We start from the raw sequence: 72,089 nt of genomic DNA, 5'->3' as shown, positions 1-72,089 counted from the left end.
CTTTGAATGTTCATTAAGATTAAGTTTAAGACACACACACACACACACACACACACACACACACACGAGTTATATTCCGAGTTGTCTTTTCCATGTCTTTTTTAAAATTTAATTTAATTTAATTTTACAATACAATTCAGTTCTACATATCAGCTACGGATTCCCTTGTTTTCCCCCCTCCTGTCCCCCTCCCCTTCCCCCAGCATAACCCCCATTCCCACCCCCTCCAGGGCAAAGCCTCCCCCAAGAACTGAGATCAACCTAGTAGACTCAGTCCAGGCAGGTCCAGTCCCCTCTTCCCAGGCCGAGCCAAGCGACCCTGCATAAGCCCCAGGTTTCAAACAGCCAACTCATGCAATGAGCACAGGACCTAGTCCCACTGCCTGGATGCCTCCCAAACAGATCAAGCCAATCGACTGTCTCACCCATTCGGAGGGCCTGATCCAGTTGGGGGCCCCTCAGCTATTGGTTCATAGTTCATGTGTTTCCATTCGTTTGGCTATCTGTCCCTGTGCGTTATCCAACCTTGGTCTCAACAATTCTTGCTCATATAAGCCCTCCCCTTTCTTGCTAATTAGACTCCCGGAGCTCCACCCAGGGTCTAGCCGTGGATCTCTGCATCCAGTTCCCTCAGTCATTGGACAGGGTTTCTAGCACGACAGTTAGGGTGTTTGGCCATCCCATCACCAGAGTAGGTCAGTTCGGGCTGTCTCTCGACCATTGCCAGCAGTCTATTGTGGGGGTATCTTTGTGGATTTCTGTGGGCCTCTCTAGCACTTTGCTTCTTCCTATTCTCATGTAGTCTTCATTTACCATGGTCTCTTATTCCTTGTTCTCCCTCTCTGTTCTTGATCCAGCTGGGATCTCCTGCTCCCCCAAGCTCTTTTTCTTTCGAACCTCACCCTTTATTACCCCCACTCATCCAGGCTGTTCATGTAGATCTCATCCATTTTTCCATCATTGGGTGATCCCTGTGTCTTTCTTGGGGTCCTGTTTTCCAGGTAGCCTCCCTGGTGATGTGAGTAGCAGTCCAGTCATCCTTGTTCCACATCTAGTATCCTCCTATGAGTGAGTACATACCATGTTTGTCTTTCTGAGTCTGGGTTACCTCACTCAGGATGATTTTTTCTAGATCCATCCATTTGCCTGCAAACCTTATGATATCATTGTTTTTCTCTGCTGAGTAGTATTCCATTGTGTATATGTACCACATATATTTATCCATTCTTCAGTTGAAGGGCATCTAGGTTATTTCCAGGTTCTGTCTATTACGAACAATGCTGATATGAACATAGCTGAGCAAGTGTTCTTGTGGTATGATTGAGCATTCCTTGGGTATATGCCCAAGAGTGATATAGCTGGATCTTCGGGGAGATTGATTGCCAATTTTCTAAGAAAGCACCATATTGATTTCCAAAGTGGTTGTACAAGCTTGCATTCCCACCAGCAGTGGAGGAGAGTTCCCCTAGCTCCACATCCTCTCCAGCATAAGGTGTCTTCAGTGTTTTTGATCTTAGCCATTCTGACAGGCATAAGGTGGTATCTCAGAGTTGTTTTGATTTGCATTTTCCTGATAATTAGAGATGTTGAGCAATTCCTTAAATGTCTTTCAGCTATTTGAGTTTCCTCTGTTGAGAATTCTCTGTTTAGTTCTTAGCCCATTTCTTAATTGGACTGTTGGGCATTTTGATGTCTAATTTCTTGAGTTCCTTATATGTGGTGGTAATCTAATTGTACTGAAATGTGATTTTGATTGTATGTTAATAAATAAAGTTGCCCGGGGGTCAGAGCTATTAGAGCCATAGCAAGAGTGTGGCAGTGGTGGCACACGCCTTTAATCCCATAGATCTCTGTGTGTTCAGGGATACAGCCAGCATTGGAGACATATGCCTTTAAGACCTAGGGGGCTGTACATTCAGACAGTGACGAGGCAGTCACGTGTTTGGGTTTACAACCAATGAGAAGGCAGAACAAAATACTATAAAAAGACGAACAGACAGGATATAGCTCTCTTTCAGGAAGCTGGGACACCGCAGGAGGAAGGGTGAGATTTTAGCTCTGAGCTCTGACCTCTCGGCTTTCTCTTTTACATTGTTTCTGTATTTCTTATTTAATAAGATTGTTGGTTACATCTACATCTGGCGCCCAACGTGACAAGAATCCATTAAAAACCGCTTGGCTTGGCGGCAGGTTCGCTTTCCCGCAAGGGCGGCAGGCCGAGCAGTTGGCTTCCTAGTCTGAGCAGCGGCTTCCTAGCCTGGGTCTAGGTCTGCTTGACATCAGGCTGGACTATCTGTGAGCTGCTTGCTTAAAGCCGGTGCTACAAACAACTCAGACCTGCCCTGCTGAACAGGACCCTGCCTGTAAAGCCAACGCACGTGGTTGGAGCTTAAGGAAGCCAGACCCAAGCCTTGACTCGGCACAAGAGGAAACACGTGGCTGGATTTAAGCTTTAGCCAGCTACACTTTCTTGTGCGCTCTCTCTCTCTCTCTCTCTCTCTCTCTCTCTCTCTCTCTCTCTCTCTCTCTCTCTCTCTCTGGATTTACACCTTGGACACTAGGTGGCTGTTTTGAAAATCCCCTCAGATTTCTACTGTTCTACGCAGATTTGGTAAGTCACAACATATCAGATATTTTAAAGGAAACTATTTAAAAGAGAATTTTTTCCACATTAAAAAAAATGGGTTTTATGTGTACATTGGAAGAAAATTGGGTTTTGTTCGAAATTTTAGGCAGTCTGACAATGGAACAACTATATGAGAAGATTAGTATTGGTGGAATTATGCAGTTTATCACTATGCTAATCCTCATTTTAATATTTAAAAAGATAGTCAATTGAAGCGCCAGGATAACAGCTTTAGAAAACCTTGTTAAACCTGTAAAAATTCAGACAGAAGAAATTAACAACGAAGTTGTTTCAAGTTTGGATCATAAGGTTATAGAAAGAAAGCCTGTTTTCACACAGTCACCCTTAATTTATCCTGTAACCGTACAGCAGATGCCTGATCAAATGGCTACACAAAATATTTGGGCTCCAATTGAAATGTTGGATTTAAAAAGGTTTAAGGAGGCAATAGTATCTTATGGCATGCATTCCCATATGTAAAGCAAATGTTAAACTCTTGGTCAACATATAATAAGATTGTACCACAAGACTGGCGGGACCTTGCACAAGGTGTTGTGGAACCCAGCCAGAGACTTCAATTTCTGATCTGGTTTAAGGATGAGGCTAAAAACATAGAAAAACAATGGAGAGATAAGGGAATACAAGTTTGCCAGGATCAGCTTATTGGAGAAGGCCAATATGTTTCAGTACAAACACAATGTTTATATGATGTCCAAACCCTAATTTTATGTCGAACGGCAGCCTTGAATGCATGGGACAGAGTTGAGGAACCAGGAAAAAAATCTGAGTCATTTACAAAGGTGATGCAAGGCCCAAAAGAGTCTTTTACAGATTTTTTTACAAAGACTGGCTTCAGCAGTAAAGACAATGGTCTCGGATTCAGAAGCTAGTAAGGCAATAATTGAATCTTTGGCCTTTGAGAATGCGAATGCAGCATGCAAAAGAATAATCAGGCCGTTAAGGGCAAGATCTGCACCTTTGGAAGACTGGATTAGAGACACAGTTAATGTTGAAGCTGATGAGCATGATGATATGTGGGTAGGAGAAGCAATTTCAAAAGGTTTGAGAAATGTTAGATGTTTTGGATGTGGAAAGCAAGGACATTTGAAAAGGGACTGTAGACAGGTCATTCCGAGAAACAATGTTTCTTCAAGGAACAATGGCAACAGAATGCCCCTTCCTTCTGGAGTATGCAGAAGGTGTGGTAAGGGAAAACACTGGACCAATGAATGTAGATCAACAAAGGACAGACAGGGTAATCCTTTGCCTCAGTCTTCGGGAAACTCTCAGAGGGGCCCCCATTGCAAATCCAGTTCAAACCTTTCCTGCAGCCATAGAGGAAATCCCTGCTCTGAGCGATTAAATAACCAAATGCCTATTGGAATAAATCATGCTGGTCAGGATGATGAAACAGAGAGAATAGAAAATTCAGGAGAAAACATAAAGAAAAATTTTTGGCAGACTTTTATTAATGAACAAAGACCAAAATTAATGATAAAAATAAATGGTGTTTTGTTGTTTGGTCTGGTAGACACAGGTGCGGACATTACCATAATTGCACCAGAATTTTGGCATCCAACTTGGCCTCTTCAGGAGGTAAATGTTCAACTGTTAGGAATTGGGACATTATCTCAGGTGAAACAGAGTGCAAGATGGCTCGAATGTATAGGTCCAGAAGGACAGAGAGGAAAATTAAAACCATATGTGGCTAACATAACTATGAACCTGTGGGGTCAAGACTTGTTGCAACAATGGAATACTCAGATTAACATCCCTCCAATCTCAGAAACAAATCATAAACTAACAGATGTTACTGAGAGAAATATTAGAAGATATTGTTCTAATGAGTGGTCACCAGCCATCCATATTATACAAGAACAGGGCACAATAACTGATGATCTTCCAAAGACACCAACAGCTCTACCTTTAAAATGGTTAACAGACAAGCCTGTATGGGTCCAGCAATGGCCTTTAACAACAGAGAAACTCCAGGCTTTAGAAGAGCTGGTAGAAGAACAGTTAAATCCTCAGCATATTGAAGAATCAACCAGCCCTTGGAATTCTCTTGTATTTGTTATTAAAAAGAAATCTGGTAAATGGAGAATGGTAACAGACCTTAGAGCAATTAACAAAGTAATTCAGCCAATGGGCTCTCTACAATCTGGGATGCCTTTGCCTACTCTATTACCAAAAGGATGGCCTCTCATAGTTATTGATTTAAAAGACTGTTTCTTTTCAATACCCTTACAAGAAAAAGACAGAGAAAGATTTGCTTTTACAGTACCTACTTATAATAATTCTCAACCGGTTAAAAGATTTCGATGGAGGGTCCTTCCACAGGGAATGTTGAATAGCCCAACTCTGTGACAATATTTTGTACAACAGCCATTGGAAGTGATATGTAAAAAATTTCCTAAATCTATAATTTATCATTATATGGATGATATTTTACTAGCTGACTCAAATGCAGATACTTTAGAAAGAATGTTTGAAGAAATAAAGAAAATTTTGCCTTGCTAGGGATTACAAATTGCTCCTGAAAAAATACAAAGAGGAGATTCTATTAATTATTTAGGATATAAAATAGAGCTACAAAAAATTAGACCCCAAAAGGTGCAAATTAGGAGAGATAGACTACAGACTCTTAATGACTTTCAAAGATTATTTGGAGATATTTCTCATCTACGAACTATTGGGGTAAAAAATGATGAACTGACTAATTTGTTCAAAACCTTAGAAGGTGACAAGGACTTAAATAGTCCAAGAGAATTATCACCTGAAGCTGAGAAAGAATTGGCCTTGGTAGAAAAGAAAGTACATGAAGGGCACATGGATCGTATTGATCCAAAGCTGGATTGCATTTTGGTTATTTTACCTTCTAGGCATTCTCCTACTGGAATATTAATGCAGAGGGAAGATATTATATTGGAATGGATATTTTTACCAAATAAACCAAATAAAAAATTAAAAACTTATGTGGAAAAAATCTCTGACTTGATTTACAAAGGAAAATTGAGACTTCGTCAATTAGCAGGCATAGACCCAGCAGAAATTGTCATACCATTAACTAAGGAGGACATTGAAAAATTATGGACAGAAAGTGAACCTTGGCAAAGAGCTTGCAGTAATTTTTTGGGAGAAATTAACAGTAAATATGCCAAAAGCAATAGAATTGATCTTATAAAGAGAGCTGATTGGATCTTGCCTCGAATTGTACGGCAAAAACCCATATCTGGAGTTTGTACATTTTATACAGATGCCAACAAAGAAGGAAAGGCAGGTTACAAATCAGAAAATTTAAGTAAAGTGGTTCAAAGTCCATATAATTCAGTTCAAAAATCAGAATTGTATGCTATTCTGTTGGTATTAATGGATTTTTCAGAACCTCTCAACATAGTAACTGACTCTCAGTATGCTGAAAGAGTGGTGTTACATATTGAGACTGCAGAATTTATCCCTGGCTTCAGAATTAACTTCACTATTTATTCAATTACAAGATACAATCAGGAAAAGGAATCATCCTTTATATATAACTCACATTCGATCCCATACTGGTCTGCCAGGCCCTCTAGCACAAGGCAATGATGAGATTGATAAATTATTGATAGGAAATGTGCTAGGGGCCTCAGAATTTCATAAAAAACATCATTTCAATAGTAAAGGTTTAAAAAAGGATTTTTCCATAACCTGGCAACAAGCCAAAGAAATAGTAAAGAAATGTCCTACTTGTTCCTTCTACAATCAAACGCCATTACCAGCAGGATGTAACCCAAAGGGTACTCAGAGAAATGAAATCTGGCAGATGGACGTGTTTCACTTTGCAGAATTTGGAAAATTGAAATATGTACACCACACTATCGATACTTATTCAGGATTTCAATGGGCAACTGCTTTGAGTTCTGAAAAAGCTGATTCTGTAATCACTCATTTGCTAGAAGTTATGGCCATCATGGGTATACCTGCACAAATCAAAACTGACAATGCTCCATCATATGTCTCTGTTAAAATGAAACAGTTTTTTGCTTATTACAATATAAAGCATATTACAGGCATACCACATAATCCTACAGGTCAAGCAGTTATAGAAAGATCAAACAGAACTCTAAAGGATATGCTAAATAAATAGAAATGGGTAACAAAACCCCCAGAAATAGACTGCATAATGTTCTTCTAACCTTGAATTTTCTGAATGCCAATGAGAAAGGAACAACAGCTGCAGAGAGACATTGGATAATAGAAAAAAACTACAGAATTAAATCAGCCTATATACTTTAAGGATGTGCTGACCTCAGAATGGAAACCAGGGTATGTTTTACATTGGGGACGAGGTTTTGCTTTTGTTTCTACAGGAGAAGATAAGCTGTGGGTACCATCAAAATTGATAAAGGTTCGATTTGAACAAGAGAGACCTCTTAATTAGAGGAGGTGATAGTTCATCAACCAGCATGAACATCCAATTTAAACTAACTTGTACCAGTAACACATGCTTTTTCATTTAATCAGATAATAACTTGCCAAAAGGAAACATCCCCAAAATTAGTCTTGGGGAAAGGTTTTTGTTTTTCTCTTTTAGGAGAATGAAGGTTAAGGAATCTGAAGAACACTGGACAAATGAGACAACTGAAGAAAAGGGACAAATCATCTATCCCAAGAAACAGAGTGAAACGGCATATGGGTATATATTATCTAAAAAATTTTATGTCTTCCTAAATGTTTGTTTCTGCTTTTCTCTAAAGATTTAACACTATTGGTCTTCTAATAGTCCCAATTCAATTAAAATTTAAAGCTGATTTTGGAGATGGAGAATGGCCCTCTCCTTCTTTAAACTCAAGCATATTGTTAAAAGGAAAATGTAAACTCCCTGTATCATGCCAGAATAAAGGAGCCATCTTCTGCTATGGTACAGGACAAAAGCAAAATTAATTAAGGGACTATTCTATTACTAATCTCAACTCTTTGATTCTATTCTGATTCTTTAAACTTTTCTTAAAGTATAAATTTTATATCAAAATTTACAAGATTTATATATATATATATATAATATATATATATATATACATTTTAAACTTTGTTAAGATATGAATGGTCATATAGAGTACTAACTAATTCTAGAAAAAAGGCTAGCTGCAAACATATGTTTTTGTGTTCGAGTCTCTTATCAGTTTTCTGCAGGAAATCACGGCCAGGCCTAACATCAACTGAAGTCTCCAGAAAGAAGATGGGGCCCCACAACAACAACAATTCCACGTGGACAATAATAATATCATTAAGCTGACAAACGTCATCCACAGATCAGCTTTGAACTACAAGGTGCTCAGAGCAATTTTGACATGACTAGCTGAGATGATCCAGTCTCAAAGACTACTTGAAAAAGGACTTGAGATAAACCCTTTGGCATTATACACCGACTGGATAATGAAGGATATAGTTACCTTTCCTAGAATTTGACAATTAACCTAAAATTTTCTTTCAGGATAAAGAAACTTCGCCCATACCCAGAAGGAAGCGATTTTAAGAATACGATGCCCACATTCCCAAAAAGGTGGTGTGGGGAGGGTGGTTTTTTGGTCTTTTTAATGGATTTTGGGTCTGGGATAATTTTCAGTATTTAGGGGGGTTGGTTACAAGTTGTTATCAAGGGTTAGGAAAAAGGCTAAGCAAAGGAGATTAGATTTAAGGTTCTTGTTTAAAAAAAAGGAAGGAAAAGAAAAGAAAGAAAGAAAAGAAAAAGACAATTACTAGTTTTAAATTAAATACTTTACATTGGATTGGATTGTTTTATATTGTATACAAATTTGAAATTGATATTGTTAGAAAATGCTATATGTATATTTCTAATTGTATTCATACCATTCATTTAACCATGTAATGCAAATTTCTGATCCTTGAATGTTATTATTACCAACTATTAGGATATAAAGAAATGAAAGTTAGTAGTCAGACATTACAATAGAACTTGTAGTCATATTAGATATGTTTTAAAAATTGAGCAGAGATGTTTTAGACAGGTCATCTTCAAACCCTTCAGAGATCCACAGAATATGGCATTTAAAATGTTTTAATAACTTAGAAATTTTTCTTTTTTGAGACATGTCGGCTCCTGGCAGTACCAATCTACTTCAGAGAAAATACGGGCATTGAAGAAACTGCATATGGAGTCAACTTTCATTGTGGCAAAAGTTAGCCACTGGACAACAAAGAATCCTCGAATCTACAGGACAAAATGGACAGACAGGACACGAAACAAAGGACTACTGATTCTTGCCAAAACAAGTGTGGTTATGGCTTTATCAAAAGGCATCTTCTGAGGCCAGGACAATATGGCCCCATCCCTGAAGTGGCCTTTGCATCCAGAAAAGGTACGGTGCCTTTTCTTCGAAGGCAGCTTAACAGGCAGAGGGCCGATGGCTTCTGTTGTGCAATGGAACAGGAGCTGAAAGCTCACACCTCTAGATAGCAGACTGGCATTTAATAGAGGGATGTGGAGAAGAAGGGGATGCTGAGATGAAGCCATATATACACAGCCAAGAAGAATGGACAGCTGAATTCAAAAACTGTCAACAATTTCCAGAATTTAAAATCCTGAATCATGACAGGACACTAGTGGAATTCAGGCGTTTCTGGTACGTGGACTGCTCTCACCCAATGTGAGGTTGAACTGTTGACCTTGTGTACATCCTACATCACAAATGAGTCTGTCAGATACACTAAGCCTATAGGCTGAAGATGATGACTCAACACTGCGGAGAAACCTCAGGTGACTGTCCAGGCAGCTGGCTGTTTCTGTCAACTCACAAATTTTTTAGAAGTTGCTTGCATGCACTTCCTGTTTTTATTTTTGTTAGCTAATATTATTCCCTTCTTGGGTCTCTGAGGAGTTGAAGATTAGTTAGTTATGGTTGAGGATTAGTTAGTTATAGTTGGAAATTAATTAGGATAGAAAGTGCATTAGATACATCTTGGATTTACCAAAATAGGATAGATGATGGAATTATTTTCTCTGATTTGTCAAATACCCGTTTAGGTATTTATTACTTGTATATATTGTATATAGTTATTGTAATTTTGTATATAGTTTTTCTTTTATTAGTTATAACCTTTTGCTTTTTTTCTTTTTATTAAAATAGAAGAGGGGAAATGTGGTGGTAATCTAATTGTACTGAAATGTGATTTTGATTGTATGTTAATAAATAAAGTTGCCCGGGGGTCAGAGCTATTAGAGCCATAGCAAGAGTGTGGCAGTGGTGGCACACGCCTTTAATCCCATAGATCTCTGTGTGTTCAGGGATACAGCCAGCATTGGAGACATATGCCTTTAAGACCTAGGGGGCTGTACATTCAGACAGTGATGAGGCAGTCATGTGTTTGGGTTTACAACCAATGAGAAGGCAGAACAAAATACTATAAAAAGACGAACAGACAGGATATAGCTCTCTTTCAGGAAGCTGGGACACCGCAGGAGGAAGGGTGAGATTTTAGCTCTGAGCTCTGACCTCTCGGCTTTCTCTTTTACATTGTTTCTGTATTTCTTATTTAATAAGATTGTTGGTTACATCTACACTTATATATTCTGGATATCAGTCCTCTGTCAGATGTGGGGTTGGTGAAGATCTTTTCCCATTCTGTAGGCTGTCGCTTTGCCTTGTTGACCGTATCCTTTGCTCTACAAAAGCTTCTCAGTTTCAGGAGGTCCCATTGATTGATTGTTTCTCTCAGTGTCTGTGCTACTGGTGTTATATTTAGGAAGTGATCTCCTATGCCAATGCGTTCAAGACTACTTCCTACTTTCTCTTCTAGCAGGTTCAGAGTAGCTAGATTTATGTTGAGGTCCTTGATCCACTTGGACTTAAGTTTTGTGCACAGTGATAGATTTGGATCTATTTGCAACCTTCTACATGTTGATATCCATTTATGTCAGCACCATTTGTTGAAGATGCTTTCTTTTTTCCATTGTACACTTTTGGCTTCTTTGTCAAAAATTATATGTTCATAGGTGTGCGGATTAATGTCAGGGTCTTCAATTCGATTTCATTGGTCCACATGTCAGTTTTTATGCCAGTACCAAGCTGTTTTTATTACTGTAGCTCTATAGTAGAGCTTGAAGTCAGGGATCGTGATGCCTCCAAAGGTTGTTTTATTGTACAGGATTCTTTTGGCTATCCTGGGTTTTTTGTTTTTCCATATGAAGTTGAGTATTATTCTTTCCAGGTCTGTGAAGAATTGTGTTGGTATTTTGATGGGGATTGCATTGAATCTGTAGATTGCTTTTGGTAAAATTGCCATTTTTACTATGTTAACCCTGCCTATCCATGAGCATGGGAGATCTTTCCATTTTCTGACAGCTTCTTCAATTTCTTTTTTCAGGGACTTAAAGTTCTTGTCATACAGGTCCTTCACTTGCTTGGTTAGTGTTACCCCAAGGTATTTATGTCATTTGTGGCCATTGTAAAGGGTGATGTATCTCTGATTTCATTCTCAGCCTCTTTGTCAATTGTATATAGGAGGGCTACTGATTTTTTTGAGTTGATCTTGTATCCTGCTGTGTTGCTGAAGGTGTTTATAAGCTGTATCAGTTCCTTGGTGTAATCTTTGGGGTCACTCACGTATACTATCATGCCATCTGCAAATAGGGAAAGCTTGACTTCTTCCTTTCCAATTTGTATCCCCTTCATCTCCTTATGTTGTCTTATTGCTCTGGCTAGAACTTCAAGTACTATATTGAATAAGTATGGGGAGAGCAGACAGCCTTGCCTTGTTCCTTATTTTAGTGGAATTGCTTTGAGTTTCTCTCCATTTAATTTGATGTTGGCTGTTGGCTTGCTAAAAATTGCCTCTATTATGTTTAGGTATGTTCCCTGTATTCCTGATCGCTCCAAGACCTTTATCATGAAGGGGTGTTGGATTTTGTCAAATGCCTTTTTTTGCATCTAGTGAGATGATCATGTGATTTTTTTTCTTTGAGTTTGTTTATATGGTGTATTACATTGATGGACTTTCGTATGTTGAACCACCCTTGCATCCCTGGGATGAAGCCTACTTGATCATGGTGGATAATTGTTTTGATGTGTTCTTGGAGGATGTTTGCCAGTATTTTATTGAGTATTTTTGCATCAATGTTCATGAGGGAGATTGGTCTGTAGTTCTCTTTCTTTTTTGTGTCCTTGTTTGTTTTAGGAATCAAGGTAATTATAGCCTCATAGAAGGAGTTTGATAATGTTCCTTTTGTTTCTATTGTGTGGGACAATTTAGAGAGTATTGGTATTAACTCTTCTTTGAAGATCTGGTAGAATTCTGCACTGAAACCTGGCCTTTTTTTGCTTGGGAGACTTTTAATAACTGTTTCTATTTCCTTAGGGGTTATAGGTCTACCTAAGTTGTTTATCTGATTTTGATTTAATTATAGTAAGTGGTACCTATCCAGAAAATTGTCCATTTCCTTTAGATTTTCCCATTTTGTGGAGTTCAGGTTTTGGAAGTATGACCAGATGATTCTCTGGATTTCCTCAATGTCTGTTGTTATGTCCCCCTTTTCATTTCTGATTTTGTTAATTTGGATGCTCTCTCTCTGTCTTTTGGTTAGTTTGGATAAGGGTTTGTCTATCTTGTTGATTTTCTCAAAGAACCAACTCTTTGTTTATATTAATTTTTTGTATTGTTCTCTTTGTTTCTATTTTATTGATTTTACCTCTCACTTTGATAATTTCCTGGCATCTGTTCTTCCTGGGAGACTTTGCTTCTTCTTGTTCTAGAGCTTTCAGGTGTGCTGTTAACTCACTAGTGTGAGATTTCTCCAACTTCTTTATGTGGGCATTTAGTGCTATGAGTCATGTCTTTTTTTATTGATAGACAGCTGAGGGATATCAAAATGATGTGTTTATGTATCACAGGGGACTTTATCTGTGCTTAAAGGCAAAACAACAACAAAAACTGTTACAAATAGACCATATAATCACAGAAATACTTTATTTTTAAACAAACAGCATGTATAGTTCTTGAGACTTTATTGCAGGTCACTTGTTTCTATGTACTAATGAATAAAATTGATATGATGAAACACCCATGCCAACACAGAGATTCTGAACACAGGGACCAAATGGTTAACTATTGTTGTTAACCATTAGGGAACAAGAAAATGTTACTCCTTTGTTCTATCACAATCCCCTGAAACATTATTTTAGTTTTCCAAGAAATAACTGTGGTTCTTTGGCCACTATTTGCAGGTCTGAGCTTTGGATGATGCCAAGATCATTAAAATCAAGACTGAGTCACTGAACATACCCATTCAACACATTACTGGTATTCACTTTTTAAACTTTTTAGGAAACTTTTAGGAAGTTTCCACATTTTTGGAAACTTAAGCATTGCTGCCTTGTGATGGTTGGATTTTCTTCATTATCATGAAGATGGACTCTCTGCTGTAGATTTGCAATTTTTTTATTCTTAAGAAACTTATTGTTTCTCATATGCAGGGTTACAAAGTGACTTTGATTCCATGTTGGATCCATTATTTGAGTTATGAGACAGGAAAATCACATTCTAGAATAAAGAAAATATGTGGTTTCAGATTACAAATGAATATATATATACATATACATATACATATGTATATGTGTGTATACATTTAGGAAGGTAGATAGATACATAGACCCATGTAGATACATGATAGAGTTTCATTCAGTGTTGTACATAGAATTTATAGCTGTTCCAAGATGAGAATAACACCTCATTATGTTATGCACATATTTGATGTATATCATCTAATCTTCATTCTACCCTCTAGCTAAGGATCTGGTTAGAGCAAACCTCTCTGGTTCAGTTACTGAAGACATGCACTCTGAGAGCTGGCTGAGAAGGGTTATACATGATTATTATACATCATTGCCTTAGTATCTTTGATGTAAGAAAAATTCAAGTGTGCAATTGGTCTTTACCAAGTCAAGGATTTTAATGAGACTAGTCTCTGTAGGAGAAAGTATTCCTACTTAGAAGGGAGGCATCGGCCCCAGCAAACAGCATAATCCCAGGAGACAAATTTAACTTCTTAGAGCCTCAGTTCCTTTGTCTGCAAAAGGGAAGGAAAGAACCAGGTGATGTGATAGTGTCACCTTTTTTTATGTCCAGATAATCCACATCAGCTACACAGTTACCTTATACCCCTTCACCTACTGTCCTACATTCCTGTCCAAACCACCTGATGTTCCCATCATGGTGACTGATTATTCTATCTACATTGATGGCAGCATAGATCAGCACATCCCAGAGGAACACAGGACAAGTTTCTGGGAGGCCTGTAGCATACTCACCCGAGAGAAGTCAGAGTGATCCTGTTGCCACCACAACATGGTAGTGAGCACACCCATACCAAGTTCTAACACACTGCAGATCAGCATCAACAAGAGTGCTCCCTAAATTCAGGAGAAGAGAGGTTGGAGTGACTCAGTCAGCTAAAGCCCGCATGCCTTGGTGGGAAGTGACTGTAGAGATGAAACCATCTCCACTATCAGAGAGTGAAGAAAAGGACACCATGAAGAAGTGAAATGGATTCCCCAAACCTAGGCTTAAATTCATGCCTGGTCTCCTTGAGGAGAAGTGGGTGAAAATGACAAACTAAGTCAACAAAGCCATTTCAAGCCACTGCTTCTCACCTGTCTTGGGCAGGGATCCCTGACTACCCTGTTCACATCAATGAGGGAGAAGAGAGGAGAAGTGACTGCCAGGACAGTTAGCAGCTCCTGCTCTTGACTCTCTTAGTGGGAGGCTGGGCAAGTCTCTGCTTCTCTGGCTTCTGGCTGCCCACTTATATATGTGTAATATTTCCTCCACAGAGACTTGTGAGGGCTAGTGAGGTTCTGACTGTGTCAGTTTTTTGTAAAAGTCATCACAGACAGATCTTTCTTCTTTGGGATGTGTTTCTTTGGCTTTTCTTGCGATGGTAAAAGGCAGAAAAACAATCCAATTTCTATAGTTTGTAACATCACAAATCAGCTCAAAGAAGGGCCTAGGTTAAGAACACACAGTCCATGACTTCTGTCTTCATGAAGGTTGCTTGATAGGAAGGAAGATGAATGTCATACTGTAAACTCTTCATTTGTGCACACACAGGCAGAGAGGAGATAGAGAATGACTCCATCACCTAGACACTGTCCCAGCAAATACACTCAACTCACTCTGACTTACAATGTGAAACTATCCCAACATGCTCTCATGCTTTGTGGTCCATGCAGATTCCTCCTCAATGCTTCAGGTTTCTAAAGTCAGGCTTAGTTATTTCAGATGGTAATTTACTCCCATTGTTCTGTATCTAACTTGAATATACCTTTTCTTATTGTGGTTTCTTAACAAGGAAGACTTACTGAGTTCAACTCTGCAAGGAACTGAGAAAGTCTGAGGTTGACCAGACATGACTATCTGGCCACTTTCCAGATGTGCTTTTTCTTACTTTTATTCTCATAAGGAATAAATATTCTGCAGTATCTTCACTGTTGTCTTTCCAGGTTTTCATTCTATGTGTTGGAGGCCAAATGTATGTCCTTGGATGTTCTGATAGAAGGTATATTATTACTATTAGTCATATTGCATTACTTCCTTCTAATAAAATGGAATGGGTCAAAGTTCTTGGTTTGAGCTCTCATAATTTATGCTTCTAAAGTTGAAATTTTTTTCAATTCTTAAAAAGCTCTAATAACAATCTTTATGGTTTCACCACCTACATTATTTGGCAATTTTCCCACAACTTCTTGTTATTACCATGTAAACCCTTATTCTAGACCTTTAATTCCAGGCTCTTCTCTACCTTTACTTTATTCAGCCCCGACTTTCCCCTAAGATCTCAAACCAGACAGAGTGAAAGATTTTCAAAGATAGGAAAAAGATCACTATTTTGCAAAAACTAAAAACTTTCAATGCAGTTTTTAGAAATACTTACAGTCAAAACAGCCTTGGGGGTAGAGCAGTCATTGTTGACTTCGAAGGAATGAAGATAGTAATGATATTGAGTTGGTTTAGGTGGCTCGCTCTGCTTACACTGCTCTGAGGCAGGATGCAAACCAGCCAGGCTGACAGAGAGGATAATGATGCCGATGAAAGCAAATAAAACACTCAGGATGTTCATAGTCAGGCTGCCATCCACCTGAAATGAGCAACAGGTTACATGTATACCTCTTAGCAAGATGTTGTACCACTTCTCTTTATTTGTCTTCATTAGCAGCTCAGAGATTAATAATTTTTTCCCTATTCTCCCTAAGTCATAATTGTGATCACTAGAAAGAGGAGAGGCCCTGGTTTTCCATCCTTATGTTCCCTATGCTCCATTTCCTAGATAATATTTGCTCAGACCACTTTACCCAACCTCTACCACATGTGTCTGGCCCAAAGAATGTTTAGAAACACACAAACCCAAAGCGTAAATGGTAGTTGGGTGGGCAAACAGGATTTCAATGAAGAGAAAGAATATATTCCACTGGAAAATCTTTACCCATGACTTTTAATGGAACCCCATAACAAAAAAAACTGGAAAATTCTCAAGACAGTGTGAGCAAAGGAGGTGGCACAGACACCACCTGTGTTTCCTGCCCCTCCACATTCTCAGTGCTGTGGTTTGGATTTCTTGTGGCCTGAGACCCATGTATTAAAGAACTAGTCCCCAAGTAAATGTTACTGTGAGATGTTTGAATCTCTAGGAAGTGCCAGGCCTCACCTCCTGATCAGTGGTCGGTCATCAGAGAAGAGCCTGCAAAGGGGGTATATCAGAAACGGTACCTTCATTTTAATCTCTCTTTTCTTCCTTGCTGCCATGTGGCACACACCTTTGCTCTCTTAGCATGAGACACTCACTCCCTATCTCCAAACTCAGAACAAATGGATCTACCAAAAGCATGCACTATTGAACCTCCAAATTATGAGCCCAAACAAAGCATTCCTCTTTTGGATTTGAGTTATCCCAAGAGTTGAACTTGGACACACCTAATACCAGCTAATATACTCAGAATAACATACTCTGATTGCACCCCACACATTGATGCATTAACCACACAGAAAAGGCAGGTAAAGCAGTTCATTCCTGAATACTACCTCAGAAGCTCATATGACCAATGGTGAGTGTGGGGACTTTGTTCTCAGTGTCTTTGGAAGTCTGGAAAGGCTTATGATTGGCTATAACCAGGGCCATGTGGCGGTGGATGTAGATAGAAATCTAGACATGTGACTAAGGATATTGTCATTTGTGGAGAAAGTGTGAGACAGAATGAAATAGATTTGGAATTATCTATGTTGGTAAATTGAGGCCACAGTGCCAGAGTTCTGCCGTCTTTCATTGTTCTTGAGTACTCAGTTCCAGTGTTCACTTTGGATCTCATCTCTACAACTTTCATAGTGTCAGCAAAATAAATAAACTTTTCTCAATAGTGGCTTCCTTTTTTCCTCAACTTACAGAAAATGAAAATTGAGCTAAGACCTCTCTGAAAGCTGTGGTTACAGGTAAGTATTTCCAGGGTGTACCCAGATATCTTGCACTGGAGTGTGATTTAATTTCAGGATATTTATTTTAAACTGATTGTATAAATCACTCATGATTTGGTGTTTTTGAGTGCTACTTTCCACAAATAGTGACTAAAGTCAAGCTCTTGGACTCCTCTAACAATTGTTACAGTCAGGATGCTGATTGTATGTATGTTCTTAGAACAAACTAGGTTTATTCTAGCTGACATTCTTCTTTAGTTTCCATACATAGGATGAAAAGAACATTCTCCAGCATAGGTTAAATGTCTTTCAGAAGCCTTATTCTACTTAGAGACTACCTATATCCTCCATTGCTTTTAGATGTGGTATTTTACCACAGCAGCAGAAAAGTAAGTAGTACCCTGTGTATTTGAGAAACTGGTTTAATCAGATCTTAACAACTAAATCCCCAAGATGTTGCATTACATGGCATTCTCTTCCATGACTTCCCGAATCAACTCCTTGAGGAATGTGAGTTGAGTGATGACTAAGTGAATCTTTACATATCTCAAAAACTCCTTCCTATAGTCCATCTTTCTCCCCTCAATGACTTCAGTTTTCCCCTGGAAAAAGTTAAAAGTCATTAAAGTTAAATTATTAGCCAAAAACCATAACTACTAAGATTTTCTGAATTCAAATATTCTGTTCAAAAATGCATACTCAATCCCAGCAAAAGCATTATCTTTATGGAGATATGAATGAGAGATGATTCTCACATGAACATTTTATCTGGGATTTTTCATAGATTTTAAGTGGTGAGATTATACAGTATAGCCACAACAAATACAACTCTTTAACAACAAGGACATCAGCTTCATTACTAAAGAGTAAAATTTGAAATCTTTTATGTTAGATTTTTCATTGCTATGACAAAATGTCTCATATAAACAACTTAAGCACCAAAATATATTTTGCTCACAGTTTCAGAATCTCAGCCCATCATTGTGGTGTTGGTGTGGCAGACAGAACATCTCACAGCATGGTAGTCATGATTGCCATGGAGGTCATGGAAGCAGAGTGAGAAGATATCTATGCTAAGCACATTTCAACATCTCCTATTTATTCCATCTGGGTATTTATGCTAAGGGATGATACTATCACATTTTGGAAATAGAACAGCCTCAGAGGTATGCTTTATTAATCTCCTAGGTGCTACTCAATCAGGTCAAGTTGATGATCAAGATTAATTATCAGGGCCTGTTGCCTACACAATTGGATCATAAGAAAGCAAGAGTTTTACATGAGATTCCTTGGCACTGGTCTTGGGCATAAGGCACACTATAATTTTGGTCACTATGACAGGAAGAATATGCTCTATGCAGGAATATGAAGAACCCAGAATTAGCTCGTGAAGAAAAGAAGTAATTATTGTAGAGCTTAGTTTGTAACTTCAACGTGGAAAGCTTGGCCATGAAGGATCTGGATTTCATCACCATTGGTTCAGGTTGTGACTCTTGTACTCACCAAAGACTTTGTTGACTTTGTCTTCGTGATAACTGACAGAATTCCAGAGATGATAAACTGCTCAGACAAGAGAAAAACATTATCACATCAATTTCCATGTACAAAGTGACTACAGTGTTACTCTCTGGGTTTTATGACAAACTTACATGGGAAATCCTCAAAGAAAAATGACCAATGCTAAGCTTGTGTTCCCAGAGGAGTCTCTTTGCCCATGTACTATTCAGAAAACACCAGAAAAGAGAGATTAGAGCAGAAATCTATCCCATTAAAATTGATAAAAACTTTAAGAGGTAATAGAAAAAATATTTTGATAATTAGAAAGGAAAATTTCAGAATCAGATGCTTTTAGAGCTTGAGGCATTGGTCTATGGGGAGAGAGAATGGAAAATAGCTATGGGATTTTTGTCCCTTCTTTCATTAAAAGAGCTATGCCACTCTGTATAAACCATGCAAACTTCTCTCAGTAAATCTCATTTGAACATGTTGAAGTATCTTTTTTAACATGCAGTTTTCAATGTGCTAGTATTTTAGTGAGGAGTTTTGCAGCTATTATCCTTTAGAATGTTGGCCCACTATCCATTTCCCGTCATGCTTTTGGCTGGCATTACACCATTATCCTAGTGTCAAGACAAGGCTGGTGTCCTAAAATGAGTTTGGGAGAGTACATCTTTCTTTCAGATTTTTGTGATAGTTTGAGATCAACTTGCACTAGTTTTGTTGTTGTTTTTGTTTTGAATAAGGTAAGATATTAACAAGCACAGAAGAAAAGAAATAGAACTTTCAGTGGCTGGTCCTAGAGACTAAGGGAAATGCGAACAAAAGGAAGCATAAGGTTGGATGGTGAGAAACCCTTAACATGATTTAGAAAATCAAGAAATAGAAACGTTTTTTAAATAAAAAATGTAGAAACTTTGTGCTTTCTATTCTCTAAAGTTAAGTAGCTTATCCATATAAATGAATGCTGAGTCTTTATCTCTGTGATGCTAGGGTCTGTGCATTCTATGCATGTATTCAACTGCTGAGCTACACCCACAGCCTCACATGCAGAGACTTTCAATATAACTCTTTTATTTATTAAAAAATAAATAAAACTAACATTTACAAGTGCCTCTTTTAATGCAATGGATGCTAGTGATATGGAAAGAGTACAATATGGAGAGGAGGAAAAAATAAGATAACAGCCTTGACCTAGGAATCACTCCATCAGCCCCATGATCAGGGTTAAGTCAACAGTGGAATGTTGTAAATAGTATGCACCCTTCATAGAACCAGACAGTATGGCATATCACTGCTGTCACCTGAACAGTCACCATTCTGTGCTCATTAAAGATTAAGAAGATATCAGACAAATTCAAACTTAGAAATATTTCACAAAAATCTTGACCAGCACAACTCAGAAACTGTCAAAGTCACCAAGGATAGTGAAATCCTAAGAAGATCCAAATGAGGAAGTCTAGTGGAGACTCTGGAACAACTAGTGGAATGCAGTGTCTTTGAATAGAACCTGGGACAGAGGACATTCATGAAAAACTGGTGGAATCAGACATTGTATTGACTTGAGATGACTAAAGCAAAAATCATCAGCACAACAGAAGGAAAGGTGGAGCTGTGGATGCATCAAAGAATGAAATGTAGGAAAGGAGAAAAAAATCAGTTGCAGTAAGGAGATGGGAAGCCTAGGGGACAGGAAACCTCACTTGTGCTTGAGACTCATCTCAAGAGCTGTTCTCTAAGACAAGGATCTTCGTGTTCTCCTGACCCCAGGCATGGAGCAGTCTCTAAAGAATTTCTAGTCTATCACCTCAAGTGCCTCCAACAGAGCCAGATCCTAAAAATGATTCTTCCTGCAGGGTAGTCCACTGGGTGTCACTGCACTATACAGAAAGCTCAAGACCATGTGGATTCCACTTCCTGGACATTTCTGTAAACCTATGGGGTTATTATACTCATCATAGCTCAATAGGGTGAGATGAAACAGTGATTTCACAAAAATGGTTATTTGAAGTAGATGAATAAAATCTTCAGAATGATGTAACCTCTGCTACAATACACCAAGACTTTCTGTGGGTGACATACAGAAGAACAAAATCTACCATTGACCTCTTTCTCAAAGTAGACAGAAATTGAGATAGGTGACCTCTCCTTCCTCTGTTCTCCCCAGCTGGCTCCCCACAAACTCTACTTACAAACAAGGCTCCTACAAATGGATAGCCAGATTTTAACAGGACAGAAAACACTTGGTTAAAGTGTGGGATTGTGGAAACAGTTGCCAAAATGATGCCGAGACTCAACACCATCACACCACACATGATCTGGATTGCCTGTTGAAAGAAGAGAGATGTGAGATCATAAACAGTGGTGACAAGAGAGACCTTTCCACTCCTCCCATGGTGCTCATGTATTGTCACCTTCTACAATGTCACTGTTAGCACTATAAAAGCTCTGGGGTGAAAGAGAGGAAAGTTCTTCTGGAGGAGATGTGGTTCTGGCACAGCCTCAGGCCACCTTCAGGTATTTTTGTCCACGACCCCCTGGCCATGCTCAAGACCCTTCCTAGCATCTCCTGGCTGGGGCTGAGCTTTGAGTCCCCAGTTAACTAGTCTCCTGCTCCCTCTACTGGGAAGAAGAGTGATCTGAAAGTCCTTCCACCCTGAGCACATTCTGGAGGAAACCTCTTCCTCATCACCCAGAGCCCATAGAACACATCATACAGCCAGCCTATCTGCCCAGTTCCACAGAGGCTTCAGGTGTCCATTCTGGGGGTCCCTAGCCTCTCTACTAAAAGGGCAAGTTTGTCTTCCTGACGTCCTCCTTTCCCTCACAGACTCATAGCCCTTATAATTTTGGATAAGCAATTTTTAAAGTTTTGTTATATGAACTTCAAAGGAATCCAGATGATGGTATGCCCAAGGCAAGGACATCGGTTCCATTAAGTTCTGAAACTGGGTGACACAGAGGCCCATGAAGATAGTGTTAGGACAGACAACACTGAAAAACAGCACAAAATATATGTTCTTTCTCATATCTTCCCTTTACCCAGAAACGTCCCTTCAGTTAGTTGGGATGAGCACAGAGGGGCAAACGAATGGTGTTTTGTGCCATCTCTTCTCTCTAAAGAGGAGAAGGGTATTCTACACTCAGTGAGCACCGATAATGTATCTACAGATTATTTTGATAAATAAAATACTAGCAAGTACTCTCCAAAAATGAAAACAAAAAATGATTTAAATAACAAAATCTCAGTGACTCATTTTTGCAATCAGGGGAAATACTTGTCAATTTTAGGAAAGTCTTAGAGATAAGCAGCTTGCCAAAGGCTTTCCACTGGTCTACAGACCACTCTGTGATAACTTTGTCAAAACCAAAGGCTTTCCATACCCCAAATCTATTTCTAGTCTTAAGACACAGTGTCTCCTCTCTCTGCTCTCCACCCACCCTAGTGTGTTCTGAGTTGGATTTACCGCAATCACTTTGATCTCCGCCTTTAGATGTTTCTTCAGGCTGTCTTGCCTCTGCTGGGCAGGCTGGGGCTTGTCAGTTTGGGGAAAGTTGACTCCATTTGGTGAAATCACTGTGACAGTCTCATTGGTCACAACTTGTGGGATCATGACGGAGCTTCCACAGCTGGAAGAGAAAATGCACTGAGCTCTTTAAAAGAACTGTGATCATTGTAGGAGTTTTATTGTTTTACTTTGCTTGTTTGGTTGGTTGATTGGTTTTGTTTTATGTTTGGTTGTTTGCTTTTATTTGCCTATTAATTTGAGAGAGAGAGGGAGAGAGAGAAAGAGATCGAGAGAGTATGAAGTTTAATGGGAAGGGAGGACCAGAATATATTGCATGAATTTTCAATAAAAAATTAAATACTTTACTCTGAATACAAAAAAAATCCAACTAACCAACAAAACAAAACAAAACAAAAAACCCAACAAACCATGCTCCCAGGTTCTGCTGCCACCTCCCAGACTGTGCATCTCTCTGGATTCTAGAACCTGTCCTCTGTCAGAAGAAGCTGGTGGTACAGAGAAATGAAAAACCACTATACCTTGGGTTCCTGAGGTCTTTCCTCATAGTATTAGACACGGGCCACTGATTTTTTTTAGATAATAAACACATCATACAAAGGGACAGCATGAACCCCCAGAGGTTCCTGTGTTCATACCTAAGTGTTCACACAAAATTTGCAAAATGTAGCTCCAGCTCTTTCCTCAATTCTACCTAGTTCAAGCGCATTTTTTTTATTCAATGACTTTCACCTTCAGGTTACTCTGCTCATCATGAGATATTAAAATTCAACCTTCAATGTTTTATAATTCGTGCTAAATAGTACTCAAAATACTCAATCCCATTTGTGTATTTTGTGAGTCTAAAAGAACCACTTTTAGAATTAGCACTTCATATTTTATCATATTTTCGTAGAAGTGATCTTGCAGTATTTTCAATCCTCAAAACAATCCTTTCTGTCAATGAACAAAATCATAATCAGTAAGAAAAATCCAGAGTCAAAGTTTTGATGTACATGTGGAAGTAATTCATGTTTGTGTGGTGACATAAAATCAATGTTAAACAAATATTTAAAGTTCTTATTATTAATCAGTTGCCTACACACAGTTGGGTGCTGGACCCCAGCTGTCTCTGACTCTGTTTCCCTTTCCATTTTTCTTATCTGTCAATGGCATCCTGTGTCTGATTCTCTTTAGTGTGAAGAAGCAGCTGGTTGCAGTGGTGTGGGGTCCTGAAGTCATAATAACCTGAGGTTCAAGGTTAGAACAGTGTCCTTGTTAACTGGTAGGACCAAGTTACCTGTGGAATTGTTTTCTGTGCTCAGCTTGGTGTTGTGGGATATTTTGATCACACTCTGACCCTCCCAAGACTGCCCAATAAAGTTATACTTTGAATCAGGGGGCAGAGACAGTGACTAGCTGACTGGAATTGGCCATAGAGAAGCCAAGAATTTGGATAGTGAAGATGTACAGGGAGGAAAGAGTAGCAAATGGAGTTTGAGCTTCCTCTTAGTACTGGGACAAGAAAAAAGACAAGTCTCTTATTTTGTTTCTGGCCAAAAAGCAAGGTCAGCTAGTTCTACTCAGCCTCTCTGAGCTAGCAGGCTTTCAGGCCAGCCTTTGATTTCTGTGTCTTATTGACAAATACAATGATAGAGACTTAAATCAAACTTATATACCGCGGCTGCAGCAGAGCCGGGGCCATGCGACCAGAAGCCCTGCCAGGCCATGACCTGAGTAGCCAACAGGGTGATGACTGAGGGGCTGCTGGGGGTGGCAGATGATAATTAAAATATCTGTAGATTCATGTGTAGCCACTAAGCCGACAGAAAAACACCAGCTTGGCTCTCTTTTCTCTGTGCCATTCTCAGCCCTTAGGCTGCCCAGTTAGTGAATGACCTGAGAGCCTTTTTAGGTACAAGAATTATGCTCCCATTAATCACATAGTCTTAGGGCAGTGACCAGTAAGATCATACGACTTGAAACAGCAGGGACAGAGGTAAGTCAGATGTCCCGTCCCTTCGCCCATTTAGTTCTGAGGTGCCCCAGAGTCTCTATCTCTTTCATAAGCATCAACAATTTCCCCTAAAGAGGACCCAGAAAGAGAGTGCTGCACAGGAGAAAGCCTCTTCAGGGTTGCCTACCTGAGCCTGTGTGCCTCCCTGTCTGCCCCCGCAGGGCTCTCAGGATTCCCAAGAGCTTTTAGTGCTGGGTTCTCTCAGTCTGATCCTTGGTTCTTACTCGTGAAGTTCTGCCTCTCCCCAGTCCTTCCTCTTTCAGTGTTAACTACCGCACAGGATGTGATGCTTACAGACTGTGGCCGTGCGAATGTAGCTGCACTTCCTATTTCTGAAATTCCCCAGAACTTCAGAAAAATCACCAATCTAAACAGCGCTGGAAGTGTGTGGGGTGGTGAGCTCCAACCCCACCAGCTCCAGGTAATGCTCAAGTCCACGTTCTTGAACCTTAGTTGTCTAAGAGCTAAAGAGAGAAGAACAAGCCAGGGAAACCCATGAGATGAGAGAAAGTGTCTTTGAAAGGGCTGTCTTGCTTCTATGTAGTATTTAATGAACAGTATTGATTACTAATGGTATTTCCAGTCATAGTAATATTGATGAATAAAACATTTCACAATATACAATAAGGTATAATGATAATAGTAATCATGACCTTAGGCTTTGAGGAATATTTAATAATATATAATCAATTGCAATAATTGAACATATTACAATACTTTTGGTACTTTTTAATATATATATGTATATATACATGTATATATAAATTCCTCAGCCTCTGAAAAAGCTACATGCAACCTTGCAGTACTCATTGATTGCTACCCACTTTAGAGCTCTTCTAATTTTCATCTTCTAACTTACTTCTAGACCACTGGACTTCTCTGACTGTGGAGGTGCCCAGGGAATAACTGGACACTACTAGGAAAGTAACCTATCAGGAGAGGAGCAAGTGGGAAAATTTCAACACACCATGAATGACTTCAACAATCCCACACTCAGGATGCTGTCATGAAGACAGATGTCCTTGTGGCTTTCAGGCACCGTTCAGAAGCTGACTTTGACAATAATTAATTGTACAGGGAACCAGAGCCAGGTGCAGCAACTTTACAGCCACATTCTGGAAACTTCCAGAAAGAACCCAGGGATCCAGCATGAGCTGTCACTGTCACATCGGAGGGTTGTGGATCCTGCAGTACCTGCAGGATCTCTTCTGATGAAGTCTTGCTTCAATTCTAGAGAAGACTGGGAGACTGGATTCTCTAAGAAATTCCTAGAAAGGGGCTTTCTGACCTGGTGTTTGTTCTCCTTTCCCAGGATGCCTGTGGCCACTGTCCTTTACCCATCATGCCCTGTGCCCTCCTCACTGTCCCAGGACCCAGTGAATTAGTGAGATACAGCTACTTTTCTGAGCCTCTTGGGGGCAACAACACCCACTTTTGTTTGCAGGAGAATTTGCTAATAAACTGGTTAAATCTGTCTACTCAAGATTCCCTCTCCAGTCTGTCTTTCATCTCCATGTTCTCACAATTTTAAATATACTTAATGACACTTAATGGAGTTCATGAGATATGCATGTAAGACTACTATCACCAAGTCCTACATAGTGACCTAAGAGTGGTATTACCACATATTTTCCCCATCCATCTATTTCCACCATCAATCTCCTCTTCTCCCCATCCTAGGGCTTCTGTGCTTTATTTGGAAAGGGGACTTCTATACTCTGAACAAAAAGCTGCTCTATTTAGTCTCAGCTTAGTTCCATCCTGCCCTTATACCCTCTGAGTCCAGTACCTGTACCTGGAGATAAGAAAGTCATTAGCAATAACACGTTCTGTTTAGTCATCTAGGCTCCACTATTTATAATCTTCTATTCTCTCTAAGCACCTTAGCAAATGTTCTGCTTATCTGCCCATCACCCCCAATGGGAAATGCCTCTTCATATTCTGCCTTCATTTAGGATTGCTGTCTTCTCTTCTCTTTTCCCAAACCAACATGTACCGTCTCTGGTGATTAATCATTTTCTCTTTGGTTAACTCTTCTCCACCATAGACTACCTGCTGTCTGATGTTTTGTAATATGCTTTTCTAATTGCTATATTTTCTGGATTTGATCCTTATTTTCCCTTTCTAAGTATAGGCATGTGGAGTTTAACTTGCCTTAATTCTATCTCAAAATAATTCTCCTAACATCTTGATCTTCTTCATGTAATAATCACATCTCATAACCACCTCATAATAAAAATCTAAAACTAAGCTTCTATATTTAGTTTGTCTCTGCTACTCTTCACCAGTCAGATTTCTATATTACTGCTGCCCTCCCCTACAATGTTATTAATATTCAGTTTTATTAAAGACTCAAACACTCAATATATCAGTCAAACTGTTGTCTGTTTAACTATCTTTTAAGGTGTTAACAGCTTGAACCAATTTCCTCTTTGGTCTTTTGATGTAGGATCCTGTGTAGCCCAGGTTGGCTTCTAACTCTCTATGTAATGGAGGCTGGTCTTGTGCTGGGATCTAGGCACCCATGCCCAGATCTACCAAATGTGGAGTAGATGTTTATATACATGTGTTATACATGATCATTTCTTGTCATTTCCATTGACTGCCTTTAAACTCATATTCATCAATTTATTCATCATCAGTTTATTATTCATTCATCATACATGTCTTACTGAACCACAGATAAACTCATAGATTCTCTGATTTTACCTATCCATCTGACTATACTGAGTGACTTAATACCTACTAGTCACCAATTGATAATCACCACTGAACAATAACTATGTCAGTGAATGTACTGATGAATCAACAAGATGAATCTTTTTTATAAAACTTTATGTCTTTGAAAAACCATTATCAGCGATGATGCAAAATATTTCTGTAGCAGGAATCTTAAAAGTTCTTATTCATAAAAGTCAAACCCGAGGTCAGTTATTGGGGTCCATGCTGGTAGATCAGAGAGACAGGACAAGCCACAGCTATCTCACCTCACCGGATCCTCAGCTGGTCTTGTCTCCTCAGATTGGAGGCTTCTGAGTCCTCCTCCCAATGGCTTTCAGCTGAATTGCTGCTCCAAAGCTTGAATGCTTAACCAGCCAAAATCTTAACCAGCCCAAATGCTTAAACAGCCAAAAGCCTCTAGTTTCTTGCCCTCACGCCTTATATATCTTCCTGCTTTCTACCACCACTCCCTGGGATTAAAGGCTGGCTTTCTGGGATTAAAGGCGTGTCACCATGCTTGGCTATTTCCAATGTGGCCTTGAACTCACAGAGATCCAGAGGGATTTCTATCTCTGGAATGCTAGGATTAAAGGTGTGAGTGCCACCATTTTCTAGCCTTTGTATCTAGTGGCTGTCTGTTCTCTGACCCCCAGATAAATTTATTAGGGTACACAATATTTTGGGGAACACAATACCACCACATCTCCTCTCTTTTTGTCTAAAATTAAAGAAAGCTTATAACTAATACAAGAAAACTATCTAATAAGTATATACAATATATACAGACAAAAATTACATTAATGATGTCTAGTCCATTAGCATTTGACAGATTCAGATAAAAACTCCATTATATATAAACAATGTCCAGTCCAGTAACATCTGATAAACTCAGACCAAAAAATTTTCATTACTTATCTTATTTAAAACAAGTAGTTCCTTTTTAAAAGTAAATTCCATAATCTCCCTTTTTATCTTATCATATCCATATTCTCTCTTTTTCTTTTCATAATACATTCAGTAGTTTACCTTTTGTTATTTTTATATCTTCCCCTTTTTCTTCAGTGTAGATTCAATGATCTACCTATTTATCCTATTATTTCTTTATCTTTTTTCTCAGAGTAGATTCTATGATCTATCTCATATCTATATTCTCTTTTTATCTTTTTCCTCAGAGTAGATTCGATGATCTATCTCATATCTATATTCTCTTTTTCTTTTTGCTTTCTAGGGTGAAGATATCTTTAGGAATCTTGAAAAGAAAATTTTTGGGTTAATTGTCAAGTCCTGTATCATTTGTCCAGTCTCTGCATAAAAGGAAAGTTCAGGGCTTGTTTCAAGTCCTTGTTCAAGTTGTCTGTCAGGCTGTATCATCTCAGCTAGTCCTCTCGAAATTGTCCTGACCAGTTTGTAGTCCAAAGTCGATTTTTCCATGGTGTTAATCGGCTTAATGGCTTTATCATAGTCCATGTGGAATCATCGTTGTAGGATCCTGTCATCTTTTTGAAGATTTCAAAGTCACTGTTAGGCATGGTCATGGTTTCCTGCAGACTTTTTTTTTTTTTTTTTTTTTTTTTTTTTTTTTTTTTTTTTTTTGCCTCCTCTGTGGTTTGAAGCAATCATAGTCTGATAAATGTCTGTCTCTTGGAACCATGAACATTCTTCCCTAGAACAGAAAATCTTCACAACAATTTCTCCCCACCATTTGTCTTGCCAAACTTTTCCAAACTGACCTTTGCCGATGCTTTCTTGTAACACGATGGTCCTGGCAATTCTTCTCTGAACCAGCAGCAGTAAACCCTTCGTTCCAGGTAGCAGCATCACCGCAGTCACCAACACGATGAGAAGGAGCTGGCAACGTGGAGCAGTAGCCACTGCTTCCATGGTCCCACCACTGTTTGTGGTTCAGTCCGGGCCAAAGCTTCTCCCAAGCCTCCTAGGCTGGCTCAAACTCGGGATCCTCCTGCCTCTGTCTCCTTCAGCAAATCCTACCGGCGTGCGCCACCACAACCGGCTGAGTGTAGCTTGGGCCTGAGCTGGGGCTCACAAGGCCACAGGCAAACAGCTTTTTCATGAATTCGTAACACGAACGTTGGGCGCCAGATGTAGCAGGAATCTTAAAAGTTCTTATTCATAAAAGTCAAACCCGAGGTCAGTTATTGGGGTCCATGCTGGTAGATCAGAGAGACAGGACAAGCCACAGCTATCTCACCTCACCGGATCCTCAGCTGGTCTTGTCTCCTCAGATTGGAGGCTTCTGAGTCCTCCTCCCAATGGCTTTCAGCTGAATTGCTGCTCCAAAGCTTGAATGCTTAACCAGCCAAAATCTTAACCAGCCCAAATGCTTAAACAGCCAAAAGCCTCTAGTTTCTTGCCCTCACGCCTTATATATCTTCCTGCTTTCTACCACCACTCCCTGGGATTAAAGGCTGGCTTTCTGGGATTAAAGGCGTGTCACCATGCTTGGCTATTTCCAATGTGGCCTTGAACTCACAGAGATCCAGAGGGATTTCTATCTCTGGAATGCTAGGATTAAAGGTGTGAGTGCCACCATTTTCTAGCCTTTGTATCTAGTGGCTGTCTGTTCTCTGACCCCCAGATAAATTTATTAGGGTACACAATATTTTGGGGAACACAATACCACCACATATTTCCACATAGAATGTTAGAAAATTGTCTCACTTATTCAGAGGGAACTGTTTAGGAGGCCCCCAGGGAGTTGGACCAGGACCTGTCCATGGTGCATGAGCCAGCTTTTTGGAACCTAGGGCCTATGTAGAGATACTTTGCTCAGCCTTGGTGCAGGGAGGATGGGACTGGACCTGCCTCAACTGAATCTACCAGTCTGGGCTGACTCCCCAAGGGAGACCTTGCCTTGGAGGAGGTGGGAATGGGGGGTGGATTGGGGGGGAAGGCTGGGGGTGGGAAGAGGGAGGACAGGGGATCCCTGGCTGATATGTAAAATTAAATTAATTATAAAATAAAAAATATTTATAAAAAACAAAAAAGAAAGTTAAAAAATTATCTATCTATCTATCATCTATCTATCTATCTATCTATCTATCTATCTATCTATAGATATGGAGAGAAAGAGAGAGACAGAGAGAGAGAGGTAGATTTGGTGGATGTATATAATGCCCAACTATAGCTGTTGAAGATTTTAAAAAGAACTATGAGCCAAATATTGCCCGATTAAGTTTGTTAAATTCCCAGCCTGCTTCCTTTTTGTTTTCATGGTTGTAGACATACAATAAAAGCTAACTTATTCCTCGATGACTTTTCAGAAGGAATGTGTGTGAGACTGTGACAAAACACAAGAAACTGGGCGTAGATTCTGGAACTACTGAGAAATATTTTTGAGATGCATCTTCTCTGGCACATGTGTGTAATTTCCTGGTTAAACCTGTTGACTGTTTGTTCTTTAGAACTCAGCATCGCTTTCTGCCCTGTTCACTGTAGAGCTGCAATCACCCCAGTGGGGAGACAGTAAGGTTCCCTAAGACAGGTTCCAACAAGATATGGAAGCTGTGCTATCTTCTGTCATCTTTCTGTGTCGGATGAGACAGAAAACAGTCTTGTAGATCACCTCACTAGGGGCCAAGCATCTTGTCCTTTCAAGAGAGAAGCTCAGAATTGTGTTTTCTCCCAAGTAAACTTCCAGAATAAGAGTGGAGACAGAATAAGAAAATTGAACAAATTCTTTACAGTTTCGTAAATGAAAACTTGTAGTTAGAGGAAAAATGTTTTCCTTTCCTCTACTTACATTTTCTGTTATTCTTTTCTATTCTCTTGGTAAGGAAAGAACTAAAGAAAAAATCCCAAGTGCTTCAAATGGAGAAGAAAAAATGCATTATTTTGCAATAATATTGGTCTTGTTCATAATGTCTCGTGGCTAAATTGCGATTGGGAAATAGGAAAGATGCAGTTGCGAATGCAGCCTGGCCACCTGCTCCAGTGTCGACTAGATTCAGAGAACAAAGGGCGAGAGTATAGCATAAGCACTTTCATGATCTGACTGAGACGTCTCATGCTTAGCTGAGAACTCAGTTCCCATAATGAGAACAAGGAAGTAACACAAAGAACCAAGAAAGAATCACTTGAAAGTCAACAGAATTGGGCAAAGTGTTGGGATTCATCCTGAGTGTGACAATTTACCTACTGGAAGCACATCTGTGGCTTGTCTGAGTTTGTAGCATTTGAGTAACCCCAGTAAGTGTCTCATTTTTCTTGCTTGAAACAGCTTTAGATCAATCATTTTCTTATTGGTTCTGGTCTTGAATCAATTGCTTTGCATTTTTGTCCAACGTATTGTTTTCTATAGATAAATTTACTTCATTTTACTTTTTTTTGTGTGATGTTTATATGTGCACCTCTTGTGTGCCTGGTGCCTGCAGAAGTCAGAAGAGGGTTGTGAACCACCACGTGGTGCTGGGAACTGAAACCAGGTCCCCTCCAAGAACAACAAGGTCTCTTATCTGCTGAGCCATGTCTCTAGTCTCATTTGTTATGTTTTTAGGGTTTTATTTCTGAGAATTCTCTTGATATACTATATTAAAAAGTTAATTTAAGATTATAAGTAAAGAACTAGCAGCATTTTGTGGTTTTGGTAAGTTTTTGGCTTTTGGGACACATCAGTATTTGAGGATTGTGTCCTGGCTGCTTGGAGATATGCAAATAATTTAAACTATACTATGCCAAACTAACACGGGCTCTAGACTTATTCCATAATTAACTGTAAATATTGACACATATTTAGAATCAATTTGGCTAAGAATTTATTTACACTTATTTCTTTCAGGGAAATTTAGCCTGATAGCAGAGTTTTTGTACTTTGCTTCCAACCAGAAAGGTAACATGAACATTCAACAAATAGTAACTGAACTAAGAATGCCCAGGAAAATTTTAAAAATGCTAAGATCATTTAGTAAAACTTGTTGGAGAACATTATATTCACATGTACCTAAACAATCTGTCTACTGGTAACCTCTCAGCAATGAATTTGCAAATAAATCTTTATCATGATGACAGCCAGTGGAGAACACTTTTCTTCCATGGAATGTTTATCTCTCACAATTCTGGAGGCTGAGACTTCACGATCAAGGCACTGACACAGTCTCATGTCCAATGAGAGCACCTTTAATCTACAGATAACTGCCTTCTGCTGTGTCTACATGGCAGAAGGGACTGTGGGAACTCTCTGGGATCTGCATCTGTGGGCACTGACATCATTCATGAGTGACCTGCTCTCCTACCTCAGACACCCCACAAATGCCCTGTAACACTGCAAGTTAGGATTGCAACATCTGAATTTGGGGGAGAATTTCAAGGACATGCAATTTTTACAAAACAATCAATCTAGACTAACTCCTCAAATTACAAAATAATATAAGAACAGGTCAAAATGAAACCAGTGTGGGAGCTGACCTAAGCATCTAGATGATAGCACTCTTAAAAGACTGGAAAGGCTGCTATATTTATAAGCCAACAAGATTTATTTGAATGTATGTGTAAATGTAAGATATAGTATTCTAGACAAATTTTCTATAATTTGTTTACATATAAAAATATATACTTTGTGGACATTGGTAGAAAGTTTAGTAGGAATTTTACACTAGACTATGTTTATAATCTTTGGAATGTACTATTAATAATGAGGTTACATAAGTATATTAATTACTTTAGTTAATGGCTTCTGCAGGTATGGTCTGTAGAGGCGGAATGGTGGGGCAGGGCTGTTGCTGCAATCACATGTGGCAGAGTCTCTCAGTGAGGCTTGCCCGGAAGCAGAAAGCTCATGAAGAAACTGGAAGGCAGCAGAACCTTCAAAGCCAACCTTTAGTGACTCACTTTCACAAGTTAGGCCTCATATCTGAAAGATTCAGCAGTCTCTCAAAAGAGTGGCACCACTTACGGACCAAGTGTTCAAACATGTGAATCTGTAGGGGACGTTGCAGATTCAATTCACAACAATAAGAAACTGCTTTTTTAGGTTATATATAATACATACATACATATGTGTGTATCTGCTCCCCGTATCTACACTACACATATGCTATACATACATATTCACATACATATGATATATATGTATATATATGTATACATAGAGAGAAACAGACAGAGAGACAGAGATACAGAGAGAGCTGCACAGTGTGTGCGCGTGCATGCGTGTGTGTGTGTGTGTGTGTGTGTGTGTGTGTGTGTGTATTTAGGAATCAGTTATCCTGATTTCAACCACTTGTCTTCACTGTAATTTTTCGCCATATTAATTAAAGTATACACTATGGTATTATGTCATGCACATACACATAGAGATTAAAATTGGTTGCTATAGTTAATGGTTTAATTTGCCTATTGTCTTACATACTTTATGTGTATTTACATGATCATGAGTAGCTAAATCTACTTATTTAGCAAAAGCTTCAAATAAAATGTACTGTAGTCTTCAGTCTTTTTGGAGACCTCATATTGCTAACACATTCTTTTTCAGTTTGCATTTAAAACTTCTTTGCCATTTCAATACCCTTGTACATACAATGAACGGAAGATACTCAGGTGTTGTTGGCCGAGTAAATGCTTGGGTTTATTTATTTATAACAGGTCTGATACTCCCACCAAAAGCCAGTGCAATGAAGCATTAATTTCCCAGGGAAACAAACAATGAGAACATGATTCTGAAATCACATACATGCATGCAGGCATGCACACATGCACACACACACACACACACACACACACACACACACACACACACACATCAGAATTGGACTCTTCCTCCAGTGGGATTCTTGTATAGATTTTCCGGAACTCCTTGTTGTTGGTATACTGTTGGTACCAATGGTTGAAGTGGCATGGGGGGTGCTGCTGCTGACACAGCAGGATTTACTGGCAGAACTACCACAACCTGTGAAATGAATCACAATGTCACTGAGTCACCCAGTATACTCAGAGCTTCTTTCTCCTTACCCTACAATGTCACCTTTACTGGTGTCTACACTGTTGCTACTGAATTGAATCCTACATCACCCTGGTTGGTGTCTCAGGCATAGGTCAGGTGTTGCACACATAGGATGCTCATTCTACAGCAGAGTTTGACCAGAGAAGCTGGTGTTTGCAGCCACATCTTGGAGCATGAATCTTCCATGTAAACAGCTTAAGTGAATCAAGGTGTTGTGGAAAATGACAATGGTGTTCTTCCAAACTAGTTTACTCTTGTTGACAGCAGCACATCCATACTGTGACCTGACAGACACGAACAAAGTTCTGCAAACACGACAGTGGCCTAGAATGGCAGAAGCGTCATGAGACTTGGGAAAATCCTGTCCTTCACAAACTCAAGTGATGTGGGGCAGTGGTAGAATGAAGAAGATGTACATGCTTAAGCATCACATGCCCCTAGCCACTGCTTTTGTGGGTTCACACAGGAGGTCAGCAGGCACAGCATCGCTCAGCTCTAGGGAGCAATTGCTAGGTTTCACTGGCTCCTTTCTCTATTTGAAGCTTTGCAACTTTGAGGACACTCCTGGCATATAATCCTCATGGTCTACTTCTTGGCCTTTTTTTCTCCTGATAAGTCTGTCACTTTCTTATCTCTATGTAACCCTCTTCTTCCTCATGGCTCAAGATCATCTGCATCAGTTCTTGGGGAAAGACAATGGCTAGGTGTGCATGAACTGAAAGTTTCTCATAAACAACAGCCCAGTCAACTCCTGAGCACATTTGATGCAGGACAACAGGGTCTTGAAAGGAGGGATTAGAGCAGAGGAAAAGGAGTTGGATTTGATCAAAGCACATTATCTGCAGTTATGGCATTCTCAAACAATAAGGATTAGCACATGAAAGAAACCAGTACACAGAAGAAGACAGGAAAGCCTTTTCCACCTGGGTTTCATCTAAGGAATAGAGCTTGCTAGGTGGGGATGGTTGGCAGTGAATCTGTGAGACACAAACAGAAGAGGCAGGATCTCTCACGGTCCTGTATAGGGTGCTACATTCTGTGGCTGGAAGCCTTTTGGATTCTTTCTACACCTCACAAACCCACTTCCATTCTTAGGAATACTTTTCTTTTGCTTAATAAATTATCTCTATCTCTATTTCTAAGCACGAGTCCCTGGCACAGTCCTTTGCTCTGAAACACACAGATTTGGAATTGGGTAACCTCTGAACTCAGATCTGTGGCTTGGTAATCCTAAACATGTTTTTCCAGACCTCTGGGTTTTCTCGATCTTTCTCTCCATCTCCCCTCTGCCTAAAGGCTGCAGATATTTTCAGCTGGTCTGTCCTGTTGTTTTCCCTCCCCCAAACTGTCATAAAAATGTTCCTGAGCTCCCTTCTGAGTCTGGTTCTAAACTCTTTTATTAATGAAACTAAAAACCCCAAAGGGAACCTCAGTTTCTCTGGTAAGCCTATGAAGTCTGAGCAGAGGACCCAGCTAATGGTCTTGACTTGAGGAAGGTGAGAGACAATGATGATGTGTCCTTGTTAGCTGATAGATTTATGTGACTGATTATAGAGCAATAGAGATCTACTGAACATCATTTAACCAGGACTGATACTTACCTCACTGGAGGTACAACAGGATGCCTTACACCCAAAGGCAGCAATGGACACAGTAATGCAGAATCCTAGCACATTTAAAATGAACATCAAAGCATCCATACCCTAAAAACAGATTCATACAAAGGAATGTGAAGAGTTAGTGGAGATTATAAGTTTGAAATATGCCCCCCTTGACTACCATGCCAAAAGAGGAATGACCCTAGCCAGGGATTTAGAAATCCAGCTTTTGATATGGCCCAACCCTTAGACAATTTCTTGGCCTCCTGAATGTCATTTATTTTATCAATTTTTTATTATTAAAAATTATCAGGATCCCATTGTCTGCTATGCTCTGGTGCTAGAAATTTCACATGGAGAAAAATCATATTATTATTCCACATTTGAAGAGAATGGTCTTTCAGGTTGGCTTTCTAACCAAGCCCTGGAATGGGGAGTTACTAGTTTGCAGTGGGAACGAAGGTTGTTTATTAGATAATATAGGCAGACTATCCTGGCCTGTGCAAGGTGTCCAAGTTATTACAACATCTTTACAAGTAGAAGCAAGATGCTGAAGAATCAAAGTCCTAGAGCCTGAGGAGGCTGCAGTACTTGCCTTGAAAACAGAGGACAGAATGATAAGCCAAGGGATGGGGTCAGAATGTGGAAACACAAAAGCCAAGAAAATTACCATTCCCTAAATTTCCCAGGCAGGACAACAGCCCTGTCAACATTTTGATTTTATGCAATTGAGACTCATTTTGAACTTCTGTCATCCTGTAATATATCTGGATTATGCACTTAATTGGTAGCAATTATCACAGCTATGATAACTGATTGCTGTTGAACCCGATGTCCCTTAGTATTCAAGGCACTTGACTTTGTCTGATTCTTCACCAAACCACAGGATCAAAATGGAGGAACAAAGGTAGCACATTTGTTCTGAATTCTCTTGCCTTGTACTGGTGCCTGGAACTGCTGGGTTTGGATATTCTGTCTTTTTCTCTCAGTGATCAGAAATGCTCTCTCTGCTATAAATTAGTCAATAGATTGGGAGCTTGGCACATGGAAATACTGACTCAGCAGGCCCTGAGAATATTTGCATTTGTTGTTTTAATCCTTGCTCCTGCCTCAACAGATCCAGTAGTCTCTGTGTTTCAGACATTGTGGCAGGCACAAGGGGAGAACAGCAAGTAGGAGAGTTGGTAGCCTTGTCCTCAGAAGTTTGACCATCTAGATAGGTAGATTAAATGTTTCTTTGAGGGTCAGGGAGCACAGAAGTTAGGTCTGTATGCCTCATAATCTCCCTTACAGATATTTCATCACTCTTATGTGATTCATAAATAGTCTCACATACATAATTTAATTTACATAAACAAGCACAGGCTGGGCCTGGTAGCTCACAACTAAAATCCCAACATTGAGATGAGATGGTGATTTTTAATCCAAGGACAGTCCAGGCCATATAGCAAGACTCCCATCTCCAGAAATATCAAACAAACACACAAACTGAAGACAGCAATATAAACAAAACGAAAGAAAGATTTTCAACATAAGTAGCAGTGTATATGTGTTTATAATATACTACTTTAAGATGTAGAGATTGCTATTTTTCTAAGTTACTTTAGCTGATCATTGGCAATTCCATGTGGCTTATTCTGATGGTTCCAGGTAACAAGTACTCTATCTGTTCTTTCTTACAAGGAGCTCACTCTTTTAAATCTGCTTTGTAAAATCATAAGGTATACAATATACCTTTCCTCCCAAGGGGTTTGAACTCCCACTATTAGGAACTTGGTTTTATTTTGTATCTCTCTGGAGTGCCAATTCAAGATCTGACATGACATATGGGTCCCCATGTCTGAACTAGCCACAATAGTCGGTTTCTTTTTACTTAGTTATAAACAGAATGGAAATAATCTGATGTCACCTGATCCCTAAATAAATAACTGTTCTACTTCCCAATCATCCCTACCTCCCCAATGTGGTTTACAATCAGAGGGTTGATGGTTGCTTTTGCGAGAGTCAATGAACCCTTGCCTCCACTGTGGCATCCCATCAGCGATGAAGTACTCACCACAACAACTTTGATTGTAGAAGAAATAGCAATAGCAAATGCATTTGTAAGCACACTCATGAAACCGATTATACTTGTTGCTGCAGCCACCACAGAGCTAATGGTGTTCAAAGTTATACTGCTGGTGACCTAGAAAGGAACAGGAATCAGTTAATTCAGTTGTATCCTTGGTACAGCTCCATCGATATTTGAAATATACCATGACTTTATTAATGCATTTCATCCTCTTTTTGCCAAAAGTAGAATCTGTGTCTTTCCTTATGATGTCTTTACTTCCAATCCCTTGACAAAATCAAAGCCTTGTATTGTTTTTCCTAAGACTAAATTCTCCAGATGATTCTCAAGGGCACAAGATGCTCTTCAAATTTCCTCGTGAAAAATTTCAGGGCCATACCCATTCTTAAAAAACAGCATAAGTCATGTAGTTTCTCTTGGGCTAGTAATGTCACACTGACCCATGCATGTACCTTTAAGTTGGTGAGCTGTCCCAGACATTAAACAATGGGGTGAACCTTGAGCGGTCAGGGTACATGCAGAAAGGAAGCTCCTGTAAGAACTATGTCTTGATGTAAATAATTTTTTTTAGCAATAAACAACATCTGGGAATTAGTCTTTATGTACATTCTGTAGGTGCAGGTTAGTCTTTTACACTGGTTCTACAGTCTTTGCAAAATGTGTAAAAGACTATCTTTGAGACTGAGAATACTGTTACTTTCCTGTCAGTAAAGAAGATTATTCTGGTAATATTTCTGCTCATCAGAATTATACAGCTAAAACAGAAATCCACAGCTAAATGTGTGCCCAGAGATGTAAAACACACTACCAAAGGGCTGTGGAAAGCAACCCACAGCTGTTCTTATTAGAGAAGCATAACAGTGGCACCCGAGAAAGTTAAGGACAGAAAACAACTGGTTTCAACAGCCAGTGACCCCACAGCTTTGCCACGTGGGGCTACTCGAAGACTTGCCATAGATTTTGCTTAGTGGGGCCACCCCAAGGATTTTGTTTAATGGGGCTCCTCTATGGACTTTGTCTAGTGGGGCTACCCAATCCAGAGTTATTCATTTTGTAGGTCAATCTGTAGAGTACTAGCTGTCATCTGCTATATACTCCCACAGCCCTCGGCAAGAAGCCTTATACTGTTTTTCCTAAGACTAAATTCTCCAGATGATTCTCAAGGGCACAAGATGCTCTTCAAATTTCACAGTGAAAATTTCAGTTTTGACACGTTATCTGGAAAGCCTTGTCTGTCATTTCCCACCAGACTCTGCTACAAATGCCTGACTATTCTTGTGTGAATGCTGACAGTCACTCATGCCCATCTCCCTCTTGCATAGTTCCTCCTGTGCTGTAGATTTGGCTCCACAATTCTCTTCTCATGGTTCAGCACAACGAATTTTTTTTTTTTTTGTATGAAGTAAAACTACTCAGGAAACTGAAAGTTTGCTGTGTCTCTACATTTTACTGGTCAAAGCTGGTTAAAGATGCTAAGGAGGTAGGTAGGAGCCCAGGTGTAGCAAGGTCATCTTGATCATGCTACAGAAGTCGATGTTTACCTATTTCAGGAAGGAAAACTCAAATGCAGCTTTTAGTTAGTGAAATAATTGCTGGACTCTTGGCTGTTGCCTTTTATCAGTTTTATGACAGAAATACTGTTGTAAATGTCTTTTTAAAATCATTATTGTTTTGTATGTACAAATTTCGTCTGCATGTATGTACATGCCTGGTGCCCACATAAATCAGAAGAAGGCTTCAGATCCCCTGGAATTGGAGGTCTGTGGACCATCATGTGGGTGCTTGGAATCAAATCCAGGTCCTCTCTAAGAACAATAAGTGCTCTTATTTGCTGAGCTGTCTCTATGGTCTCTGTAATTTTTTTTTAATCTGTCATTTTGGATACATTTGTAGAAGCCATTTTAACCTGTCAGTTAATGATGTTATTGCCACTGCAAATATTTGATTTCATTGTCACGGACTGGATCTGAAGTTTCAAGGTTCATCTGTCTAACCCTACCTGACATTCCTCCTCCAGAATTCACTGCACCAGGACCAAAACTCTCCCAGCATCTGCCTTGACACAATATCCACTCAGATGTGATGAGACCTATTATGACGCTATAGCTCAGCTACACATTTGAAAGCAAGATCCTTCTAAAACCCATAGCCTTGGCCTTAGGAAATAGAATCAATCCCCTTTACATTTTAGCAGAATGCATACTTGATAAAATCATTCACATTTTATGGCAAAACAAAACAAAAACATACCAGTCCCTTTGTAGTTCTCACTGCTGCTGCAATGGACAAGGACCCTGAGAGCATGAACTGGTCATAAGAGGGAAAATTCAGGTTAAAAACTTTATACAGTTATAAATCATAGCATGCTGGCACTCACTTCTAACTCAACTAGGTCTATTAAAGTGATCAGTTGTCTTCAAAGCAGTATTAGTTGTCACACACCCTCCCCTTACCCACAGCAACAGGGGAGTAAGAGGAAGACATTGGAAGAATCAAGGTTTTCTTTGTCAAATATGCAATTATCATCCTACCAAAATTGTTTAAAAGCAATGAAGACTAGAACTCCCCAGTCTGTACAACATGATTTTGCCCGCATGACCCCCAAACTGAAGAAGTTAGCCAAACAAAAACAGACTAGAAATTATTTTTGCTGGAAATATATCTTGGAAGCTGTAAATAAAATAATGGCAAAAACTGAATTCTATATTAGATGATCACCGGAATATTGTAGCTCATTTGAGTCTATCAATTTGGCAATTATTTTCAATTTATTCTAAATGACTGCTGTCAACTTGATTGAATTGACCTCTTTAAACTACTTAGCTAAATATACAGATGTCTGCATTTGCTTTCCAAATTTTGGTTTAGAAGATTTAAAAGTTACTGGGAGAATCAGTAGGATCACACCATTGAAACTAAAATCAAGATACAGATGGGGCTGGGGAACTGGCTGTCAGTCAAGTGTTTCCCCTGCAGGCCTGAGCACTTGAGTTCCATCCTCCATCATGAACTATGAGAGTGGTTGCCAAGATGATAATGAATAGGAAATAAAGATGGACACAGAAAACCATAGGGAGGAGATATATGAGATTCTGAGTCCTCATTCATGGACTGAATAGATTTTGAGTATATTCCTCTTTCCTACTCTCATTTTTTAAATTTAATTTAATTTTATTTTACAATACCATTCAGTTCTACATAACAGCCACAGATTCCCTTGTTCTCCCCCTTCCTGCCCCTTCCCCTTCCCCCCAGCCCATCCCCCATTCCCACCTCCTCCAGGGCAAAGCCTCCCCCGAGGGGTTTATATGAGCGAGAATTGTTGAAACCAAGGTTGGATAAAGCACAGGGACAAATAGCCAAATGAATGGAAACACATGAACTATGAACCAAAGGCTGAGGGGCCCCCAACTGGATCAGGCCCTCTGAATAGGTGAGACAGTTGATTGGCTTGATCTGTTTGGGAGGCATCTAAGCAGTGGTACCAGGTCCTGGGCTCATTGTTTGAAACCTGAGGTCATTTTTTTTTTATTTATAAATGATGATGAAAGCAAATCTCTCAGAAATTGGAGTGATTGGTTGAAGAAGAACATTACATACAAAAACATATAGTAATAGGCCCGGATTATAATGCAATGAAAGCTATTACTGGTGTTATGGGTATTATTATTATCATATTAATATTATTATATATTATTATCATATAATAATTGGTATTATTATTTATACGTAAAGTGCCATGCAACTTTGAAAAGTATGGGAGCCTGTGGCATTCCTCAAATTTTTTGCACTCCTCAAATATTAAACACCTGTTGCAAATAGGAAGAGAAAATTAAAGCATCAGATTTACAAAATAACTAAATTTTCTCATTCTCAAGGTTATCAATAAATGGAAACCTTACAACACTTGAATGGGATTCTCAGTTGAAAAATAACCAAGTTTATGAACTTTACTGAGAGTTGATTAGGCAGACTCTGTGAATCATCTGCTTGGTTCTGTCTCCTCTCTCTTGCTAACACCGCCCCCTCATTTCACTCCTTTCAGGAGCTTCAGAGTTCAGTGATCCCTTCCCAGCTAGAGACATGGATCTCAATTTCCCCAAATAAAGATGCAAGTTGGTTGTCCTTGGGCTTAAGAGTAAACTTGTAAACTCTTCATGAGTAATGAAATAGATACATTAACATGTCAAATTGCTCTCTGATCAAGATGTGATGACATTCTTGTATCACTGAATAACCAACCCTAGGAATGACTAGCCTCTGGACTCCTGAGGAAATTAGTTGTGCCCATGCTTAAGTAACTCTTGTGGGTGTACAGGACTGCATGCTGTCACAGTATTCTAAATGGCATATTAAATAAACAGTCCACCTAGTTTATGTGAATGGTATGTTGATAGTGTAACATGAACAAGGAAAAAAACTGAATAAGGTTTAGATACACTCTTCTCAAACTTATAGACTACTTGAAAGAGTAGAGAGAGGATTCCACCTAAGGTTAGTGGAGTTACAACACAGAGTTATTATCTCCAGTTACATAAGATGATATGTCACTCACCGTGATTGACCCCCAAACTGGGGCCCATAGGTTCACTGAAAGGATTAGCAAGGGATATTCTAAATTCATCATTATTACACCCAAGCTGAGGTTTATGAGAGCAATCATAACTTGTATAACCTAGACACAAAAAAGTGAAACATTATCCACCAAAAAATGATGTCCATGCTAAATACTATCAAACCACTAAGTTCCTTTCATCTCTACCTTTAATATTCACAGATGATTTTTGAAATGTGATTCTCTTGTCAGTAGTCTTCATATACAGGAGGGTCGTACTAACTTACCAATTTCCCTTGGAATATCTCTCACACACATACACACACATGTATGCACACACATACACACACACACACACACACACATATTTCAGTAATTTCAAACTTGGAGGGAATTTGTGAGGTTCTTCCCAGAGGCACTTTTATGATACCCATGGTGCATCTCTATCACTGTTTTTCCTTTGTCACATGCTTACACAAGAAAAACTTGGGAATTAGGAAGAAGTTATTCCAGTAAGAAGCAACTTGAAGGAATAAAATTAGATGCAGAGTGAAGAAAATATGAACAGCACACACGATCTTCTTTGGGGACTTGGAGCATGAGGAAGGAATGTGAATACGGTGACCTGAAAAATGGGGGAACTCCCTTAGTAAAGACTAGAGAAGATGAAAACAACTTATGAAGATACGTGGAAGGAAATAAGAACAGTGCATAGAAGGAAATGTATAGGCTATAGGAAGAGACTGGAAAAGACATTTACATATTTATGTGTGTATATACATATATATATATATATTTCACATGTATGTATGATTTGTAGCAGTAATCTTTAAAGAAAAAGAAGTCATGGATATAGAAAGGAGGGGCAGCATGGGAGGGCTGTGGAAGAACAGGGAGGAGGGAAAGCTTATAATCCTATTTTAATTAATTTTTTAAAATAAAAGAGGATATCTCTAAACCAAGTCAACTCCCTGCACTTTAATTTGTGGGAACCCCCAGAAAGGACAAGAATTTAATCAAAAGGAAAAAATAAAAATAGAGTGAAAACCACTGGAATTCAAAACAGTGAATCAATGGATAAAACTTACAAAACCTAGGTTTATTTTCCTTTAGAGATAGATAAAATCAATGACTTTCTAGGCAAAGTAACTGAGAAGATAAGTGATTAATACTCTCAGAAACCAAGCAGGGGATAGTACTGTGGAAACCCAAAAGAAGAGGTCAACAAATCCAATACACTTAGAGGAATTGCCTGAGAATACAATGTACCAAACAAGTCTCAGAAAAAGAAATAGCCACTATGAATAGTCTTATGTCATTATGAAAAGAATTAATATTGCCTAATAATATTATGATTTCCCCTAATTGATATTTAAAGGAATTAATAGAACACAGAGCACTAAGCTCAGAGTTCACAGCACTGGGGAGTGTCTACCTTTATCTCTCCAGTTTTTCTGTACATGTAAAACTGCTCTCAACTGATAAATCCTTATTGATATATTTAAGATATATAAATTCCATGCTGACATAAAACATATATCATGAATAATGACTATTTGAAACAGCTGTCTGCCTAATGGCAGCTACCCAGTGGTTGTAAGGTTGGGCTAGTGAGTACCTTCTGCATTTAGTGACCTTTAACTTGCCCAGGATGTTATTCTTTTGAAGCTCTCTATTTTTTTTAGGTACACTCTTCTGAAGACAGAAGTATGTGGAAAATAGAGGATTTCTCATCTGAGTAGCAGGCAAAAGAAAGGCACTGGAAACGGTTAAGAACAGTATGGGTTTATCAACCAGTGGGTAGGCCTGGGCCTGAATCACAGCAGCAGCTTGTATAGCTTTTTCTCTGCACTGAAGTACATATGATCATCTTGGATGACCCATAGCTTAGAACAGACCTGAAGTTCCTATATTTTAAGCATAATTAAATTTAAAGTCTGATGTGATAGAATAACATATTCATTTGCAAATGATAGATTTGAAAATCAAATGTCAGTGATCTTGAGATGTGTTGATGACTCCGAAGGCAAGTGGGACAGAGTCCTGGTGTAGCTTTTTTATTTTTTTAATCATTTAGATATTTACAAAATCATACTCTCCTCAGATACAAACACATCTTACCCCTAGGACTTTGGGTTCCCCCTTCAAGAATTTCTCCGTGCTCTTTTTCCACAGTTGTGACCTTATAACAGACTTCTCTGAGGGCTGAACATCTCTAGGGACCACCTCTATGATGGTCTGTTCTATTCTTTGCACAGTTGTCATGGCAGCAGAAACAGTCCTGAAATAAGAATGAAATTTTGGATGAACTTCTGGAAATGACTCAATGCCAGGTTCCTGCTTAAGGATACATTCTAAACTAAACCCTCCTATGTTACAATAAAAAATCTAGCCCAGATAAGCTACAAAAATAGTTTTATTCTCTTAGTAAGAGAAGCTCTTCTATTTCTATTTTCTTGGCCTTATTTTGAATGCTTATATGTTCTCTTTAGATAGCAACAAATATTTTGGACTTCATTTTTCAAATCAGTTGTTGAAGCATTTGTACAAGTTGACTTCATTTTCGGGAGTTTTGACCCCCAACTCACTATCTGCTCCAAAATTCACTCTCCTCACACAGTCTCTGGCTTCCATCAGAAACAACCCCCCACCCCCATTGTGTACTACTCAACCTGAAATGCAAGACAGAATTCAAGCAGTATTGTGACTTGCCTTTCACACTCCAGAAGGCAAAGGTGTTCTTAAGGGAACCCAATGTGAAGGGTGTAATCCACTCTAATGCACAACTTTTTCACTTTTTACAAAGAGCCGCTGCCATGCCTCTCAGAAATACCTTCAGACCTCGATTGTCTATTAACATTCCCCTTGTCTATTAACATTCCCCTCGTGAGTCAGTTACTAAAGAGGAATCTGTAGGGTGAGTTTCTTTTTCATTAAATACAAAATAAAGATACACACACAAAAAGCCTAAATTTCAAGAGTTAGTAATAGACGATGATAGAGATGAAATCTAAGCAGGGCAAAGCCTGGCTAAGATCCAAAAATCTGGAGTTCACACCTAGCTCTTTCATTAAGATGTGAATTTCTGATTAAACAATCCCTGGATTACTTTGACAACACCTGTGAAAGGGTACATTGGGCACAATTGCTTTCAAGATTGTTTCTGATCTTCACACTGCTAAATGTCTACCCAGCTCATGGCCTGTGTGTCTCCTAAATGAAGCCAAAGATGCTTGGAGACCTATTTCAGGTCACAGTCCATCTCAGAAGCAGACTATAAGCCTATCAGGCTGGGCACTCGGGCTCCATGCTCTGCTTCTCCACCAAATCCTTCATGGATCAAATATTGTCTTAACTAATGGATTGTCAAGATAATATGTAGGAGACAGAGGTGAATATTATGAAAGAAGGTTATTAAGAGTGTGTAAAATGATCAGTCAATAATTTAAATATTGTTTTCAGGTTTTTGATACCCTGGGAATAGAGAAAGAATAGAAAGAAAAACAACCCCACACAGTGTCCAGATGAGGCCTTTGTCTTTTTTCAAACTTTTTTATGTTATTATTTTATTTTTGAGAATTTCATACTTGAGTACTGTATTTACATCATTTCCATTCCACCCTCTCCTCCCTCCAACTTTTCCCATGTTCCTTCACTCCCTTTCATATTCATAACCTCTTTTTCTTTAATTATCATTGTTAAATATTCATATTATTATATATAATCTCTATATATACATATATATGTATATATGTACATATATATGTATACACACACACACACACACACACAAAACCTGTGGAGTCCATTTAGTGTTGCTCATATGTATATATTTAGGGATAACCAGCTTGATTGGATAACCCAAAAGGGAACTCATTGTTGGAGAAAACTTATCCTGCCTCTCTTAATAGCCAGTAATTGTCTGAAGTTCTTCATCTAAGGATAAACATGGCAAGATATCCTCAAGGGTACCATAGTGACACTTATATCTTGGGAATAGCCAAGAGCCGTCTAAATGGCCTTACAGAAGACTCAATAGGAGGAAATTCATGCCTGGTACTGTCAAACTAGCCACCTGCCTGTGGCTGGTGAGGTCCTGGACCTGGAGGAAAAAATATTGCTGCCACTTTCCCAAGCCTTTGTCTTTTCTTTGTTCTTATTCTTTGCATGAAAAACTGCCTCCCAAGGCACATATAAATGTGTACTCAACTCTAATTCAAAATAATAATGTGTGTAGTGAAAGGTGATCTTATTTTTCCATCTAGATGTTCTATATTCATCCAGTAAATTAAAAGACATCATACTGAAAGCCTAGGAAGGCAAAACCCTGCACCTACCTTCTTCCAGCCTGCAATGTCTGCTGTCTGTGTCTGATGAAGGGCAGGCTCTGGGATAGTTCCTCAGAGTCTTTGTTCAGATCCAATGCCCACCCAACACTCAGCACTCATTCAGCTGAAATTTGCATGTTGCTTCTATGACCTTTCTAAATCATAAAAGCTGTGGTATGAATTTCTGAAAAGCACACCTACTTCCTTCTCTTTCTATAAAAGCCGTTAACTGACTTTTGATTCCTCAACTAGGGTGTGTGAGTTTACTGTGAAATACACTCAAAAAGAGTAGCAAATCTGTTTTCTTTTCCATAGAAGGTGAGAATGTTTATTGTGATAAGTGTGAAGCTTTACTCTGTAAAACTCTGTCAAAGGAATATAAACAAAATGCTATGATATATAAAATTGTATGACCCATTTTTGTATATTAAAATTAATAAAAAGTAAAATCAAAACTAAATAAAGCAGAAATATCAAAATATAACAAATATACAATTTTAAATACTTAACATACTCAGACTAATGTCATTTAGATGGCTTTTCAAAATCTATTTGCAAAAATTTACACATTGCTGTCACTGTGCTTTTCTATAGAATTGTCTATATAGAATTTAAATGTGCTAAGTGTACATGAAACTCCACTTTTGTTGTCAAATAAACATATTTTAAAGTAGAATTGATGTATAGGAATATTGGCAATGCTCGGTCCCCTGTGGGGATGACAGGACATCTGGGTAATTTTTTCTTGGTTGAAATAATAGCACAGGTATTAAGATCATAAATTTGAAATCTAAACTCACATGGAAATCCCTAAGATTATATCTTTATTAGTGTTTTTCTACTACAATCAGATTGTCAAGAATTCCATGACCTTTTTTTGGGCTACTTTGGTTTTTGTAATCTAAATTCATTTTTTGCACTTCATACATCAGTACTGCATTTACATTATTTCCATTCCTTGTATCCCCACCCCAAGTCCTCTCATTTCCCTCCCATGCCCTCTCTAATTATGACTTCATTAATTATTGTGAAACACACACATTATACACACACATATATATAATCTATATATTTATTTATATACATATATATTCTGCTGAGTCCATAGTGAGGGTTTCTTACTTAGATCTGGCAGTTCAAGTCAGATACTAGTATAGCTGTGTATCTTCTTGGGCCTAGAGGAGAATTACTATTATCAGTGTCCTTAATTTTCAGCAGCGCTCTCCTTTTCCTTTTGCAAGATATACACCTTTTGTTTGTTCGAGACATGGTTTCTCTGTGTTGGAGATTCGCCTGCCTCTGCTTCCTGAATGCTGGCATTAAAAGCACGCACCACCACTGCCTGGCAAGGTATATACTTTTTGTTCCTCATTTGAATTTCCACAACAGAGTGTCTTATTTGCCCATTCATATGTATGTTATAATTAAAATCTAATTATATTATTTTCCCTTTTCTCCTCCCAACCCACCCCAGGTCCCCTCTCTCCAATCTTCTCGCCTCCCCTCATTCTCTCTCTAATTCACTGTCTTTTCTTTGATAATTATCTTTGTAACAATAAAGCATAAATATATAAACATAATGTGTCAGGTCCATTTAGTGTTGTTTGTGTGTATATGGCTTCAGGGCTGACCACTATCATTGGATAACCAATTAGGGGCTCATCCCTGAGGAAAACTCTTTCTCCCACTGTTGTCAGTATCAGGTGCTGTCAATTCTTTGTTATGGGTGGTATCTTGGCCCCTTTCCAATCCATGCTGGAATGATGACAGGTTTGATCTCACGCAGGTCTTCAGCAGGCAATCACAGTTGCTGTGTGCTCATGAGTGCTACAGCCCTGTCATGTCTAGAAGACTCTATTTTGTCTCAGTTCTCCCAGACTTCTGTCTCTTAGAGTCTCCTCCTCCTATTTCCATGTTTCCTGAGCTCTGGTGGGAGGGATGTGATTAGATCCTCCATTTATGGCTGAGACCCCCAGAGTCATTTGTTTTCTGCACTTTGACTAATTTTTGGTATCTACATTAATCACCATACACTGCAAAAAGTTGGGGAGAGGTTAATAGATGTGATATGAAAGCAGAATTGGAGAGATTGGGGGAAGAAAGAGGCTGAGGGGAGGATCGGGGACCAGGGGAGGAGAGCAGGGAGAAAGATAAATTAGAACCAAGTATGTAGGAAAGTGCTATAACAAAGCCATTATCTTGTATATAAATTATTAAAATGCATAAAATAAACTTTTGAGGCACAATATGTAGCAGCCAGAGCACAAGCTGTTTTACCTGTGTTCTGTCAAGTAATTGCTACTGGTCGGTGGGCTGGGTAGTGTTCTTAGTCATCTTCTGAAAAGGTGTGAGGCACAGGGAGATTTTGCTGTATTTCTGTGGTTTTTATGGGTACAAGTGAGAAAAAGGAGGTTCTCAAGATGAAAACTCATGGTGTGATATATCAGAAACCCCCATTCTATTCCATTTTACTCTATTTCCAAACTTGATAGTTTAGATTATTTTCTCTAATATTACATGTGAATGTAGTCGGCAGCACATGGAAGCAACACTTTCTAACTTGCTTGTTCTGCAATCAAAATTAAAACATGTTTAATGCATGTATATCTAATAAATATATCTAGTCATGTCCTGAAATACATGGCACAAGATAAAAGTTTAATTAGGTATTGTCCTGCTTAGTAGGAAGAAGACGAAGGGGGAGATAAAAATAAGTTGAATCTTATCTACATGCTCCAACATATGCTCACTTGGACATTGGCATACACTGACTTTGCTATTCTGTGCTACTTTTTTATGGCATACAAGAGAAGTAGGACAAAAAGAAGCAAAACTCATGTTTCTGTACTTCTTGAAGGAAAAAACACACTCCAAAATTGTTTTTTTAAACAAAATCAAAAACCAAAGTTAGACAAACAGGAAGAACATTACACAAAGTAGTAGAAATGTGTAGTCCGTGTGAAAATCTCATGTGATTAAAATCACTTCATCCGTTTACTTTAAAACTTTCTTTGCTTATTCAAAGCACTTTTAGATTGTCTAAAGTATGAATAAAACATGGTGGAGTGCTATTTAGCTAGTAAATAGATGGTTTATTTATTCCATTATGATATTCTTATGAAAAGCCAATGGAATGATCAGCCAAGTTCCTGGGGAAACATGAGAATGTCATTCCAAACACACACACACACACACACACACACACACACACACACACACACACACACCACAAAGACAGACAGAGAGAGAGAGAGAGAGAGAGAGAGAGAGAGAGAGAGAGAGAGAGTGAGAGAGAGATCCACATCAGAGTTGAAGTCTTGTGTTTCCCCATGTGTGGTTCTTGAAAAAAAAATCACTGCAGATTTTCTGGAAGATTTTTCTCTTGGTGTGCCGGTGGTACCAAACCTCCTTAAAGTGATATAGGACATGGTGTTTCTTTCGTGGGAGGACTTGATGGCATAATTACCACGACCTGTAAAATCAATCAGATGTTGTTACATTATTCACAGACCCTCAGGGATTCTCTTCTTTATCCACATATTGTCACCATCACCAGTGCTCACCCTGTCACTATAGAACTGAATTTCACATCAATCTGATGGATTTCTCAGGCATCCCTTAGATCAGGCTATATCTAGGACATATATTCAGTTGTATAATTTTACCCTCTAGAAGCTTCTGGCTGCTATTGAGTCTTAGAGTGGAATAGTATGAGATATAAATGAGAGTACTGGTGAATTTGCTTAAAATGATCTTTTATAGAAAATACGGAGCTCTTTTCCCAAATAATTTGCTAGTGCTGATAGCAGCAGGATACATAAATCATGACTTGGTTGCCATATGTAAAGCACTATGATAATCAGACTGGCCCGGAGTGGCAGGAGGAACCCTGAAAGAATGGGCAAATCTTGTTCTTGTTTTGCAAAGTTACTTAACATAGAGTTTGATAGGAATAGCTGAAGATCCCAGAGAAGATTAGATTTGCATTACATGTTACATATCATTACACATCTAGACTCAGAGAGCTTTGAGGGCAATGCTTTTCAGCTTTACTACTATTATTCAGTTCACAAGAAGCACAGACTTCCATCTAGTAAATACTAAAGTCTGAAAGGTGTGAAGGAATTTACCTGTCCCAAAATTCATCACTCAGTGAAATCACAATAACTTCAGCACTACCCAAGAAACTTACAACTCTAAGGCCTTAAATTGCAAACCCATCATAAGCTTTGCCGAGATCTAGTCCAATGTTCTTCTTTAGGCTGAGCCTGTGGAGATGTAGATGTGGTGTTTCTTGGGAGCTCCCAGAAAGAGGAAGGGAAGGATAAAGATGAATACCCAGGGATCTCACCATTTTATTATCTCTTTATTATTGGCTATGAGTTCTGTCCATCACTGGACCCTGTGGGCAATTAGACTATTGAGCATCTGTGGGGTTTTACTAGCTTCTAACTCACGTTAGAGTTCTCAATACTTAAAAAATACTTAAAGAACACAATGGCCATACTCTTGTCCCTGCCTACTTCTGTCTCTTCTTTCATTCCCCACTCTGTAAGATCATTTTTTCTGAACAGAAGCCAGAAGGATTTGCTACAAGTATCAGGGTAAGACAATGCCCAGGTGGATACCAAATGACAGATAAGTCTTATTCCCAGTGCTTCTTTATATCCAGGGAAGGCTGCTATGATAAGAGAGTGGGGTAAATCTGGCACCCTCTGTGGACTTCTAAGATGTGAATTGTTCTCTGGTATGGACTTTAAGGTGGTGTCACTTGCAAGAAAAAGAACGGTAAAACTGTACTACTTTGACCATAATAAAAACAAAAATCCTGGATGTCTCTCAGTGACCCTCTCTTTGAGTGTGGATAAGACATGAGAATAGAATAGCATATCATTCCTGTGAGCAGGCCATAGATCAGTTGACTTTGAGTCAATTAATATTCTAAATGAACCTGTTCAACTTGTATGAACCAAAAGAACCTAAGACATTGGTTTCCTTAGTATCTTCAAAGAAGTACACTGTCCTACTTTCTATACTAAAGAGGATATGAATTGTGCCACATGACTATATAAAAGAAGCTTGAAGCGTTGAAGCTTCAAAGGATCCCACAGACCATCCAACTGCACGAACATGATCTTGTGGGTCCTTGAATAGAAAACTCAGGTGAGCTGTGCCCATTCTTCACCCATGGGAGCTGAGAGGTAATGAGTGAGAATTGTGTTCAGCTTCTGTGATTGTGTGATTTATTAAAGAGTGACAAAAAACATGAAGACACATATTCAAATGAAAGCCAAAACTTACCCCACCGGGGTTACAACACATCACTCTGCATCCAAAGGCAGAAAGAGACACAGCAATGCAGAACTCCAGCACACTTAAAATGGCTACCACAATATCCAGACCCTGTCAATAAATCATAATGCAAGCATGTGAGGAGTGGGATTCACACATTCCAAACATTTCTACACTGAAAGAGGAGAGGCACTGGCCAAGACCTAGGAACATGGCTCCTGGCACAGTCTGACCCTTAATCAGTTCTTGGCATTTTAAATGTTGCATATTCTGTCACCTTTTGAAGCACATGTATTAATTTAACCCCTGTGGAACTGTGGCCTTTCAAGGACACTTGTAGTTGATTCTTGCTAATTTCATGAGGCACAGTCCAGTTAGCTCACACAGTATGATATCTACCTGTTCTTTCTTATGAAGAACTCACCTAATCTGACCTCTTTGCTTATAATTCCATGCTTCATAATGTATCTTTTCCCCCAAGAATATGAAAGCTTCTTGAACTAAGAGAGCTGTTTCTGAACTCTCCCAATATTAACCCTGAGATCTTACATAAATTATGTTCTTCCAGAGACTTGGGAGATGGCTTAGCTGGTGTTTTCTATGCAAGCATGATGGCCTGATAACAGATCCATAGCACCCCATAAATGCCAGGTAGGTATGATGACCTGCATTCAATCCCCACATGCAGGCAGGGGATTCTTGGAACAAAAAGAATAGTCAGACAAGCTGAATCTGAGAGCTGTGGGTTAAAGTGTTAGATCATGCCTCAAAGTGGAGTGCAATCATGAAAGACACCTGATGACAACCTTTGGCCTACACACACACACACACACACACACACACACACACACACACACACACACATTGGCACACACAGATATACTCCTGAGAACATACATACATATATTCATGCACAGTACACAAAATACAGACATGAAAAAAAAAGTGTGTATGTGCTCCAAGGTCTGTGGAATAATGTCCCTGGTGCTCAGATAGGAACATACTTGACTTTAAGCTTAATGAGGCCCTTCCTTGTAGAGGTCCTGGCATAAGATGAAACAGGAATAAAATAAGACCCACACAATTCAGAAGACTTCGTGACTTTAACAAGAAGATGGCTGATTGAGATGAATGATGATTCCATTATATAATGTGAAGAAAGCAGCTGCAGAACTTGTAACAATCCCAGAGCTCTTTTAAGCATGAAGTATGGTGTGAGGTCACAGGGCCCATAGCCAAGGAAGTTACCTTACACAGCTTCAGTTCTAGAACTGTGTTCATATCATTGTACCCTGAATGTCTACAAGGTAACAGGCCTTCAGAAATAGCAAGCAAGATTATTAATCAGAAAAACTACATAGAATAGGAGAGTTATAGGCAGGAAATTCTAGAACTTATCTTTGCCAAGTTCTGAGTGCCTTTGGAAAATTGTTCCATCCTTTAAACATTTGTATCTCATTTTGGTCGAGTGCATAGAGATTGAATTGCTTGCTATAAGGACTTTTAAAATGTTCAAGGGGGGATAATTAGTTACCAATGTCCCTTATGCAATTGTTTTGTATAAATAAATAGGGCCCAAGATTCATGGAATTTAACTTGGAAAACAATGCAGTTTATTCTGCATAAGGAGTGAGAATGTTGATTCCCTATATTTACCTGCATTTTTTTTTCTCTTTTGGTCTCATTGTACCCAGGGGTATGAGTGTGAGATGTAACTCTCATTCCTAAATAAAGGTTTGATAAAGTTCTCTATGGCTTCTAACTTCTCAAGTTGGTTCTACAATTGAGGAGTGTTACTCTTAGTTTTGTTGGGTCAGTTTGCCCCAGCCTTGCTTCAACCATAGTTCCATGAAAACAGAAACCACTTACAATTAAAATGTACATGGTCATATGACAGCTTTCTGAAGAGTTTCTATATGCACAGTAGTAGAAATGGAAAGAATAAATGCCTGGGCTCAGTGAGCTGATTATGATCCCTGAGATAGCAAACACGGAGCTGGTGATGTTCAGGCCTAGGCTACTTCGAACCTAGAAAGGAATAAAATTGATTAATTCAGTATCTTCAGGTCTGTCTCCACCCATCACCATAAACTCTTTAATTCTTTCCTTATACATTTCATCCTCACTGTTTTGACTAATTCAAAAGCACCCTAATTTGTCTCTACCATTATTTTCAACTCAACTCTCTTGTCAAGACAAAAATGTGAATGTCATTTCTACAACTAAATATTTCAGATTACTCCTACAGAGATACGAAGCATACTCCAAGTTTCTCCTACCAAGGATTTCAAAACTACTCTACTTTTAAAATTAGTTTATTTATTTAATTTGGGATGTGTGTGCCTGTGGAGGTCACAGAATTTTTGGGAGTTAGCTCTGTCCTCCCACCATGTTGGGGTAGGATGTCTCTTTTTATTTATGAAGCTGTGCAGCCCAGCTGGCCTCCTGTATGGCCTCAGGTTGTCAGGCTTGACGTGTTCACCTGCTGAGCCATCTCCCTGGGCTGTCTATTATACTCTAGCAGAAACAGGAGATCTCCATGTGTTGGTCTCTTACCATTCTCTGCTGCAAGATTCCCTGATTTCTTCTGTTTGGATAAATGCTGCTGGCCTCTTATTGCTCTTTGCATATTTCCTTCTCTGCTGTTTATTTCTTTTTGCAATTCCCTTCTAGTATTGAAAGTATATCAGCTTTTTATAAGAAGCAAAACTTCCCAGTAAAGTTTGAGTGGTTTGGTGAGACTGTAGCATGGTAGGTATATACTAATGGTCACAGCTCAGGGATGTGTAGGGGCACAGATTTGGAAATGTTGTGTTAAACACATTCTAGAGTTTGAGGTATCTCTTTTGAGTAAGGAGAATGTAAGTATTGTCCTAGTTAGCGTCAAGTTTGTTGAGATCTTGGCTTGAGTCCTTTTCCTTGGTTTTATGACAGATATCCTGGCATGTTATATTTTAAATTTGTCACTTCCTGAGAAATAACTCATCGTGAAATTTGTTTTATTCAAAAATCTTTTCTGAATACAATCAGAGCACACATTTTGATCAGTCAATAAATGCTATGTCACTCAAATGTCTAGTGTCATGGTCATGGTTGTGGATAGTAAACTTCAAGGTAGATTTGATTAATCATGCTTGATTTTTCTTCTCCTGAATTCTCTATATCCTGTACCAAGATTCCCCTGATACCAACTGAGCAACTAACAAGACAGAACTGAACAACAGAAGCTCTACCCTCATTGTCTGTTAACCAACCAAGCAAGAATTTTGTCTGCAAAAGCCAGAGTCATGGTATTTAAGTCTCTGCACAGGAGCCAGTGAGCCCTTGCTCTGTACTAAAACTATACTACCAGTAATTTAAACCAAATGACTTTTTTTCAATCCAATAGTAATTTGCTTAGACCAAGAGCAAACTTGTTGAATGATGTACTGATTGCATGAAGAGTCTTCTCTGTCATTGTGTTTTCCTGAATTGACCATACTTCACATCAAAGAAGTATTTTGTTTTGTGTGATGTTGAGAATTATGAATCACGCTAAGCCTTAATTTTCTCCTCTAGTGAAATTAAAGGCTAACAACTAAGCTTCCCTTATAGGTAATGTTTGGTGTGATTGAGGATGAGAAGGACCTGGGTAGTTTTCTCCTAGAATCATTTTAAATTTTAGCCCATATTACTTTTTTAAGAGCATGAAATCTTTCATTGCCAATAAAGATATGTTCTTATCCATAAAAAAAGAAAATCACTGTGACACAATATTCAACCTTATGTCAGAACTTAGCTAATTTTTGGCTAAAAATTTTAATAGGAAGATTCTTCTAGATGAAATACTAGCTCCTCCTTTGTTTCTTAGATGTTAAGAAAAAAATTTTTTTACATCCTGGCAGAACAGATGCTTTGATTATATCCCTCCTCTTTTAACACCAATATATATATATATACTCACCAAACCTTTTGTAGTCCTTCTTCCTGCTACAATTGAGAATGATCCTGAAATAATAAACTAGAAATAAGAGGTAAAATTCAAGTTAAAATATTTTATTCATTATTGGAAATTATAACATATTGAAACCTACTCCTAAATTTGATATACATGTGAAACAGATTGACTATATTAAAAGAACCTCAAAAGATAAGACAGTGTCTGTCCCCCTGTCCTCCCTGCCCCCCGCCTTGTTGTAGAATATTATTTTAAGGTGTGTTACTTTTGTTTATATTGCATTTATTTAACTTTATGAAGCTGTGTTACTGGGCCTGTCTAAAACACCTGATGGTCAATAAAGAGCTGAATGGCCAATAGTGAAGCAGGAGAGAGAAATAGGTGGAACTGGTAGGCAGAGAGTATAAATAGAAGGAGAAATCTGGGAGGGAAAAGGGAAGTAGCTAGAGAAAAAGGAGGACTCCAGGGGCCAGTCACCCAGCTACACATCAAGCAATGGAGTAGAGTAAGATTTACAGAAGTAAGAGAATGGGGAAAGCTTTGAGGCTAAGTTAAGAAAAACTGGCAAGAAACAAGCCAAGCTAAGGCTGAGCATTTATAAGTAAGAATAAACCTCCATATATGATTTATTTGGGAGCTGGATGGTGAGCCCCCAAAAGAGCAAAAACAACCAATGATACCCCCTTTTCCTAGAAAACAGAAGAATTCTACCAGACAGGTCACTGGTACAATTCATCAATGTTTTAAATTCTTTGACAACTTCATACATGTATGCTGTGGGATGGTCTGTATGTCAAATTGCTCTGATTGGTCAATAAATAAAATACCGATTGGCCAGTGGCTAGGCAGGAAGTATAGGCAGGACTAACAGAGAGGAGAATTGAGAGAATTCTGGGAAGTGGAAGGCTGGGGAGGGAGACACTGTCAGCCGCCGCCATGACAAGCAGCATGTGAAGATGCCAGTAAGCCACGAGCTACGTAGCAAGGTATAGATTTATAGAAATGGATTAATTTAAGATATAAGAACAGTTAGCAAGAAGCCTGCCATGGCCATACAGTTTGTAAGCAATATAAGTGTCTGTGTGTTTATTTTATAAGTGGGCTCTCAGACTGCCGGGGCTGAAAACTCCAGCTATACATGTATATATTAAGTGATGGTCATTTCACCTCCCCATCCCATTACACTCTCTCATTTACTCTTTTCCACTGAAGCTCTTCTTCCCAATAATTACACACACACACACACACACACACACACACACACACACACACATACACACACACACCCCAAAATTACTATTAAGACTGTTTAAGAGCCCTGTGACATAAATTTCTAAAAAAACAAAAACAAAAAAATTCTAAATCTCTAAAGTGAATTACTGTTCATATAGCAACAAAATTTAAGGATTTATTAAACAAAGAAAAGGACTAATATTATACTTACTTAAATAGCTACTTGGTCAGTCACCTAGCCAGAGAAACAACACTCAGGAGTTATGACTCACTTTAAACCACACTAAAGAGATAGAAGAAATAATTATCCCTTTAATGACATACTGTGCTTTTCCTTCCCAGAATCCTGGCTCTCCAGGTGCTGTTCTAGGGGCCACCATGTGGTTCAACTAGGTCTGTCCACTTGTCTGAGTATTGACTCAGAAAAGACTTAACTATCTCTTTTTTCTCCTTTATTTGTCTCCTTTATGCATGTTGGCCAGAGTCCAAGTATTTTTTTTATTTGGTACTTTGGGCTTAATTGGTTTTTCTCTAAAACATCCCTCCCACCATGTGCCTGCTTGGCACTACATGGCTAATACCCATGCCAACTTAACTCAGGTGGCATGGGTTATTATTTCCTCCTCTCAGCAACTTGGGTTCTTTCAACTTGGCAAGTGTTTTCAGTTTACATAAAATGTCTAGTGTCAACACATTTGGACTCACCTACTTTCACAGTTCTCCTATATGGCTTTCAAAGGTAACTTTTCACATTTGATTTTACATTTAAATATATTGTCTTCATTCCAAAATGGGTGAACTAATGAAATAGTTTGAAAAACTTATTCTTCAACACATTTCTAATGTTAGGATGTTAGCTGATTTATGTAAATGTAATGAACAGTTGGTGGGAGGTGAACACAGAGACTATTTGTGACAGTATATAAAATACTTTATGAGTATATGGTATGGTCTTGTAAATGGTACTGTTGGTTGGATCTTGAGTGTCTCTCAAGGCCTTTGTGTTAAAGGCTTGGTTCCTCCTTATCATGTGCTGCTTGAGTGTGGTGCTTTTAAGAAGTGAGACTTAGAAAGAGGTTTTCTGATTAAGAGGCAAGCCTGTAAAAGGGGTAGTAGTGGTGAATATTAGCAATAAACAATGGTATCCATGTGATGCCCATTATTTTGTATCTTTAGTACTAAATGAAAATAAACAAAAGCAAGATAATGGATACTTCAGTATCAACCTACATAATATCTGAGAAAGACACTTGAATGTGGTTATTAAAATAACTATTTAGATATTAATATAACTTATAGTGCCAACATCTAAGACTATCACTTAAAACTAGTATAAATAACTAAGCACTCAATAAGGCACATGGGAATATATTCTACTCATTTTATTCATTCTCCCATGAATTTGACAAAAGGGTGAACTAAATAAGTGAATAACAATTGGCACAAGTTAATGATAGCAAATCCTTCACCCTTGTTAACAACTGTTTTAAAAATATGCATTGAAAATATGCATATCTATCAGAAATGAGATATGTTAATAAGTCAGATTGATCTACCAGCAATACTCATTGAGTAGTTTGCACAGCTGAACTAAACAACACTGGAAATGATAAGTTGCTGGCCTTCATCATGTGAAAGAATTAATGTTAACACATGTTCAATTTATTCTGATCGGAGTTCATGGTTACATACTACTGCAATATATCTTCATTGATATATACTAAATTTTTAAACTACTTGTGGCATTTATATTGTCATTGCTGTGTTATATATGAGTCAAAGGAAATTTTAAGACTTTTTTCTCAAAGTTGCAGAAATACTTGATAGGACCATATTCCATGGGTTGTTGGCCAGGGAGCCCACAGAAGCTTCCAAAACAATGCATGCTACTGCCATTGTTTCTGGATACCTACCAGAACTAGATAGTAAAAGCCTATTGATGAAGACATCACACACTATAGATACAAAGGCAGAGTAAACACTCTAGTGAAGTTCTCAGCCCTGGTCATAGAAACTTCTTTCCACAGTGCAGAATGGTCAAGGTAAGTACTCAAACTGACCAAAGTTCTGAGAATAAGTGACTGGTAAATGCTTGGCTCCCAAAAAGGACATCTATGTCAGAGAGAGAGAGAGAGAGAGAGAGAGAGAGAGAGAGAGAGAGAGAGAGAGAGAGAGAGAGAGAGAGAGCCCAGTGAATATCACAGAAGACTAAATGGAAGACTATAGGAGCTGAAGGATGGGAAGGAGTGTGATGGGGTATAATCTTCTGGAATTAACACGGCCATTGCAACCATGAACATATAGAAGCTGTGAGTTTTTACACAGGCCCTGGGAAGAAGAAAAAAATGGAGGGAGGGTGAGAGAGATAGAAAGAGAGAAGGTGGGAGGAAGACTAGTTAGGAGGCAGTAGTTGACAGTGGTGGGATATAAGTACAGTATAAGATATAAGTACAGTGTATTATATACAAGTATTTTATCACCTATTTTTAAAAAATAATTAAATGAAAAAGATATAAGACCCCCAATAAATTAATAAACTTAGAATCTTATAAACAATGTTATGCTAGACCCATTTATATCATAAGATATCCAACTCACCATCAGAGATCCCCAGATTGGGTACCCTATATACACTGAGACAGGGAGAATCTCACCAGATGGCACAATAGCACTTATCATCGTGATTCCTATGCTGAGGTTCATGAGGGCAATCACAATCTGCACAACCTGGAGATGACAGCAAAGAAATAAGATCATTGACCACAAATGTGTGCCATGTCACACTTAGACAACCACCAAGTTACTCTCATTCTCCATCTTTGATACACTAAGGTGAAGTTCTGGATCATTTTGTCTTTGTTTTTTTGTCCATGTAGCTGTGGATATAATAACTTATAAAATGCCCTGCAAAACATCTATCATTATGCCAGTAAAACCAGAAGGAATATTCCCAAGCCTTTTCCGAGATGCATTTTCTGATACTCAAGATGCTTCTTCCATAGCTGTTCTCCTTAGTCACATGCTCAAACAAGAGTGACCCAGGAGTTAGTAAATAATTACAGAAGGCAGGGGCAAAGAAGTAACTTGAAGAAACACAACTAGTGTTTGTTAAATAGAGTGAAAAAAGAAGAATAAATAGCTTTAGGATCTTGGGACCACTGAGGGGAAAAATGTTAATAAAGTGTCCTGAAATGGGAGAATCCAGGGCTGGCAAGGTGGCTCAGCAGTTAAGTGTACACACTGCTAGTTCTTGTAGAGGACTAGAATTCTGTTCCCAGGACCCACATCTGAAGGCTCATAACTACCAGTAACTCTAGCTCATGGGAACTCGAAGCTCTCTTCTGGATTTCACAAGCAACATGCCCCCCCACGCCCCCCCCACTTACAAAATAAAAATAAATCTGTTTTAAAAGTATGGCTACTGTATAATAAATAGTCTCATTACATTAGAATACAAAGGAATGGAAAATTATAAAACTTGGGAGATTCAAGAAAGGGAATACATAGAAGTTAGAACATATATTACCACAATGTATGAGTTTTTAAAAGATGACAGATATAAAATTAACTACCTAAGTGTTTGTCTTTGGAAACCCAAGAAAGAAAAGCAACTGAAGAAGGGAAAGTGAATTTTAGAATGGAAATCAAGCATTTGATAGGATTCACTTCAGACACCTTCTACATCCACTGCTTCCTACTTTAGAATATCACTAATTTTTAATGTATTTTATTTGATGACATCAGCTCATTCAGATTTTCTAGTTTTGTTTTGTTTTGCTTTTAATTTTGGCACATAGCGTTTTCAAAGAGTTCTCCATTTCATCTGTGTTACTTAATCTGCAAACTTGGGAAGTGAGGGTAAGAAACCAATGAACTAAGACAAAATCTACAGTTATGTTTTTCACTAAAAAGACACAATAAAAATCTATTATCTGTTAACCAGGCCAGATAATAAAAAAAAAGGTCATCTATTAGTAATACCAGGCAGTATATGCAAGTCAGATGGCCCTGGTTAAACAGAGTTGGTCACAGAAGACACAGCCCCAGGAAACAGATTATGTTGGTAAGATGGGAAGTGGAGTTGATAGGAAAAAATGGAGATGAAAGTGTGGGAAAGAGAGAATGATCACACTATATTATATATTTGTATGAAACTGTCAAGTAACAAAATAATAAAAATGGAAAGAAAAGAAACTGTTGAAAGTGTATTATTACAGAATCAATGGATATTAAAAGATAGACAAACAAATACATAAGAGAAATCTGAATCTGAGAATTTGTTAACACAGATGAAATGGAGAACTTAAAAACACAATGTGCCAAAACTCAGAACAAGAAACAGAAAATCTGAATGGGCCAGTGTAATTAAATAAAATAAATTAACAATTAGTAATATTCTAAAATAGAAAGCACCAGGCAGGGGCAAAGATTTCAGAAGTGAATTCTACCAAATGCTTGACAACAATAAAAATTATGTATTTTTCTATTATACCTTCAATAAAGTATAGGCAAAATACTTTTAACAAAAACTACCCAGCAACATTTCTAATAAACATATACACTAAAATACTCAAATAAATATTAGTAAGCTAAAAGTAAAAATGTATGAAAATAACTATATACTATGACTAAGTTAGTGCTTATATCAGGTTTTGAAAATTGGTTAAAACTTTAATAATCAATTTAATCTAACATAAAAACTTTAAATCATATGACATATCAACAAATGCAGAAATAGCATTAGACAAAATCTAATACATCTGTAAAGTCTCCCTAATATGTCTTCCCAAGCATGAGCTGAACTAGGACTACAATAGACATCCCAAAGTGGACAGGGAAAAGCCCCTGAGGCCTCAGTCCTACACAAAGAACTACAGACAGCTAAGGAATGCTCAGAGTGACAAAAATAGTTTTCCCCAGGGAGGAGTACACCAAAATCGGTTATCTAATACCAAATGGTCAACCCCGAGAACATACATACAAGTAACATTCAGACTGAGCAGCTTATATTTAGGAACATATATTTATATACATATATGTATGTAACAACAATAAATGAAAAAAGAGGTCATGAATTTGAAAGAGAGCAAGTAGGCATATACTGGGAGGGTTTGGAGGGGGAAAGGGAAGGGAAATGATATAATTATAATCTCAAAAATAAGGGAAAAAAGAAAATGGCTAAAATTCATCATATAATGTATAAAAGATGTCAAATAATAAAAATAGGGAAATGACAGACTTAAGTACTATTTGGTGTTTGTTATGTGTAAATCTAACAAAGTATATGGAAAAATCTATAAGGAAAATAGTAAACCTCTGATGGCTTAAGTTACCAAAAAGAGGATATACTAGACGCCAAGACAATATTGTAAAAAAAAAAAAAAAAAAAAAAAAAATTCTCCTCACCTTCATATACAAATTTAATGAAACTCAAAATTACTGCAATTGTTATAGTTCCCGAAAGCTGATGCCCAGCATGGGCTTTTACACAGTGAGTTCCAGGCTAGCATAGTGTACATAGCAATTGTGGAGCCACAGGAATTCTCATCACTCCTATTTGAAATACTCAAGATGGCACAGTCTCATGAAGGATGGGTAATTAGGCATCTTCTTTGGAACTAAATAGTTTTGCAAAATGCCAGTGTTCAGATTAAGTGTGTAACACAGAAGTTCAGCCACAAGAAGCTTGGTCCCAGCATGGCAATGTTGAGGTAGTGGAAACTTAAAACTTAACTGTGATGGCTAGACTTACATCATCTTGACACAAACTAGAGACATCAGAGAGAAAACCTTAGGAAATGCTTTCATAAGATTGTGTTGTAGGCAAACCTGTAGGGTATTTTCTTATGATGGGGGAGGGCACAGTCCATTGTGCTGCTGCCATACCTGGGCTGGGTATCCTGGGCTCTATAAGAAATCAGGCTGAGCAAGCCATGGGGAGTAAACCAGCAAGCAGCATCCCTCCACCGACTCTACATTAGTTTCTGCCTCCAGGTTCCTACCCTGTTTGCATCCCTGTCCTGGCTTCCTTCATTGATAAACTACATTGTGGAAGTGTAAGCCAAATAAACCCTTTCCTTCTCCAAGCTGCTTTTTGGTCATGGTGTTTTGCCATAGCAATAGAAACCCTGACTAGGACAGCAAGGAAGATATTAGTGTTGGAAATATGGGCTGAATATGAAATGTCTCCCACAGGCTCATGTGTTGAATGCTTCATTCCTCAGATGTGGATGCTATTTGGGGAAGTTCTGGAAATTTTATAGGGGAGGTTTATTTAGAAGAAGTAGATCGCTCACTGATGGGTATATCCAAGTGGTTAAGGGTAGAAACCATCCTTGTATACCATTAGGTAAACAAGCTCTTTTGTCATATGCTCCTGATGCCATGAAGGTTTGAGTCAAGCAAGTAAAGTGACACAACCATGGACCGACCCTCAGAAACAATCTTTTATCTTTGAAGTTGCTTTTCCAGTGACACATGTCATAGTGATGCAAAAATAACACACAAAATTGGTAGCAGAAAAGTGACTAAACCTGGCCATGGTAGTACTTTCCCTTTGGAACTGGCTTACAGGAGGAATTTGGAAAAGCTTTGAAAAGCCTTAAGCATTGTGTATGCCAAGCTTAATTGACGGTTATGATAGGAGCTTAGAAGACAAGAATACATATGGTAACATAGAGTGAAGACCAGGCTCATGCGGTTTGACCTAGGGTATTGGGAATTTGACTAGAAGCCACATGTGTTATGTGTTGGGGAAAATGTATCGACAATTTCTCTATGTCCTGAGATTCTGAGTGAGGCTAGATACAAAAGCAACAGGCTAATTGACTTAGCATAGAAAAGACAACATACATTCAGGATATACATGGATATTGCTTGCTGGTTTTTAGTCAGATTTGCAACGAGACTATAAGTTAATAGAATATAATGCTTTTTTTTCAGAAGCTAAATTCTACAAATTAAACACCAAAAACTCCAAGACCATTTGATGCATTAAGAGGCTAGCAGGACACTGTGGTTGGTGTTACATTGGTGATCTTAGAATTTATAGCACTGTTGTTCTCTCAAAATCAACATACCCCAAGGATTTTGGGTTCTCCCTTCAAGAACTTCTCTGTCATCCTTTTCCACGAAAGTGAATTCACATATAAAGGCTGTTGTCCCACTTTCTGGGCATCATAGCCAGCTTCCAATGCAGTGTGTTCTATTCCTTGTATGGTTATCATGGCAGCAGAAGCAGTTCTAGAAGAAGAAATGTAATTTAGGGTGACTTCCTGGAAACAGGGAGCAGGGAGTCTAAATACAATATGACACATAGATACCAATTGAGTTAAATGTGCTAGGACATGCAAATTAAGGGAATCCCATGCTATAATTCTAGTTAATGATGTACTAATCTATGTTCTGTATTCCAAACTTGATTATGTATACTCACATCTACTTGTGAATTTTCTTCGTTCATATTCCTCATAATTATCATTACTTATTTTATGCCTGGATATCTCTATCTAATATTTTCTGTAAAGTTAGTTTCAGGTTGTGTCTGTCTGGGAAGAGATTTTATTTTTCCTGTATTCTGAAAGATTTTTTCCTGGTTGTAATAGTCTTGGCTGTCAAGGACTCTTTCTTTCAGCACTTTGAGCACCTCAACCTAGCATCTCCTGGACCACAGGGTATTTCACTGAAAAAAATCCGCTATAAGGCTAGTCATGATTTCCTTGTATGAGAAATGTTTTTCTCTCAATGTCTCTAAAGTTCTTCCGTCTCTGCTTTGGACAATTTTATTATAGTAAGAGAAAATATATTTGGAACACTTGTGCTAACAGGACCTAGACTTTTATGTCTCTCTTAGGACTTGGTTCTTACCAACTGTTTCATTTATTAAATCTTCTATTCTTATTTTTTTTGTCATTTCTCCTTCTAGTTTTATAATAAGAAAATTTATTTGTTATTAACATCCTAATAGCATCTTAGGGTCTTGACATACTTTTAAAATTCCTTTTTTTTTTTTGCTGTGGAATACTTCAAAAGAATCATTTTTTTAAGTCTCAGATTTTAAATTTCTGCTTGATGTAGTCTGATATTGAAACTATTGTATCTTAATCCTATTTATTGGGGTCTTCAAATGTTCTGTTTGTTTTTGTGTGATATGAATCTTTGTCAAAATTTTTATTTGTATCATGAATTTTCTTGTTGCATTGAATTCACACACTTTGAATAAATACTCTAGCTTCACTTGCTTTGGGTTGATTTTGGAAATCACTGCATTTGCAGTGCCCCTCCCCCAAGAGTGCTGTGGCCATCTATGTGCCCTTCCTTCATGGAAGCCCAACAATTAACTCAGCCAACCATGTTAGAAAACTGATCTTTTTTTTTTTTTAGAATCAATAGTGCTTCTTACCTGCCCTCCATGTCCAATAAATCATTTTTCCAAATCTACATTTATTCCACTTTATCAAAGGAATTCTTCATCCTATCTGACAATCTTAAAGCATTCCCTGGGTCCATTTGATCCTTGTATATTTAATCTTACCCTACTTCATAACCACATTGGTCATTTTAAAATGCAAAACAGTTTTAATTTCTTATTAAGAGAAATTCATATTTTAATCCCAATCTATATTTCTAACATTTATATTTTCCCCTTTTGATTTTTGAAGTGTCAAATATATTAGATATATTTAAGTTTTTCTACATCAACAAATTTACTTCTGCACATTCAGCCACCTTGCAGTATTTTTCTACCACATCCCTTTTCTGCTTTGCCACCACAACAAAAAGTCCATTCTCATCTCTTCTCATGCACTAATAGTATCACATGTGTTCTGCCTTCCTTTGTACACAACTGCCCACCACACATGAGTTACTCAGCCAACAATGGTAGGGAAGTGTTTAAGAAATCTGTGTGACTTCCCTCATAAGCAATATAAGAAAAGGGTGTTGTGAAAGTAATGGATGTTGCTTTTCAGTCCAATTTAATATGTGCTTTGGTTTATTTGCTTTTTGCACTTATTTTTTGTCTTTATTTTTCTAGACATATATTCAGAAGATTTAGAAAAATGTAGATTCTACCTAATTGTAACTATTAAAACCTAAGTAGGCCTTGCAAACACTTCATTTGATCCCTAGTACCCACATTAAAAAAAAATTAAAAAGCCAGCACAGTGGCATGAGTTTGTAATCTCTGTGCTGGGAAGGCAGAGACAGGTGGATCCCTGGTGCTTGCTGACCCACTAGCCTACCCTACTCGGCAAGTTCCAGACCAGAAAGAAACCCTGTATCAAGAAAACAACTTTACATAACCAGAGAAATGACACCCAAGGCTGACTGCTGGCCTCCGTAAGCATGTACACACATATTCACCCACGCACACATCATCATTACATCCACATACACACTCGTGCATGCACACACATGCACACACACTACATAACTACTCTAGCTCCACTTGCTTCAGGTTAATTTTGGAAATCACTGTGTTTGAAGCCAAACAGTTGAAAGGTACAGTACTAGTCTCCTAAGATCTCTGCAGTAGATGTCACCTCTTTCTGGAGTTCTCTAAGGAACTAACAGCTGCTCTCAGGGGAAGATTGCCAGTCCTTTGCTTCCCTGGATTTTGGGGGGAATGTTGCCTTTTTCCTACTTTCCCAGTTTTTGATGAGAGATGCTTTTTGTACCCTAGTGATTCATTATAGGATTAGTTATTCGGGAAAACTAAAATGACCTGACCAAAATGCTTAACCCTCAGTATATTTTCTTTACATTTCCAAAGCCCAGTACATCAGACAGCTTCAGGCCACAGCCACCTGTGCATCAGCAAAGCAGAGCATTCCAAATTTGTAACTTCCTTGTCACCTGCATATGTTATATGTGTAAACAGATCCCCTGTATAAGCCTGTGTGGGTAACCCATAAGAAGGTGGCCTTGTTGATAATAGTGACCTTGGGCTGCCAAGTTTCAAAATCAATCTTTGTTTCTTGCTCTGACAACTGATATTACAAGCAGTGGCCTTTTCAAGTGTCTGGCAATGCACGTGGGTATGGCAATAGTGCAAAACAGAACTGGGGGTTCTTCAGAGTTTGTGGCCTCCTTTCCACTTAGACTGGAAGCTTCTCCAGGATAGACTGTATCAACAGTGCCTCCTACAGTATTTCCATGATTCTCTGGTAAAGTGGGTCATGTTCTGGATATTTGAGGTTGATGTTGACTGTTTCTAAGGAACTCTGCAAGTAAATTCACACAGCTGCTCCCTACATTCACACCACAAAAATGTACTTTTGACACAAGGCAAATAAATTCCTCGAGGACAAAAAATTGTGTTTTTATGGTCTAGAGTTCAGTGCTCCAACTTTCATAACAGCCAAAGAATATTACACAGACATGAGGGACAGTTCTCCAGGCTAGGGAGAGATCTGCCAAGGTTTTACATTATCTCCGAGACATTTATGAGACTTTTGGCACATATAGTGTCTTTATTTTTTACCCATAGTAGAGAGATGGAAAAACACAGGCAGCCCCAGTCCTTCTAATAGCATCAAACTCCTTGTGGATCAGCACCAGCACCTGTCATGTTTCCTCACTTTTATATGAACATCTCTTTCATGAGTCAGAATGATCTAAAAGGAATCATGAAGAAGATGAAGAAGAAGGGTCATCCTCTCCTAGGACAAAATTATAAAATAAAGTGGAGATTCAACAAGAAGTCTGAACCTGGATCATTCTTTGTACGAGATAATGGTGGTAGTGAATGATGACCTGGGCAGGGTCAGTCCTGGACTAAGATCCAGTAACTGTGGGTTGTAGTTTAAGCTCATAGAAGTTTTTAGTCATTTTCTTCTTCCAAGTATGATTCATCTATCTGAGGAAAGTCTCTGCAGTTTCCTCTGACCCTTAACCAATAACCACACTAAAAATCTTCAATGGCCACACTAACAGTCTTCAAGGCTTCTTTCATTCCTAGATTTCCCACGAGAAGCTTAAGTTTATGACCTGAGTGTCCCATGCGTGAATAGTGCCAAAGATTAGTGGCAACCTACATCAGCTCACAGTCTATCTCAGGATCAGGCTAAGTATGTCAGACTGGGGTCTTAACGTTCACCAGGATCATCTCCACCACATTCTGCATGTGGCAGGTAGTTTCTTAACTGATGAACTGTAGAAATAACACATGTTGGAAGAGAACAAATGCAGTCGAAGAAGGGACATTCAGAATGAATAAAATGATCAAAGGTGAAGGTACTGCTTTCTATTTTGAAGAACAAAAACAGCTAAAAATAGGTTTTAGCTCTTTTAGATCTTTTTAGATCTTAAAGATGGTGGAGGAGGATATAAACAAATAGCTACTGGGGAGTTTATAAGCTACTGAAAAATTCAGACAAGTCAACACACAAATAAACATGTTAAAATTCTGGCTAATCAGTTCTCTACAAGGTAACACAGAACAAACTGAGTCCTCATCAGACCCCAGTGACCCCAGTTTTGGAAATAAAGAGACTTTCCACAGATGATGCCATCCAAAACAACACTGGACCCACTTTTGGCTTTTACTAGGGCCTTTATTTTTTTTCTTGCCCCCCAGCATTGTGACATAAATCGCTCCTCAAATGCCCCACAAGTACACATCAACGTGAACTCTTCTCTCCCTTCATGCAGAACGGTGGCTTGTTCCATGTGACATGGCCTCTTTTTCCCCCCTTATTCTACTCCCAGGTGTCTTAGCGTCCGAAATGAAAAACCATCATCACAAAAGGCTGTGGAAGGCAGGTTTGCACCTACCTTGTCTCTCAATTAGAAAGCCTGTTATGTATCAGGTGAAGACCAGTCTTCAGGAACGAGCCTCAGGTTTTTTGTTCAGATGTGATGTCTTGCCCACAGTCCATGTGCCACTCAGCGTAAGTCCCGTACTTTTTCTGAATCCTAAAGGTTCCTGTGGAGGTTCTCTAAGAAACACAACTAGTTCCCCTTTTATTAGCAGAAGTATCCAATGATTCTGCCTCTTTGACGTGTGTGTGTGTGTGTGTGTGTGTGTGTGTGTGTGTGTGTGTTGTTTTTGGGGGGAATGGGGGTGGAGGAATGCACTAAAAAAGCAGTGTCTGTCACAATTTTTCAGATCACAACAGCACAGCTTTCCCTGAGCGTATCAGTGTGTGTACTCAACAGGACAAAGTCATCATCATAGCCCTTCAACCCATTTAAAAGCCCATTTCAGACAAGGTTGGTGGTGTATGCCTTGAGTCCCATTTTTTTTACCCAGGAGTCTGAGTCTGAAGGATTGTGACTCATAGCCAGCCAGAGCTTCATAGAGACAACCTCTCTCAAAACAGCAAAAACAAACAAATGCCTGTTTATGACAGTTTCACACATTTTCATGTTCCCTTTCTTTCCCTAGAAAACTGTCTATGCATACTTTTCATGTGGGGTTTTTCATAAAATCCCACTGTTTGTGATTTACAATAAATGTCCATCAAGAGGCAGCATGTTGGCTGTAAAGAAATAAATAGCACTTTGCAATTATTAAGTGAATAACCCCTTTCTCAGCCAAAGAAGCATTTAAGACAAATTCAATTGCCATAATTTACTACATGATCTTGTCATCCTCCAGAATCTAGGATTGTTCACTGATAAAACAAAGTAATCCTTGACTTAATGTAGGAAGTATTATTCTGTTTTCCATTACTGCATCAAAATAGTTGATATTGTATAATTTATATAAAAATGAATTTACTTCACTTATAGTTTTGAAGTCTCAAAAGCATGACCTTGGCTCTTGCTGGTTTTTGTTAGGGCTCTCTGGGTATAACACAACAAGAAAGATGGGAAAATGGTGGGAAAGTGGGTAAGGGGTGGAGATCACATGGAGAGGTGGAGATCACATGGAGAGGTGGAAAGATGATGGTGTATTGACTCACCTTTAGGCCACACCTCATAAAGTTTCCACTACCTCCACAATTCCCCACTGAAGATCATAGATTCAGCTCATGAACCCTTGAAGGGCAGCTGCATCCAAATCACAGCAAAAATGAGAGGCAAGTGGTTGGCAATTTTTATTCATTCAATAATTTCTTAGACAAATTTCCATATACCAAGCAATATGCTATGGATAAGATGGTGGAGGAGGATATAAATAAACTCAGCTACTGCGAACTTTGTAAGCTACTGGAAAATTCAGACAAGTCAACACACAAATAAACATGTTAAAATCCTGGATAATCAGTTCTGTACAAGGTAACATAGAACAAACTGAGGCCTCGTTGGACCCCAGTGACCCCAGCTTTGGAAATAAAGAGGAAAGTTTCCAGAGGTGACATCCAAAAGGAGACCAGATGAATGAGATAACCAGATGTAAGAGAGTTGGGGATGGAGGGAGTGTAGATGTAACCAAGCGTCTTATTAAAATAAGAAACACAGAACCAATGTAAAAGAGAAAGCCGAGAGGTCAGAGCTCAGAGCTAAAATCTTACCTCCTACAGTGCTCCTAGCTTCCTCAAAAGAGAGATCCTGTGTGTCTGTCTTTAAATAGTCTTTATGTTCTGCCTTCTCATTGGTTGTAAACCCAAACACATGACTGCCTCATCACTGCCTGTAAGTACCGCCCTCCAGGTCTTAAAGGCGTATATCTCCAATGCTGGCTGTACCCATGAACACACAGAGATCTACCTAGCTCTTCTACCAAGTGCTGGGATTAAAGGCGTGTGCCGCCGCCGCTGCTGCTGCTGCTGCTGCTGCCGCCGCCGCCGCCGCCGCCGCCGCCACCACCATGCTCTTGCTATGGCTCTGATAGCTCTGACCCCTGGGCAACTGTATTTATTAACATACAATGAAAATCACATTTCAGTACAAATAAAATACCACCATAAGGGAGATCTTATGTACTGATTCATCAATAGTCATTCTTTCAAACTTTTACAGAGGGGCTTTAACCAAACAAAACTTTCATCAGCAGATGGACTGAAAGAAATGTGATGGTTCTCTGGTTCCAGAGGATGCTGGGGTGCAGGCTCCGTATGGCTTTTCAATTGTGGTGAATGTCATCAATGGCTGAGGGTGCCTCTGGTTGAAGCTGTAGAAATTATTAGCAAGATTTGGGGGCAGGGGAACAAAGATTTTCTTAGTAGTAGTGGTTTGAGGGATGTTTTAGTGTTGCTTTCTCCATAATGGTGAGAACTAGCTGAAATGACCCCTCTAAGAGTTGGATCTGACCCAACCCCCTGTAGTCATAACAGTAGCAGAGTCAGTGCAGATCTTGAACCTTGGGCTTAGTGATTTCTAAAACTCTATTTAGTACTAGACTCATTGAGGTTAGAGCCCTCGTGGTCTTGACAAGGTAGATTCATCTCAATGAGCAAATTAAAGACACAACTAATAGTAAAGACTTGAGAAAGAAGATTTATTTCCATGTAGCTACATTGAGAAAACAAGAGGTACAATGAGCTCTCCTACCCCTAGGTGATTTGTCTGGGTCTCCACATGAGGTTTAAGTTGAAATAAAAGAAAGCACACATCTAAGCAGTCCTGGCCCAAGTATGGTTCCCGCACTGACTCATCATTGTTTGACTTCATTCCCCCCTGCAAGGTGGTCTGACAAATTTTCAGAACTTCAAGAAATCTCTTCCAGGAGACAGATCCTCTTCTGCTACTGCCAGGACTTCACCCCTTCCTTTGTATGGCACAAAATTCATGGGGAAAATTTCAATTTCTTGGGACCACCATTTCAAAAGTCCAGTTGCCTAGGGCAGAGCACAAGTGTCTCTTTAAAACATTCCCCTTTCTTGCAGGACAGTCACGCTTTCACCTGAAACTGTCATGGTGGCTAACAAGCACACACAAAGTCAGGATCTGTCACTCTGAAGCATCCTAAAGGCTCAGGAAACAGTTTAGCCATAATTATGACTTTGGAAGCAGGGGCAAGATAGTCACATGGCTCTGGAAATTAAGAAGTTTGGGCTCAGGGCATCAAGATGCAATTGCAATTTGGATCTGGAGAGTCATGAGGACTCAATAGCAGCATATTAGGATGTTGTACCATTCAGTGGTGACTCTCAGTCCTGCTATGGTTGACAGGGCAGGGATTCAAACCTGTGAGATCAGGTACACAGGAATCTAATTTTTAAGTTAGGCATGACACAGTTATGACTTTGTTCAAGAAAACAGGGGATTCAGTGATATGTCTGCTTACTACCTGGGGAGCAGAGGAACACTGTAGCCCAGATTCCAGCTATTCTAGTTATAGCAAGGCAAGGTGTGTTGGCTGTTTGCTCTTGATATTATAAGGGAAACCAATAAAAGAACTGAAGAAC

At 38.8% G+C, this 72,089-nt stretch overlaps 3 protein-coding genes across 6 annotated transcripts; all 3 read right to left on the bottom strand.

Annotated features, from left to right (window-relative positions):
* Positions 1–12,572: 12,572 nt before the first annotated feature.
* LOC114703404 (membrane-spanning 4-domains subfamily A member 6B-like) lies at positions 12,573–24,378 on the bottom strand. 3 transcript variants are annotated; one of them, XM_028884228.2, is made up of 7 exons: positions 24,231–24,377; positions 22,048–22,210; positions 20,773–20,907; positions 18,587–18,643; positions 15,552–15,755; positions 13,930–14,031; positions 12,573–13,162 (listed from the first exon to the last, which is right to left on the bottom strand). In XM_028884228.2, exons 2-7 carry the CDS (start codon positions 22,192–22,194, stop codon positions 13,076–13,078), a joined length of 732 nt encoding a protein of 243 aa, XP_028740061.1. In that variant the 5' UTR covers positions 22,195–22,210; positions 24,231–24,377; the 3' UTR covers positions 12,573–13,075. The 3 variants fall into 3 exon arrangements, with proteins under 3 accessions (XP_028740061.1, XP_037060770.1, XP_037060768.1); XM_037204873.1 differs by lacking the exon at positions 12,573–13,162 and adding an exon at positions 13,199–13,688 and having other exon boundaries at positions 24,231–24,378; XM_037204875.1 differs by lacking the exon at positions 13,930–14,031 and having other exon boundaries at positions 24,231–24,378.
* Positions 24,379–33,379: 9,001 nt separating this feature from the next.
* LOC114703495 (membrane-spanning 4-domains subfamily A member 4D) lies at positions 33,380–49,068 on the bottom strand. 2 transcript variants are annotated; one of them, XM_037204868.1, is made up of 7 exons: positions 48,609–49,068; positions 44,125–44,284; positions 42,004–42,123; positions 39,699–39,755; positions 37,434–37,562; positions 35,381–35,482; positions 33,380–33,725 (listed from the first exon to the last, which is right to left on the bottom strand). In XM_037204868.1, the coding sequence occupies exons 2-7, from the start codon at positions 44,266–44,268 to the stop codon at positions 33,579–33,581; spliced, it is 699 nt and encodes a 232-aa protein (XP_037060763.1). In that variant the 5' UTR covers positions 44,269–44,284; positions 48,609–49,068; the 3' UTR covers positions 33,380–33,578. The 2 variants fall into 2 exon arrangements, with proteins under 2 accessions (XP_037060763.1, XP_028740173.1); XM_028884340.2 differs by lacking the exon at positions 48,609–49,068 and adding an exon at positions 46,341–46,562.
* Positions 49,069–49,402: 334 nt separating this feature from the next.
* On the bottom strand, positions 49,403–69,275 carry LOC114703405 (membrane-spanning 4-domains subfamily A member 4A-like). Its single transcript, XM_028884229.2, has 7 exons — positions 68,569–69,275; positions 63,873–64,035; positions 59,392–59,520; positions 55,567–55,623; positions 53,493–53,651; positions 51,633–51,734; positions 49,403–49,803 (listed from the first exon to the last, which is right to left on the bottom strand). Exons 2-7 carry the CDS (start codon positions 64,017–64,019, stop codon positions 49,741–49,743), a joined length of 657 nt encoding a protein of 218 aa, XP_028740062.1. The 5' UTR covers positions 64,020–64,035; positions 68,569–69,275; the 3' UTR covers positions 49,403–49,740.
* Positions 69,276–72,089: the final 2,814 nt, after the last annotated feature.

This window comes from Peromyscus leucopus, chromosome 1 (genome assembly GCF_004664715.2).
Source record: "Peromyscus leucopus breed LL Stock chromosome 1, UCI_PerLeu_2.1, whole genome shotgun sequence".
NCBI lineage: Eukaryota > Metazoa > Chordata > Mammalia > Rodentia > Cricetidae > Peromyscus > Peromyscus leucopus.
This window is presented reverse-complemented; position numbering and strand designations above follow the sequence as displayed.

Coding starts and splice junctions, on each gene's coding strand:
- LOC114703404 (XM_028884228.2), bottom strand. CDS start 22,194: ATGATCCCACAAGTTGTGACCAATGAGACTGTCACAGTGATTTCACCA. Junction 15,756..18,586: donor CAAAGTCAACAAAGTCTTTG/GTGAGTACAAGA, acceptor TGCTCATTTCAG/GTGGATGGCAGCCTGACTAT. Junction 14,032..15,551: donor CCCCCAAGGCTGTTTTGACT/GTAAGTATTTCT, acceptor TCCTGAATTTAG/GGAGCACTCTTGTTGATGCT.
- LOC114703495 (XM_037204868.1), bottom strand. CDS start 44,268: ATGACAACTGTGCAAAGAATAGAACAGACCATCATAGAGGTGGTCCCT. Junction 42,124..44,124: donor GGGAACCCAAAGTCCTAGGG/GTAAGATGTGTT, acceptor TTTTGTGTCTAG/GTTATACAAGTTATGATTGC. Junction 39,756..42,003: donor CAGTTTGGGGGTCAATCACG/GTGAGTGACATA, acceptor TCTTATGACCAG/TTCATGCTCTCAGGGTCCTT.
- LOC114703405 (XM_028884229.2), bottom strand. CDS start 64,019: ATGATAACCATACAAGGAATAGAACACACTGCATTGGAAGCTGGCTAT. Junction 55,624..59,391: donor CAATCTGGGGATCTCTGATG/GTGAGTTGGATA, acceptor TCTTATTTCTAG/TTTATTATTTCAGGATCATT. Junction 49,804..51,632: donor TGTGTTGTAACCCCGGTGGG/GTAAGTTTTGGC, acceptor TTGATTTTACAG/GTCGTGGTAATTATGCCATC.